Here is a 72,089-nt window from a genome sequence, read left to right on the forward strand (position 1 = left end):
CCGGAAATCAGGGTTTTTGGCAGAAATTAGGGTTTGCAGGAATTTTAGGGTTTTTGGCAGAAATTAGGGTTTCTGCTGTCCGCCACGTCATCACTTTGTGACATACCCCCCTCTTGAAAGCATTGCAATCGACCGCGATTACGCCTGCAAAACCGACAAAAGCCATAAACCGTCTTAGCAGACACTGACTCTTAGTACCTACGTACTAGGAACACATATCTAGCACATGTACAAAATCGACAGTCACATCACATGACATCACACAGGACATCACCAGACATTCAACATTCATTCGGATCTTAAACCATGATTTATCGGCAATGTAGCTAGCAATCACATCTAGGTCCAATCAGGACCTCAATGATGTCCGATTGTCTAACCCCTATTGCAACCATGTCTATTCGAGATAAATCAGACCAAAATGCTGCAATCATTTCGGCTATCAGTTCCTGCACTCACAAGAAGTCAAGAACAAATCAGTATCATTATCAGGAATTCCATTTCATAAAGTCATCCAGCAGAATACTGTCAGCTCTCAGTATCCCTGAAGCTCAAAGAGACATCAGGGACTTTAGTATCAAAATCAAGGCATCTGTTGACAAGGGAGCGGAGTGACTCCCCTCTTGTGCATCCCACTGTACCAGATCTCCGGCCAAGCTGAATTCTGGGTTCCGTTTGGAGTACACTATGCTAAACCAAAACATCGAGGTAAAGTTTCACAATCCGAGGAGTATCTGCTAGGTCCTCCTCCTCCATCCACTTCGCATCAAATGCAGGAAAGTTCTTGAACTTAACCAAGAACCGCCTTCGGACTTTTCCTTTCTTCGTATCGTTATGTGCCAAAATCTGTTCAGGAACAAGGATCTCCTCGTTTTCGTCCACTTAGGGTTGCTTATCAGACTCCCCATCATCAGGCACATCACCTTTAAAAGGTTTCAAGAGACTCACATGGAAAGCATTGTGAATCCTCCAAGTATCTGGCAGTTCCAATCGGAAGGAGACATCATTTATCTTTTCAGTAATCTGGAAAGGTCCGTAGTACCGCATACTAAGCTTTGAAAAAAAAAAGCCTCTCCTTTCCCCTTTTCTTTCGTAGGCGTGCCTTCTCAAAACGTAAGAGCACCCAATCATCCTCCTTCAATGTCAAATCGCGACGATGGCGATCCGCTGCCCTTTTCAGTCGTTCTTGAGACTCCTGCAAAGTCTCGCGAACCTTGGCAAAAGCCGTATCCAAATCTCGCGAATATTCATCCGCTTCAAATTTCTAATCTTTCGTGCTCAGGAAGGATGGAACCTTCGCAGCACTTTCAGCAATCTCACATGGCGTCTTCCCCGTCGAAGAGTGTATCGTGTTTGTAGGCAAATTCCACCAAAGGTAAGTTCTTTTCCCATTGAGTCTTCTGATCCGAGATACAACACTTCAATAAATCTAAAATCACTGAATTGGCAATCTCAAATTGCCCGTCAGTCTGCAAGTGGAACGATGACGAGAATTGCAACCGCGTGCCAATGTTCTCCCAAATTGCCTTCCAAAACAAACTCATAAATTTGGGGTCTCTGTCGGAGACAATCGTCTCAGGCGTGCCATGTAATCGGAAAATCATCGTGATCTTCCTGTGTTCTCGGGAGATCAAAAATGAAATCCATTGCAATACTTTCCCAGGGGTGGGTGGATACGGGTAAAGGCTGTAACAATCCCTGTGCCTTATGCCTGTCAAACTTGACCTTCTGGCATACCAAGCAACTGCGCACAAACTCTTCCACATCCTTCTTGAGTCTCCGCCAAAAGAAATATCCCTCTACCCCTTTCATGGTGGTAGCAATGCCGCGGTGACCCGTAAAAGATGGACAGTGGCATTCAGTCATAACCTTTTACCTCAACGGCTGTGTAACGCACAACATAGTCTTTTTCATCAAGTAGCCTTCCCGAAGGGGGTATCCAGCTATTGTTTCCCCATCCCGTATCCGTGTGAAAATATCTGCAAAATTTGTATCTGTGGCACACTGATCGACCATATCCTTGAAGCTCCTATGATGTATCGCGAAAACAGCCAGAACCAACGGTTTCCGAGACAAAGCATCTGCCACCACATTCTTCTAGCCCTGCACATGGACAATCTCAAAGTGGAACTGTGACAAGGATGTTCACCCACCGCATCTGCTTTTCCGAAAGCTGCTTCTCTGACAAGAAGTAGCGCAAACTCTGATGGTCTGTAAAGACAGTAAAATCCGCTCCGAGTAGGTAATGCCGCCACTGAGTAAGAGCATGGATAACCGCCAAAAGCTCTTTCTCATAGATCTGTGCTGTCATCTCCGGCCTAGAGAACAAACGGCTCTCGTAAGCTATGACATGGCCTTCTTGCATCAAGACCGCACCCAGACTACGACCACAAGCATCACAAAATACTTCAAATGACTTCTGCAAGTCCGGCAAAGTCATATCTGGTCTTGTAGTCAATTTCTCTTTCAATGTCCGAAAGGCAGTCACCTCTGTGGATCCCCACGAAAAAGGTACTCCTTTTTGTGTCAAGGTATGCAAAGGGGAAGCAACCTCTGCAATCTTTCGTATGAACCGCCTGTAGTACGAACACAGTCCCAAGAAGCTTCTAACTTCATGGACATTCCTCAAATCGGGCCAATCACGGATAGTCTCTATCTTGGCCGGGTCCATTTGCTCTCCTGCTGTTGCTGACACAATGTGTCCCAAAAAGTGTATCTCTGGTAGGAAAAATTCACTTTTCTTTGCATTAATCTAGTACGTGTGATCTCGTAATGCCTGAAAGACTTGAAGCAGATGATCTTTGTGTTCTGCCTCATTCTTGGAGAAAACAATGATGTCGTCAAAGAAAGTGCCAACAAATAGCCTGTACTCTCGAAAAAAAAATCATGTCCATCATCCGGTTAAATGTCGCAGGAGCATTGGTTAAGCAAAAAGGCATCACCAGAAACTTAAATAACCCAAAAGTTGTCCGAAAAGCTATCTTGTAGACGTCTCCTGGCGCTATCCTGATCTGATGATATCCACTCTTCAAGTCAATCCTGCTAAAGCACGAGGATCCCTGTAACTTGTCGAGTATATCATCGATCCTAGGAATCGGAAATCTGTTCTTGATGGTGATTTCGTTGAGAGTGCTATAATCGATGCACATTCTCCAAGATCCGTCTTTCTTCAAAACCAACAACACTGGAGAGCAATACGGTGAAGTACTAGGTTGGACAAGACCCTTTTCCAAGAGGTCTTTCACTGGGTTCATAATATTTTCATTCTGTACTCGGCTCACGCAATACGGTGGCCGACTCGGTGGCGTGCTTCCAGATATCAGATCAATGGTATGATCTTCAGGCCCTCTCAAAAGCAATCGGCATGAGCGTGGAGAAAAAAAATCTTCGCGTTCTTTTCTTCAGGTCAAAACATATTCAACCTTTATCCATCGTTCAGTTCTCTTTCAAAAGAATGAGTAAGAAACTGAAGTTCATCAAGTACAATCTCTAAGCCCTTCATTTATCAAAGTCGCTTTCTCGGCCCGGTAGTCAACCACGGCGTAGTTCTTGTGGTACCAAGGGATCCTGAGTAGAACGTCACTCGCGTGCCTTGAACACCCCTGTCATTGCAAACAAAGTTTGCCAATGCTCGGTGTAATGGCAACATCCCATCCGGGTGCCAGTCGAACTACCTCCGCCTGTGGCATCCGTCTGTCGGGCATAATTCCAAATCGAGCCGCCAATTCCAAGTGAAAAGAAGTTGGCCTTGGCTCCTTCAAAAGAGCTTCCTGATCCTTCACTTTGCTCCAAAAGCGGCAAAGTTTGTACTTTCATTCATTTAATTCGGTTCAGGTCCCATGCCATGTGGCACCAGTTCTGCTTTTCTATCTGCCTTTTCTGCCACATTCCTCAGCTGCTCTCGAACTCTCAGACTTGTGGTCATCTTTATCATTCTGTTCTTTCTGTGCCTTTTTAGGGCACTTCGCGGAGATATGTCCATGTTCCCCGCATCCAAAGCACGCTCTCTCCTCAGGAGTAAGCTTGGGTCGTGCATCCTTTTTCTCTGGGTTGCTCTTTTTCTTTCTACTTTCATTCCCAAAAGTCTGTTCGTCTCGTTGTGTCATGGCCTTATCTGTGGGGTAGGTCAAACTGCCAGAGTGAATGGCAAAGCCCCACTTCGCATGACTCATCAACTCCTGAATAGAAGCTGACTTCTGTTCCAAGTAGTGATCTCGGATCTTTGTAGGTAGACCCAAGGTAAACGGCTCAATCTGTTCTCTGAACGAGATCTTCTTGAATGAAGAGGCGGGTAGAAAAGAGCTCCAAAATCTTTCACAATAAGCATTGATTGTATCTTTCTTGGTCATCCGAAGATGGTTCCAAGCAGCTCGTACATCTAGTTCATATTCTTGCGTCAACCAAGAAGAAATAAAAAGCTTTTCAAATTTCAGCCATTTAACTCGTGCACTCTTGTTTAAAAGAAGCGTGGACCACCAAGTACGAGCATTCCGCTTAAGGTAAGAGGTAGCTCTCCGAATCTTGGAGTGCTCTGAATAGCGTCCTCCCGCGAAAGCGATGTCAAACTGCTCTATAAAAGACAAAGCCTTTGAAGCATCTGAGTATCCTGAAAAAGTATCAAACTTGATCGAGTGGCCACCTTCCTTAAACTCTCGGACTTTCTTGCTTTCATCTTCGAGAAAGTCATACTGGTTGGCTTTGTAAAATTCTTCTTGTTCGCATAAAAGTTTCCGTCATTGGAATCTGAGCTGTCTGTAGACCAGTCCGCAATAGAACTGTCAGTCTCTGGGCGAGTTGCAGCCTTCTTTGCCTTTTTCTTTCCCTTTCCGAAGCTTTGTTTCTTGCTTCGCTTTTTACCTTTTCTATCTTCTTCGCTCGAATCCGAGGAGCTAGAAGAACTATCAGAAGAAGAAGAAGAAGAACTGGGTACTCCTTCAAATCGAACATGCTTCTTCTGTTTCTTTGCCTTGTCAAAAGTCGACTGACGACCCAAATAACCTGGAAAGTCAGTGCATTTCTTCTGCTTTTTGTCGTGCTTTTTGGCTTTCTTTTGCTCGTCAAAAAGCTGAGCAATCCGTGCATCAACCACGTTCTCCAGTTCCTTCTCCGTATATTTTCTTGGAGGCAGAAGGTTTCTTGAGAGCGGGTTTCAGGAGTGGGGTTGTGGTTCTCTGCCACTCCATCTATACCTCTTCCAAAGAGGTCTCGTTCATATATTTTGCCATCTTCGGGTCCTTGGCAAAATTGAGCATCATCTTTGTTGCATCGCCAATCAATTGACGACGCTCCATCCCTCTTTGCTCCGCCTGAGTAGGCCGAGGCGGGCCATACTCTCTGTCTGAATCTTCGTTGTGATCCCAGCCCGCATCCCCAGATGCAGAGGGAGTCGACTGATCATTGCCTGAAGCCATAGGTGCCGCGGAAAAAAAAATTCGGGGATCGGATTTCCCGTAGAAGAGAAATCGGCCGTGCTCTGATACCACTGTAACAGACTTGGACACTCCAAGTCAAGAATCAACCGCGACATCACCAAATAATCACTTCAAAACAAGTCACAGATCACAATAGATGTACACTGGCCCGGCGGAGTTCCGTGCCTAGAGATATTGGCCCCAAAGACTGGCGCCCCTTTCGGTATTTCTTTTTATATTAATCAAATCAAAGTACAAGAGAGTGGCTAGGGTTTCACTCTCAGACTCTGCGTCCAGATGCTCTGAGAAGTGAAGCCCTCACCACTTATTTAAAGGTTACAAGGGATGCCCAAAAGCAGAGCCCCAAAAGCTTGAAAGCAAAAGCAGATTCTCTCTCTCTCTCTCAATGAGAGTCAGTAAAAAGCAAGTTCTCTTTTTCTCTTTCTTTCTCCCAAATCAAAGCGAAAAGCTGAGATTTGCGTCGCTCAAAATTTCCCAATTTATTAAAAAAAATAAAAATAAATTAAAAAAAAATCCGCCTCCGCGATTTCCGGAAATCAGGGTTTTTGGCAAAAATTAGGGTTTGCAGGAATTTTAGGGTTTCTGGCAGAAATTAGGGTTTCTGTTGTCCGCCACGTCATCACTTTGTGACACAATCCCAAAGACAATGACACTGACTCTCCACAGGATGGTCACAAGCTGCGCATGCTACTGAGAGACCATTATGTATAAGCCAGCTCCCAACTGTTGTAGCTCGATGTGCAACCAGCCACTAGAACAAAGTGACTCGCCGCGGCTGTCTGGAGTCCCACAACCTCGCCCGTGCTGCTAGTATGTGACGTCCCAGTCGAACACTGTACTGAAAGAAAGGGTACAGTGTTCGAAAGAACACTTATTGAAAGAAAGGGTCCGCAGATGAGCTCCCAACACTCCTCTCTCTCACTGCACCACTCTTGTAGAGTAAGCTCTGTAGCAGGCTCAAGTGTAGGTCAACCCCCCTCCATCACTATCATCCTGCTGGTGGAGGATAGCTCAAACTGAAGTGCCGGGCCCGTGAGTGGACCAAGCAGCTACCCCCCAAGTGTACTGCCGTGCCGTGTAAAGAGCTAGCATTAGTCGAAGGACATGAAGCCAAACCTGCTGTGCCAAAGTACAATCCCAAAGACAATGACGCTGACTCTCCACAGGATGGTCACAAGCTGCACATGTTGCCAAGAGACCACTATGTATAAGCCAGCTCCCAACTGCTGTAGCTCGATGTGCAACCAGCCACTGGAACAAAGTGACTCGCCGAGGCTGTCTGGAGTCCCACAACCTCGCCTGTGCTGCCAGTATGTGATGTCCCAGTCGAACACTGTACTGAAAGAAAGGGACACCTGGATGGTCGGTTGAGGAGAAAGGGTCCCTCCACAACCACTCTCCAGGATCCCACTGCACTCGTGCTAGTGGACAGCTCTCCCAAGCCCACACCCTCCAGTGGCCAGTCTCAAGAGCTGCTGGGAGCTGCTGGGTCAGGATCTATGACACAAGTCCTCCCACAGATGCCCACAACTCGGATCCTCTGAAAACAGCACTCTGCCACCTGTGGAGCCTCTACTGAAACTCGGTGTAAACGACCCTCACCCTGTAGCTCAAAAAACAGGGAGGGTACAGTCTTTGAGCAAGCCCGAACTGCGATGAGAACCTCCAGTTGCGTGAAGGTCCCCATCCATCTGGGAGCTGTTGACTCGAGAGATGTGAGCCACTTTTTGGTACTACCTCTGTGATGTCCTGACACATGCTCTGCACCCCTCTCATGCCCTGTGTAGTTGGATACTGTGAAGCTCCTCTGACAAGCCTGAAAACTGTAGCCAGTCACCTAAAGTGTGTGCCGGACCCTCTGCCATGGGACCCCAAGAAACATGAGGCCTACTACCAACCAAGTGGCCTCTCTGAGTGCTAACCATGGGGTTCCAAACAAGGGGCTGTCTTAGGCGCTTCTCCGTGCAAGTAGGCTGATGCTGCTCTAGGCCTCTCCGCAGCTGCTCCCAGGAGCGGAGCAGACTCAAAGAAAAACGGTCCTCCAGTCTCCTACTCAAGCCAACTCTGCGCATCTCTGTGAAAATCCATCTTCTCGAAGGTCGCCAGGGGCCTCCAGCCTAAGGCACTCTAGCACTAAGCCGTTGAAGCAAAAACTCCTTCAAGGGCTTCTCCCCTGGAAGTAATCCTTTGACAAAAAACTTCCCAAGAAGGACTCTATTCTGCTGTGCTAGGTCTATGATCCCCAACCCTCCCTGAGAATAGGGAAGAGTGATGACCTGCCATACCACTTTGGCCCGGGCTATCTGAGTGTCACGCCTTAACCAAAGGAAGTTCCTGATCAACCTCTCTACCTGGCTGATGCAAGAACTTGAAAAGATCCAACAAGAAGTGATGTATCACATAGTAGCCAACAACACCTGGTTGGCCACTACAACTCTGCTTGCCAGAGAAAGTCGTGCGGAGCTCCAATGTAACAACTTCTTCCTCCTGATGGACAAGAGGAGGGGAGCAATCTGCTGCTCAAGAGACAAGTCCAAGCCAACCTGACAGCCCAAGTATCGAACTGCAGTCCTTGGGTGAATCCATCTGAAACCGTCACCTGACAGCCAATCAGAAGTAGGAGCACTACCAACCGAGAAAGCCACTATCTTTTTCCAGTTGATCAATGCGTCTGATGCGCAACAAAAGGTCTCAAGAGCCTGCTCACACCTCTAAAGGTTTGCCTCCTGGCCCTCCAAGTAGAAGGCTGAGTTGTCTGCAAACTCAGCATCCAATAGCACATCTCCCCGAATAGGGAGTGCTAAGCCACGTAGACCAACCTACTCTGAAACCAGAAACTTGCTCATCGCCTCAGCATAGAACAGAAAGAGGAAGGGGACAGGAGGGCAGCCCTGTCTGACCAAACGTGTGAGCATGAAACGATCTCCTCTACCACCTCACAAAAGTACCTAACTGTGTGCCCGTGTGTAAAGAGCTGACACCTCTGATCCAGGCATCTGAGAAGCCCATCCTGCGTAGAGTGCCCTCCAAAAATTCCCAGTCAACTCTATCGTAGGCCTTCTCAAAATCGAGAAGAAGTATCACCAAATCCTCACCACAAAGGCGTGCGAGGGCAGATGCCTCCCAGAAAGTAAAGATGTTGTCAAGGATACTACGCTCCTTGAAAAAACCTGTCTGTGTCCCATGTATGATGCTCTCTAGAAGTGGTTGAATCCTCAAACTTAGAGCCTTGGCAAGAATTTTGTAGGCTGAGTTGAGGATGGTGATGGGCTGCCACTGTCAAATCTCATCCAAGGAGCCACCCTCCTTGGGAATGAGGTAAATCACACCCTCACTCATGCTATCAAGCATCTCTCCTGTGTGTAGGATGTACTGAAAAGCGTTGCAGAGATCTGAGCCAAGCAAATCCCAGTACTCTAAGAAAAAGCTGGGAGTCAAACCATCCTCACCTGGACAGCTACCACGGGGAAGTGCTGTGAGGGCTGTGTGGAGCTCCTCTACCTGAAGAGGTAGCTCAAGCCTCTGGCGCATCTCCTCACTCACAAGACAAGGCATCTATGCCCAAACCTGCTCTCTGCATGCATCTTGACGCTTTGACTGAGGCTCTGCTGACAGCAGGTCACGGTAAAAGTCGGTAGCAACTACACGCGTGTTCTCTGGCTCTGAAGCAATTGGCCCGTCAGGCCTCCTCAACTGGCTGACCTTGGCATGCGCATGTCGGGGCCCCACTGTCTCAAAGAAAGCCCCTGTCACTTTGTCACCCACGTGGGTCCACTGAGATGCTTGTCGATGAAAAGCAAACTGCTGGCGCCTCTCCTCAGTGCTGGCAAGCTCCTGGCGAGCCTACTGCAACTGCTCCTCCAACCAAGGATTGTCTGGATGCTGCTCTTGCATGCTCTGCAAGGAAGCAACGCCTCATCAGAGACGTTGCTCCTCCTCTCTCGCTGCAGCCACAGGCGAGCTGCAGACTCCTGGAGAAATAGACGATTCAGCTGAGCAAGTCCAAAGGCCACTCTGTCAACAGGGGAGTCTTGCATGTCTAAGCCCTCAGTCCAAAGAGCCACCACTCGCGCTCTGAGCGCAGAGTGCAGCAAGACCCTCTCAGAGATGCGAAGCATCGTGCTCCCCCTCCTCTGTCTATCTATCACTGTGAGGATCACTGGTGTATGGTCCGAAAAAGAAGTCCCAGCAAGAATGCAAAGTGATCCACCCAAGTCACAAAAGTGGTCACTAGTGTAGAAAACGATCTATCCGAGATAGATTCACTCCTCCCATTCTGCGGTCCGGAACGAGAGAAGGCTTGGCTGTCTGGAGGCCTCACAAAGCTAGAATGCTGCCACACATCTGAAACCCGCAGTCTCATACATAACCTCTCCCAAGCTGCAAACTCAACTCCATGCACAGAATATGGCTACATCCAATCTTGTCAGAGGGGTCCTCCAACATGTTAAAGTCACCCCCAATGCACCAGTGCTCTGCCTGCGACAGAGACTCTACAATATGAGACCAAAACTCTACACGTGCACTCGCCACACTGATGTTCAGGAAGCCCATGAGGCAACCCTAAACCTGCATAGTAATCCATTGAGCCCTGCCTAGCACAATAATCCCTCTGCTAACAATGGCCTGCTGCTGCAAAGAATCCACAAAAGTCATACATACCCCACCCCGGATGCCTCTAGGTCCAAATGCAGCTAACCAAAACGTCTCATAGCGACCACGCAAAATCTGACCACACCATCTAATGCGCTCTCACAAAGATGATGCTCCTGTAGCATAAGAATGTCAATCTCACCACCCACAAGGCATCTCTGAAGCTCCTGACGTAGCCAACCCCTCTGACGTTGAAACTAGGACCCTCCTAATCCCTGCACATTCCATGAGATTATCCTCATGGAGTCAGTGAGAGAAAAAAGATCCTGCCACTGCAGCCAACCTCGCTATCTTTGAGGCCAGTTTGGATGGGGATTAATCCACGTCCGAACGACCTCTAGACAAGCGTGAAAGAAGTGACTGTCCCGCCCAGGCCCAACCCGAGCGTGCAGCCCGAAGGGCTATATCCTCTGTCCAAGAATCTTCATGTACAAATACATAACAAGGAGGACTCGGGGTGTCAGCAAAGAAATGCACCACAACGTGCCTGCAACCCGCTGCATCCGTAGGCGTCACATTGCACTTGGCAAGAGGCCAAAGTGTCTACACCAGATCTGTCACCCCTAGGTCCCCTGTGTGGTGTGAGAACTCAGTAGCCTGAATCTGGAGCCAGTCAAGAACTGTGTGTTGGGTCCACTCTGTGATTTCTCTACCGCAGAGCGGAAAGGAGAAACATACCGCTACGTCCGAAGCCTCAATGCCTCTAGCTGCAAGAAAGAGGACGTGGACTCGAAAGCAAGCCTCCTCCAGGTCAGGAGAAGAGTCACCTACAAACCGTGTGAAACTGTAGTCGAAGAAGTCCAAGTGTCTGCGAATGTCAAGCTAATCAACCTCTAGGGACTGCTGCAAAAGGAGAAGTCTGCACCAAAAAAGGCACCTCAAGTGGGGCTATCCCTCTCAAGTCATGCGGCTCGTAGCGAAAGCACTACCAAGAGATCGCCTCGCGGGAGACACGTGTCCAGTCTCCTACGTCTGAGGACGAGTGGTGGAGGGGTCGGGAGATGAGGCTGTGGGCCCCACCGGGGAGAGAGGAGGAACAGGAGGCGAAGGTGGAGCTGGGGGAGGGGGAGGCGGAGCCACAGCGTCTGAGGGAGGAGGAGGAGGAGGTGGAGGTGGAGGAACTTAAGTGGACGGAGCCTCCTCAGGCGGGTCCTGCTGAAGGGGGTCAAAATGGTTCCCAATCGGAACCTAGTGCTGCTAAGCTGTAGAAGGTCGGCCTCCATCTATGTCTGCTGCTATGAAGACGGGCGAAGTGAAGACGGGCGAAGGCGGACGAGAGCGTCGAAGAAGAAGTAAAATGAGGTGAATGAGGTGAATGGCAAAGTCGTTGCCACTGGGAAACAACACCAAGGCCAAGCTCAGGTGAGCAAACCAGTGAGCGACAGAAAAGGGTGGGGGAGGGGGAGAGGGGGGGGGGGGGGGGGGGGGGGGGGGGATTGCAGGGCAGGACGTCAGGCGGGTTACCTCAGCGTGGCAGCCTGCATGGGGCAAAGTGAGCGCGGGCGGAAGGCTGGGGCAGATGGCGATGGCGAGGGTGTACGAACAGCAGCAGCGAGCGTATAAAAAACGAAGAAATTCATCCTCTTTAATTGGCAGTGCATACAATAAGATCGGCGAATCAGGAACAAACTTCTTGAAGCATCTTTCTGAATATTCTGACGAGATGAAAGAGGCTCTTCAAATGCATCCCTGCTCTCTCAGTGTCATGCGAGTTTTTACATCTTTGCTATTGATGGCATTATTTTCTGGCAACATCCTGATTTTCTAGTTTAGTACTTCTCACCCAATCTGCATTTTTATCAACGTCTCCTTGGTTTGGACCCTGATATTCTTCATGCATCAATATGTGGGTTTATCACCTAGTAGAATTTCTAACTGTATGCATAAACTCTGAAGATTCACAATAGAAGGTTCTTTTATGTGCGGATTATCCACCACATCGTCACCTGAAACTCTTTCCAGCACCTGAATGCAGCTGGGGTGTGGAGGCAACTCACAAGTGGTTTGATCATGATACTTGATCAACTACTCTAAATCAGGACAAATTGTCTCATCATGCAAAAACTCCCGAGTCTCGGTTGTCTTTTGCTTCCTCAATCCCTTATTTAGTGCCAACAGTTCAGTAGAGAAGTTTGGGTCTGTGTCCAAATCCGAATCTAAATCCGGGATAATTTGCTTACCTTTATCCAGGCTTTGAACTGCTGATCCAGATTGTTGCCTTCATGATTGTTGTTGGATGCTCTGCTAAATCTGCTGCTGGGGCAGGCTAGCTCCAGTACATTCGTTTGTTTGTGTTTGACCACGAGCTTCCAAGTCTTCCTTTTCATCAAAGCCTTGTCCACCATTGGTCCCTGACCCCCCTGCTGCTGATCCTGGTGGTGGAGGAGGTGGGGTGTCATCAACATCATCATCCTTGTCCTCGTCTCCTTGATCATTGGGACTTGCACCATCATCCTTAGGGTCTTCTTCTTCATCCTTTTCATAATCTTCATCGACTTGGTCCTGGTTCCTTATGTATTCCACAAGTGCTTCATTAACCAAAGTGGTGTTGTATTCCTTGGCTTTGTCCTGCAGGTAAGACTAGATAGATGCAACGAACTTTTGCAGATCGCTCAAATTCAAAGTCACAGGTCTCTATCCGTATTAGTGATATCGACTAGGGACTGATAGACGTACTTCTCCAGTATAACCTTTTTCGAGCGTACTGAAAGCAGCCCCTTTGCTGTTCAGCATTCTTTTGAACCTTTCTGCTATTTGCTCAACTACTTTCTTTTCTTCTTCCATTACTGCATTATCAGCCGTCAAATGCTCTATCTTCCTTTGGAGGGTAGAGATCATCCTGGCATTCTTATTCTGATCAATTTGATATTGCAGTATCTATTTCTTCCATTCTACTTTTTCCTTCTTCAATTCATCAGCTTCCGCCTTAGTGCATTGTAGTTCCTCCTTTAAAGCAGACATTTCTGAACTAGAAGTTGACCCTTGGGTCTCCATCATTTGCCCTATGGCATTCATGATTGGATTCCATCCTGAGTCCTGACTGGATGGCAGCTACACAACCCTCTGTAATTGTACCTTGGTCAGTCTTTGTGGCTTCCATCTCGACCTCTAAATTTCAAAATTTGATAAGCTCCTGTTCTTTTTACTGGAACACATACTTACCAATCTTCTAGTGAGCACTGAACATGAAATTTCTGCCATTGAATTCAAGAGTGCATCCGTCTGTGCAATCATCTCATCCATGGTCGCCTGCATCTTTTCTGATACTTTCTGTTTCTGTCTGCCCATGCACGGATCATGCGAGCAATCTTGTGTAGAAAGAGAGTTCTCACTTGTTGATGTTGGAGATTCGAAATAGGAGCACCTTGGGGTTTTTGATAACACAACAACCACAGTTGAAGGAGAAGGTGTAAGAAAAGACGAAGGTTGTTGTGTCGAGGGTGCTCCCACAGACGAAGGCGGAGGAAGCTCTGCAGCCCAGAGAGCGAGTCGTGCAAGTCTCTGAGGGTGAAGTGAAGGATTGTGCACTCTTCTCATAGTTATATGCACTCTCGCCATGAATGCTCCACTCCTTTCCCGCCTCGAGTTTATGTGCATCATCTATGACGTGTCGTTCATGCAATGGTCGGTCTTTATCATTATTACTAACGAGATTCTCTTAGTGATTTGGTCATTATATCCAGCTGGTTTCCATTACATGTTTCAAATTTCACTAGTGCCTGAATTGAAATCCTACCCAAATAGTCTACTGGTTGCTGTTGTTGGGACTGCGTTACCCTTAGTTACACTGGTTTGCTATATGACATATTCAAAGCCTTGCCTAAGTCTGAATTTCTGTCATAAAACCGATTCAAACCCTTGTCCAGGTTTACCCAATCTGAAACTAAAAAGTTTTTGGTTATCAACAGTCTAATAATTTAGACTGCAGCAAGGTGGAACCAAACGTAAATTCTATACGTAAGGTACGTAGTCTTGTATGGATTGAGGTTTAAGGTACGTAAAAACTATTAGTAAAAAACCCTTGAAAATTAGAAATAAATAAATAAATTTCACAACAGAAGCCTACAAATATATAAACTATCAATCTATATGGCTAAATAAAAAGGCCTACCTGCATTAAACATCAATCAAGTGACCTACCATGGTCCATGATACAAACATGGGACAAAATACTAGATTTCAGCAATAGCATGACAAACTCAATACCATAAACTTAAAAGCAACATAGCATTTTAAGGTAAGAGACAATGTACATCATACAAGAGTGAAGATCCAAAGATTGACTAATGATTATCAAAATACTACAAATACAAAACTCAACACTACAATCATCACGGCATGAGAATGACATATCAATCATGACCAATGTCTGATGCCAACTACAAAAGCTCATAAACTAGCAAGCTGCAAATGCCAAAAGTTAAAACTATTACATAGCATGAATAATACTGGAAAAAACCCAACGGAGTTCTTAGTCAAGAGACTCAAGTCTCTCGCTCTCCCAAGACAACTAGCCGAAATTGTTTTTTTTTTAAAACTGCACCATACGGATGCAATCCGTACGGTACAGATCCATACCGTACGGATGGCATCTGTATGTATGTACGGTAAAACCTTGTACTCCAGTCATTGTCTCGTGAATATCTCCATCTGTCCTAATAGTATCCAGATCGATTCCGTCACCCGCAATTGCTCCTTTATCATTGATTTGTTCTGATCTGCTACTGGAATATGTCTGAACTTGGTACTAGTTTTCTAGAGCCTGATACTGGTCCTCACACTGGTTGCTGGAAGTTCTCAAATCCAATCCTCCATCCTCAGACAGTTGAGGTTCTTCCACTAGCCCCTGATCACAACCATCTTCACCACTATCTTCCGTATTGCATTGGTCTAGCACCCTTCTCCCCTCTGTGATGAGTACATTTTCTTCCTTCTCGAACATCATTACCTCCTTTTTTGTAAATCGTGTCTCCATCTGCTCAAAAATTACCTTCACTCATGGAACTGGTGTTCCTCCCATCATACAACACGAGAGACAGGCTTCCACAGTTGTGATCACATAATACCTTAAGAAACATCATACTCTCTTGGAACATGGAGTTCCCGATTGACATCAGACTTATTGGGCTGAAACTGAACTAGAGACCAGTCCATTTCTCTACTGCTAACGTACACCTCCCTCAAATTAAGACCACTCATAACAGATGACAAAGGCGACCAATCGTCATCTAGCTATGGAACATTCATTTCTACCATCTGCAATTGCTGATGAAATTCTTTGAATCATGCTGACTCTGCTGCCCTGAATCAAAATCGATTAATGATTCACATGATGATTTGGATGATTTGGAGAACTCCATTTGGATCTCGATATCTTCATCCAATTGGTGCTCGACTTGTGTCTCTATATCTACCAAAGTCTAAAGGATTAAGTATGGACAATCCTCAGCATTAGAAACCTTGTGACCTCTCCTCTGAAAATGATTACACCTCTGGCCTCGTTGAATATTTTGGATCGGGGATTGCTGCCACCATTGCTTGACAGCTTCCAATATTGCCATAAGATCCTCATATGAACAAGCATGATGCCATTGAAAAGATCACCATTTAGTGTATTTGACAGAACACTCAACACTTCGAATGACGTCTGAAATGACAATACTTGCATTTCCAAAATGGTTCAGATAAGAACTTAACCCACTTCTAAAGAAAATCTCCATCAATATCCGTATACAGTGCTTCTTCATTCTGGACTATACTTTGAGCTGTTCTCCAAGGCTTACGTGACTCACAGCACCTATCAACTCCTGTGGTTTGATGTCTTCTAGATTCACTCACGCCATATCCATAATCTGTGTCGGTATAAGAGACTTGATCATGAACTGCAGTAAGTCTCCTGGAAGTCGTGCTACCATGTTGCTCTGGAATTCGTCATGAACTCGAACTTTAGAACCCCAACTGGGAAAGTGATTCACTGTCAAGAGTAATTCAACTCAAGCCACCGTGATTACCAAAATGGAATGAGCTTGTCTAGTCAGACAGCTATTCCAGTTTGGGTTGAAAGTTAGTTGTCACTTATAGACAGAATTTAGACAAGAGATAGAACAAACACACTGACATTGAAATGGAACTGGGAATAGTACTGAAATGGAAATGACACAGACTACAACTGGAATTGGAACTGGATTATATTAAGATCAGATCAGTACAACTGGAACAAAGTACAGTGTGAGCTGAAGGACTACTCTGAGCTTATCGATTAGAGAATACAAGAGCACAATGAGCTCCAAGATAGTAGACTCAATAGTACAATACATCAGCATGTCACTCCCTAAATCATGCCCCGTCAAATGAAGTAATGGCCCCTATTTATAGGTGTCGCACTGGGTCTTTGACTGAATGTCCATTGTGCACTTACCATAGTAACTGGCCTGGTAATTACCAGTACAGCCGTCAGTCTCGATTCCCATCTACGGACTGTTCCCCCCCCCCCCCCCCCCCCCCTCTCTCTCTCTCTACTCTCAACCTACTTGAAGCTAGCAATGTGGAAGCGTCATCAAGCTCTAAGACTAGATACCAGGTAGAGCAGTATCTGGGTCCTGCTAGCATACTTCCCATATCAATGAGAGTTTGCGTACAAGAAAAAGGCACGCATTGAGTATAGTACCGATAGTTCAGGAGAAGTAGCAATGCTTTTTAAGGAGTTGCACTATCTGATACAGGATGTCCGCAAGGATGAGGAGACAAGATACATGTGGATTAGAGTGCATACAAAGTACTGTAAGGCAATGTATATTGCTATATGCTACTTTCGTTTCATCAATACTTAGGCCATTTCAAAACTAATAAAATCCAGTCTATTTGTTTACTCGTCTATTTGAAAGAGTTGAATGATGAACATTGAACGAACATGTCCGAACTAAACAAAGAACGCCACGATTTTCTCCACACACATCTGATTGTTTCTCTGAAGGCCTGCTAGGCGAGTTACCCCCATCTTGTCCTGAGGACCATACTATTGATCTGATTCCTGGAAGCACACCACCGAACCTGCCCCCTTACCATGTTAGCCGAGAGCCGAGAATGAAGAAATCATGAACCAAGTGAAAGACCTTCTTGAAAAGGGTCTTATTCAGCCGAGTACTTCACCCTACTGTTCTCCGGTTTTATTGGTACTAAAGAAAGACGGATCTTGGAGAATGTGCATTGATTATAGAGCTCTCAATAAAATCACTATCAAGAACAGATTTCCGATTCCAAGGATCGATGATATTCTTGACGGACTTTAGGGATCCTCTTGTTTCAGCAGGATTGATTTGAAAAGCGGATATCATCATATCCGATAGCTCCAGGAGATGTCTACAAGACAGCCTTTCGGACAAGCTTTGGTTTATATGAATTTTTGGTGATGCCTTTTAGACTTACCAATGCTCCAACGACTTTTAACTAAATGATGGATAGGATTTTCCGAGAGTATTAATCTTTTGTGGACACTTTATTTGATGATATTATAGTCTTCTCCAAGGATGAAGCAGAACATCGACACCATCTGCTACAGGTCTTTCAGGTATTGCATGATCACAAATTGGTAATCAATGCCAAGAAGAGCGAGTTTTTCTTCCCGGAAATACACTTTCTAGGACACATCACCTCGGCAGCAGGAGACCCGGCCAAGATTGAGACTATTCGCGATTGGCCAAACTTGAAGAATGTTCATGAAGTTAGAAGCTTTCTGGGCTTGTGTTCTTACTACCGGCGGTTCATTCGGAAGTTTGCAGAGGTAGCTTTCCCTTTGCACATCTTGACTCAGAAAGGAGTCCCTTTCTCCTGGGAATCGACAGAGATGACTGCCTTTCAGACACTTAAGGAAAAACTGACTACTGGACCAGTGTTGGCTTTGCCATACACAAAAGCCATTCGAAGTTTATTGTGATGCTTGTGGTCGTAGTCTGGGAGCGGTCTTAATGCAAGAAGGCCATGTGATTGCTTATGAAAGCAGATTGTTTTCAAGGCCAGAATTGACAGCACAGAAGAGCTATTAGCAGTAATCTATGCTCTTACTCAGTGGCGACATTACCTACTCGGAGCCGATTTCACAGTCTTTACTAATCATCAGAGTTTACGCTACTTCTTGTCACAGAAGCAGCTTTCAGAAAAGCAGATGTCACAAAGTGATGACGTGGCGAACAACAGAAACCCTAATTTCTGCCAAAAACCCTAAAATTCCTGCAAACCCTAATTTCTGCTAGAAACCCTTATTTCCAAAAATCATGGAGGCTGTTTTTTTATTTATTTATTTATAATAATGATGAGCGACGCGAATCTTGCTTTTTACTCTACGCAAGAGAAAGGAAGAGAATGTTTTTTTTTTAATAAAAAAAAGAGAAGAGCTTGAGAGAGAGGAGCTTTTGAGCTCTTATGCTTTTAACTGAAAAGCTTTTGGGGCTCTGCTTTTGGGCATCTCTTGTAACCTTTAAATTAGTTGTGAGGGCCTCACTTCTCAGAGCATCTGGATGCAGAGTCTGAGAGTGAATCCCGACCCACTCCCTTGTACTTTGAACTGATTAATATAAAAAGAATACCGAAAGGGGCGCCAGTCTTTGGGGCCAATATCTCTAGGCACGGAACTCCGCCGGGCCAGTGCAAATCTATTGTGATCTGTGAATTGTTTTGAAGTGGTTATTTGGTGCTGTCGCGGTTGATTCTTGACTTGGAGTGTCCAAGTCTGTTACAGTGGTATCAGAGCACGGCCAATTTCTCTTCTACGAGAAATCCGATCCCCAATTTTTTTTCCGCGGCACCTATGGCTTCAGGCAATGATCAGTTGACTCCCTCTGCATCTGGAGATGCGGGCAGGGATCACAACGAAGATTCCGGCACGGAGTATGGCCCGCCTAGGCCTACTCAGGCGGAGCAACAAGAGACGGAGCGTCGTCAATTGATTGGCGATGCAACAAAGATGATGCTCAAGTTTGCCAAGGACCCGAAGATGGAAAAATATACGAACTAGACCTCTTTGGAAGAGGTACAGACGGAGTGGCAGAGAACCACAGCACCACTCCCGAAACCCGCTCTCAAGAAACCTTTTGTCTCCCGGAAATATACGGAGAAGGAACTAGAGAACGTGGTTGATGCACAGATTGCTAAGCTTTTCGACATGCAAAAGAAAGACAAAAAGAACGACAAAAAGCAGAAGAAAGGCACTGACTTCCCGAGATATTTGGGTCGTCGGTCGACATTCGACAGGGCTAAGAAACAGAAGAAGCGTGTCAAGTTTGAAGGCTTACCCAGTTCTTCTTCTTCTTCTTCTGACAGTTCTTCTAGCTCTTCAGACTCGAGCGAAGAAGACAAAAAAGGTAAAAAGCGAAGCAAGAAACAAAGCTTCGGAAAGGGCAAGAAAAAGGCAAAGAAGGCTACATCTCGCTCAGAGACTGACAGTTCTACTGAGGACTCGTCTACAGACAGCTCAGATTCCGATGATAGAAACTTTTTTGCGAACAAGAAGAATTTTTACAAAGCTAACTAGTATGACTTTCTCGAAGATAAAAGAAAGAAAGTCCGAGAGTTTAAGGAAGGTGGCTACTCGATCAAGTTTGATACTTTTTCAGGATACTCAGATGCTTCGAAGGCTGTCTTTTATACAGCAGTTTGACATCGCTTTCGCGGGAGGACGCTATTTAGAGCACTTCAAGATTCAGAGAGTTGCCTCTTGCTTTAAGGGGAATGCTCGTACTTGGTGGTCCACGCTTCTTTTAAACAAGAGTGGGCCAGTTAAATGGCTGAAATTTAAAAAGATTTTTATTTCTTCTTGGTTGACGCAAGAATATGAACGAGATGTACGAGCTGCTTGGAACCATCTTCGGATGACCAAGAAAGATACAATCAATGCTTATTGTGAAAGATTCTCGAGCTCTTTTCTACCCGCCTCTTCATTTAAGAAGATCTCGTTCAGAGAACAGATTGAGCGGTTTACCTTGGGTCTACCTACAGAGATCTGAGATCACTGCTTGGAACAGAAGTCAGCTTCTATTCAGGAGTTAATGAGTCATGCGAAGCGGGGCTTTGCCATTCACTCTGGCAGTCTAACCTACCCCACAGATGAGGCCATGACACAACGAGCCGAACAGACTTCTGGGAATGAAAGTAGAAAGAAAAAGAGCAACCCAGAGAAAAGGATGCACGACCCAAGCTTACTCCTGAGGAGAGAGCTCGCTTCATCAGAGAGGGGAAGTGCTTTGGATGCGGGGAACATGGACATATCTCCGCGAAGTGCCCTAAAAAGGCATAGAAAGAACAACATGATAAAGAGGACGATAGGCCTGAGAGTTCGAGAGTAGCTAAGGAACGTGGCAAAAAAGGCAGATAGAAAAGTAGAACTGGTACCACATGGCGTGGGACCTGCACCGAATCTAATGAATGAAAGTACAAACTTTGCCGCTTTTGGGGTAAAGTGAAGGATCAGGAAGCTCTTTTGAAGGAGCCAAGGCCAACTTCTTTTCACTTGGAATTGGCGGCTCGATTTGGAATTAGGCCCGACAGACTGACGCCACAAGCGGAGGTAGTTCGATTAGCACTCGGATGGGATGTTGCCACTACACCGAGCATTGGCAAACTTCGTTTGCAATGACAGGGGTGTTCAGGGCACGCGAGTGACTTTCTACTCAGGATCCCTTGGTACCACAAGAACTACGCCGTGGTTGACTACCGGGCCGAGAAAGCGACTTTGACAAATGAGGGGCTCAGAGAATGTACCTGATGAACTTCAGTTCTTTACTCATTCTTTTGGGAGAGAACTGAATGATGGATAAAGGTTGAATATGTTTTGACCTGAACAAAAGAATGCCAAGATTTTTCTCCACACTCATGCCAATTACTTTTTAGAGGGCTTGAAGATCAAACCATTGATCTGATACCTGGAAGCACGCCACCGAACCGGTCACCTTACCGTGTGAGCCGAGTACAAAATGAAAAGATTATGAACCCAGTGAAAGACCTCTTGGAAAAGGGTCTTGTCCAGCATAGTACTTCACCGTATTGCTCTCCACTGTTGTTGGATTTAAAGAAAGACGGATCTTGGAGAATGTGCATCGATTATAGAACTCTCAACAAAATCACCATCAAGAACAGATTTCCGATTCCTAGGATCGATGATATACTCGACAGGATACATGGATCCTCGTGCTTTAGCAGGATTGACTTGAAGAGTGGATATCATCAAATCCGAATCGCGCCGGAAGACGTCTACAAGACAGCTTTTCGGACGACTTTTGGGTTATTTGAGTTTTTTGGTGATGCCTTTTGGTTTAACCAATGCTCCTGCAACATTTAACCGGATGATGGACAGGATTTTTCGAGAGCACGGGCTATTTGTTGGCACTTTCTTTGATGATATCATTGTTTTCTCCAAGAATGAGGCAGAACACAGAGATCGTCTGCTTCAGAGATACACTTTTTGAGACACTTTGTCTCAGCAGCAGCAGCAAGAGTGCAAGTGGATTCGGCCAAGATAGAGACTATACGTGATTGGCCCGATTGGAAGAATGTCCATGAAGTTGGAAGCTTCTTGGGACTATGTTCGTACTACAGGCAGTTCATACGAAAGTTTGCAGAGGTTGCTTCCCCTTTGCATATCTTGACACAGAAAGGAGTACCTTTCTCATGGGGACCCACAGAGGTGACTACCTTTCAGACATTGAAAGAGAAATTGACTACGGGACATATTTTGACTTTGCCGGACTTGCAGAAGTCATTTGAAGTATATTGTGATGCTTGTGGTCGTAGTTTGCGTGCGGTCTTGATGCAAGAAGGCCATGTCATAGCTTACGAGAGCCGTTTGTTCTCTAGGCCGGAGATGACAGCACAGATTTATGAGAAAGAGCTTTTGGCGGTTGTCCATGCTCTTACTCAGTGGCGGCATTACCTACTTGGAGCGGATTTTACTATCTTTACAGACCATCAGAGTTTGTGCTACTTCTTGTCACAGAAGCAGCTTTCGGAAAAGCAGATGCGGTGGGCGAACATCTTGTCACAGTTCCACTTCCAGATTGTCCATGTGCAGGGACATAAGAATGTGGTGGCAGATGCTTTGTCTCGGAAACCATTGGTTCTGGCTATTTCCGCGATACATCATAAGAGCTTCGAGGATATGGTGGATCAGTATGCCACAGACACAGATTTTGCAGATATTTTCACACGGATACGGGATGGGGAGACAGTAGCTGGATACTCCCTTCGGAAAGGCTACTTGATGAAAAAGACTATGTTGTGCGTTGCACAACCGTTGAGGGAAAAGGTTATGACTGAATGCCACTGTCCACCTTTTACGGGTCACCGCGGCATTGCTACCACCATGAAAGGGGTAGAGAGATATTTCTTTTGGCCGAGACTCAAGAAAGATGTCGAAGAGTTTGTGCGCAGTTGCTTGGTATGCCAGAAGGTCAAGTTTGACAGGCATAAGGCACAGGGATTGTTAAAGCCTTTACACATACCCACCCGCCCCTAGAAAAGTATTGAAATGGATTTTATTTTTGATCTCCCGAGAACACAGAATGATCACAATGATTTTCTGATTACATGGCACGTCTGAGACGATTGTCTTCGACAGAGACCCCAAATTTATAAGTTTGTTTTGGAAGGCAATTTGGGAGAACATTGGCACACAATTGCAGTTCTCGTAATCGTTCCACTTGCAGACTCACGGACAATCTGAGATTGCCAATTCAGTGGTTTTAAATTTATTGAAGTCTTGTATCTCGGATCAGAAGACTCAATGGGAAAGATACTTACCTTGGTGGAATTTGTCTACAATAACACGATACACTCTTCGACGGGGAAGGCGCCATTTAAGATTGTTGAAAGTGTTGCGAAGGTTCCATCCTTCCTGAGCACGAAAGATTAGATATTTGAAGCGGATGAATATTCGCGAGATTTGGATACGGCTTTTGCCAAGGTTCGTGAGACTTTGCAGAAGTCTCAAGAACGACAGAAAAAGGCAGCGTATCGCCATCGTTGCGACTTGAAACTGAAGGAGGATGATTGGGTGCTCTTACGTTTTGAGAAGGCACGCCTACGAAAGAAAAAGGGAAAGGAGAGGCTTTTTCTAAAGCTTAGTATGCGATACTACAGCCCTTTCCAGATTACTGAAAAGATAAATGATGTCTCCTTCCGATTGAAACTACCAGATAATTGGAGGATTCACAATGCCTTCCATGTGAGTCTCTTGAAACCTTTTAAAGGTGATGTGCCTGATGATGGGGAGCCTGATAAGCAACCCGAAGTGGACGAAAACAAGGAGATCCTTGTTCCTGAACAGATTTTGGCACATAAGGATACGAAGAATAAGGGTAAAGTCTGAAGGCGGTTCTTGGTTAAGTTCAAGAACTTTCTTGCATTTGATGCGAAGTGGATGGAGGACGAGGACCTAGCAGATACTCCTCGAATTGTGAAACTTTACCTCGATGTTTTGGTTTAGCATAGTCTACTCCAAACGGAACCCAGAATTCAGCTTGGCCGGAGATCTGGTGCAGTGGGATGCACAAGAGGGGAGTCACTCCGCTCCCTTGTCAACAGATGCCTTGATTTTGATACTAAAGTCACTGATGTCTCTTTGAGCTTCAGGGATACTGAGAGCTGACAGTATTCTGCTGGATGACTTTATGAAATGGAATTCCTGATAATGATACTGATTTGTTCTTGACTTCTTTTGAGTGCAAGAACTGATAGACGAAATGACTGCAGCATTTTGGTCCGATTGATCTCGAATAGACATGGTTGCAATAGGGGTTAGTCAATCGGACATCGATGAGGTCCCGATTGGACCTAGATGTGATTGCTAGCTACATTGCTGATAAATCATGGTCTAAGATCCGAATGAATGTTGAATGTCATGTGATGTCGTGTGATGTGACTCGATTTTGTACATGTGCTAGATGTGTGTTCCTAGTACGTAGGTACTAACAGTCAGTGTCTGCTAAGACAGTTTATGGCTTTTGTCGGTTTTGCAGGCGTAATCACGGTCGATTACAATGCTTTCAAGAGGGGGGTATGTCACAAAGTGATGACGTGGCGGACAACAGAAACCCTAATTTTTGCCACAAACCCTAAAATTCCTACAAACCCTAATTTCTGCCAAAAACCCTAATTTCCAAAAATCGTGGAGGCTGTTTTTTTTTTTAATTTATTTATTTATAATAATGATGATACGCGAATCTTGCTTTTTACTCTACGCAAGAGAAAGGAAGAGAATGTTTTTTTTTTATAAAAAAAAAGAGAAGAGCTTGAGAGAGAAGAGCTTTTGAGCTCTTATGCTTTTAATTGGAAAGCTTTTGGGGCTCTGCTTTTGGGCATCCCTTGGAACCTTTAAATTAGTGGTGAGGGCCTCACTTCTCAGAGCATCTGGATGCAAAGTCTGAGAGTGAATCCCGACCCACTCTCTTGTACTTTGAACTGATTAATATAAAAAGAAATACCGAAAGGGGCGCCAGTCTTTGGGGCCAATTTCTCTAGGCACGGAACTCCGCCGGGCCAGTGTAAATCTATTGTGATCTGTGAATTGTTTTGAAGTGGTTATTTGGTGCTGTCGCGGTTGATTCTTGACTTGGAGTGTCCAAGTCTGTTACAGCAGATGTTGTGGGCTAACATCTTGTCACAGTTTCACTTCTAGATTGTCCACGTTCAGGAACAAAAAAACCTAGTGGCAGATGCAGAAGCCCCTAGTCTTGGCTATTTCCGCGATTCATCATAGAAGCGTCGAGGATATGGTTGATCAGTACGCCACCGATCTAGTTTTTTCCGATGTTTTCACTGGCATACAAACTGGGGAAATAGTGGTAGGGTATTCCATACGGGATGGCTACTTAATGAAGAAAACGATGTTGTGTGTTACACAGCCGTTGAGAGAAAAGGTTTTGACTGAGTGCCATTGTCTTTGATCTCCCGAAGACCCAGAGCACGATGGCATTTGGACTGTCATTGGCAGATTTAGCAAGCAAGTTCACTTCATTCTAGTGAAGAAAACAGTCAAGCCGGACCATTTAGAGAGACTGTTCATTGCACAGATATTTCAATTACATGGCATGCCTGAGACAATAGTCTCTGACAAAGATTCCCGATTCACGAGTTTGTTTTAAAGTGCTATTTGGGAGAACATTGCCACACGGTTGCAGTTCTCGTCATCCTTCCACCCGCAGACAGATGGGCGATCTGAGATTGCAAATTCAATTGTTCTGGATTTATTGAAGTCTTACATCTTTGATCAGAAGACTCAACGGGAAATTTTTTTGGTGGAATTTGTCTAAAATGATACGGTTTATTCTTCGACGGGGAAGGCACTGATGGGGGCTTTTCACAAGCCAAGCTCCCATACCCCTCTTCTCTCGTCCCCACCCCATGGAAACCTCCTCTTAGGAGGGAGTGATAAAAGGCATTGGAAAAAGTAAGAAAAAAAATAAAGTATGATTATGTAAATATATGAGAAAGGTAAAATAGGCCACCTCATGCCTGCGGGGCAGCCCATCCCCACCTTGCCTCCTTTTTCTTCACTGATGCCCCGCCGTGTGTCCCTTTTCCTCTCCTCCACTCAAAAGGTCAACCCCCTCTCTCTTCCCCTTGTCCTTTCTCCTTTCTCTCTCCCCTCAAGCTACCCCACCTCTCACCAATAATGCATTATAACTCACCAATAATGCACCCTAACTCACATGCAACTTACCCTATCTTCCAAAATAGTATACCCCACCCCCTCTTTCTCTCTCCTATCATATCCCATGACCCAAATACCCCCCTCTCTCTCTAGAGGGCGCCATGTCTCTTGTCTTGTAGCTAAATAACCTCCCCCACACTCACACACACTCAGTTTCATTGAAAAAGGTGCCCACAGACCCATCCCCACCCGGTGGTTACCTGATTTTTCTTGTGTTCACACATATCTGTACACAGATTCACCTCTGAACACACTCCCCTCTCTCCCCTCTTGTAATTACTTTATTCTCCATGTCACCTCTCACTTTTTTTTCATCAACCCATCTCTCTCTCTTAGTCTCTCTCTCATGAGACTGCTGTTCTGGCACATATACACACAACCAACACCCTTTCCATTGATGTTCTCCAATTGGTGATTTTGAGTGAGTGTTTACAGGGTGACATAATCTTTGGGACAATTCTTTGATCTTGTCACAATTTTGATTTGAGGTCATTTCGGCCTTCATTTCCACTATTGGCAATATTGTGCATGCAATTTCATTCTTTTGTGAAGGTTTTAACAATTCACATTCCTCCAAAACTAGAACTTTATAGTCTTCAGTGGGTTGTGCTATATAGCACATTCTTTTGTGAAGGTTTTAACAATTCACATTCCTCCAAAAATAGAACTTTATAGTCTTCAGTGGGTTGCCATCAACTCCTACCTATCCGCCATGTGCTCTACCACTCTCTCCCTTCTCATTCCCCTACCCTATGCTCCCTATTTCATCGCCTTATTCTCTAAATAAAGCTTGAGGTTTTGTGAGTATGTTTTCTTGCAATGTTTTGCCCATGTGAGGTGTACGGATTCGCCATCCTTTTGTGGTGCCTAAGTACTAAGCCGCTATACCTCCTCCCTCACTCTCTCTCTCTCTCTCTCTCTCTCTCTCTCTCTCTCACTTGATCTCATTCCCTTTCCTCTTCATCATTACTCCCAAGCATCCATCTCTCTTGGATGAAAACTTTGTTATGGTTGTGTGTTGTTTGCGTCCTAGCCGCTGAAGCTAGGTGGTGCCCCCTGTTTGCTTTACCATGACAAGCTCGAGGCGCGCCATTCGGTCCCCGGTGTTTTAGAGGCCGTCGGGGTTCGGGGTTCTCTTTGCTCCCGTTCATTTGGTGCCCCCACGGAGGGCATCTAAGACCCTTCAGTTTACAATGTTGAAAGTGACGCCCACTATCAATCATGGACGAATGGCTGAAGGAATTTTTTAACTGGAGGACGGAAGAAGAAGAGACGAAGGAGGCACTAGCCGCCTTCATTGAGGTGCTACTGCCAGGCTGCAGTGTCGTCAGCATTCAAGAGGTAAATTCTCCATCTCGTGTCACTCGTTCTAACTATAAATTGAGAGCATCAGGTGGGAGGTCGGTGAAGTGCCATCACTGTTGTCAACCAAGGCACACTGTCAATGAGTGCCAGCAACGAAGGCAGCGAAAGGGCTGAAGTCATCTACATCGACATTCATCGCAAAGAAGTCATTCACATCAAGGAAGGGAAGCAAACGGTGAGACCTCTTTTTCCTAAAGAAACTACAGTCAAAGTTATAACTCCAAAGTGGCCTAAAGGGGCTACTCGAGCCAAAGGCAAGGAGAAGATAAGCCAGTCTGGAAACACATGACCCCGAAGGGAGAAGCATCTGGCCAAGCAAGTGCTTCAAGCTCAGAAAGCCGGGTTGTACCCAGTTTGCCAAACAGGAAGTCATCCGAAGCTAAGCGGCGAAAGGTCGCCTACCGATTTGCACGGCGCATGCGAGTGCTACCAATCCACTTCGACAATCCGGAAGAAGAAGTGGTAAGAAGATTCCCATGTCCTAGAGAAGAGTGATTCGGCTACTGCTCTCGCTGTTTTGGAAAGAGAGTGGAGGATCTTCCTCCTCTCCTTGTACAACTTATCCTGAAGAAGCTCTCTACCACGGGAGAAACCCAGTGGGCTGGGGACGAGTTGCAACTGAATGGAGTAGAATTCATGCAACACGCCGACTACGGAAATTACCTGCAATTGTTGTTAGCCAAGAGGCTGAGAGTGGTCAGACGCGTCGCCATCACCCCGTACGTGCTGAGCAACGAAGGAAAGGTAGAGCCCATGAAAGGCGACGGCCTCTTGTGGATGTGCCGACTCATCAACACTGGCACGGTAAGAGTATAAGTAAGTATTTCATCCTCTGTGCATGATGGAAAACGGGCCAACGGCATTCCCGTTCAGATTCTTGCAACATATGCATGTGAATATCTATGTAGATAGGAAAGTCTTCTACCAATAGAAGATCGTACACCTATTCGGTGCGGCGGTACTAGGAGAAATCCTCAATTCCCCGAACCCTATCATTCTCCCCATATTAGATTACCATCATTCCTTTAATGTTTCTATCTTTATCTTGTTTTAACCTATCCACCCACCCCTGTAAAAAGCTGCTATGAGCCGCTACTGTTAATGTAATGTTAAAAAAAAAAGAAAAAAAAGAAAAAGAGATTTGTAATGTCCTGAGTCACTACCATGGCAAGTGTTTCTTTCCCCACGTTCAGTGGAAAGAAGGGAGAGGATCTCACCACCGACTTTTTGGATGATTTCGACATTGCTTGTATCGTCTTCAACAAAGATGACAACGCTTCACGACTTAGAATTTTTCCTCTACTGATGAAAGTAGAGGCTAAGTCCTGGTATAATGCATTGCCCCAGGTCACCAAGAATGCATGGGATGTGTTAATGGCTGCTTTTTTAAAGAGGTTTGGTGGAGGCATAACCTCGGAGAGGCTATGGCAATTACTGACAGAATTAAAGCGGGGAGGCCTGCTAGAGTATGCCACCTACGAGTCTAAATTTGTGGACTTATGGGAGAGATGGGTTGCCTCGTTGGAGGAAGGTGAAGGAGCGCCTAGTTTCCTAAAGAAGGACCGTTTCATTGCTGGTCTATGGTCGCCGCTTAGAGAGAAGGTGAAGGGAAGGTTTCCTGCAACATATGAGTTGGCAGTCGAAGTAGCCCGCCTTAAAGACAAGAAGCTACGCATGCAAGCAAGAGTAAACGAGTCAGAGGAAACAAGCTCGGCCCAACCAACCCCAGTGACTGCAACAGCCAATCATAGAGTCCAACCACAGGAGGCATCAGAAGAGCAAGACCTGCTGAGTCGCATCACCACCCAACTAGAGATTTTATCTGTGCATCTGGTACAGCAAGGGCATACACCTGGAAGGAACCCAGAACAAGGAAGAGGACAACGAAGGAAGAACCCAGAGTATCATTGTTACAACTACGGGGAAGATGGCCGTGGAATGTACTACTGCCCACACCCGAGGAGGCAGAATTTCAATAGAGGGGGGAAACAGAATCAGATCTCTCCACCAAGAACACCACCGCCACTCAGGCAACCAATCCCACCTGTTCAAATCCCACCACCAACGGTGCAACCACAGCTAGCCACACCAGTTCAACGCCAGTCACCAATGCAACCACCGCCACAATCACCACTTACAATCATCCTACGCCCACCATCAATTGGTACCCGCACACCAAGTATCATTGGTCTTGCAGAAGAGGTCAAGATGAAGGTAACCGAAGAAGGATCAAGCGAGAAGTTTATTCAAAGAACTGAAGCACTGGAACAAGAGGTTAAAGAATCAAAAGATGCTACCCAGGTGGGGGAGGTAAGTCAAGAAAATTGTGTTACAAATGTGAGTACATCTTTAACCTTGAAAGAAATAGGCACCAAAGCGATCAATCGACAGCATTGGGCAGTAAGCGTAAGAAGGTGTAAAGTGTTGATTAGGCCTCGTCAGAGTAAGAGGAATGCAAAGGGCATGAAAGATACAAGAGAAGAGGAAAACCATCTTGCTAGCAAGGCTTTGCAGAAGGTGGACAACATATCAATCAAAGGGGAGGGCTTTGAAAACGGAAGCCTGTGCACCAGCATGGACCCAGGACAGTGTAGCAAGCTAAAGGAATCTTGCATCAAGGCAGTTTCACTTGAGGACCATAACGAAGAGGTAAGTATGACTGAAGGTTTGGAGTTGGATATTTCTCCAGAGGCTTGGCAGCCGAGCAAGACTTTATTGTGTAGTGTTATAGACTTAGAGATGGGTAATGCCTCTAGTCTACTGAAGGGTGTTATAAACTTGGAGATGGGTAATGCCTCCAGTTTATGTGAGGGTGTTCAGAGTAAGTTTGATGATCAATATGCTGCCAACCTTTTAAGGATGTTCCAAACTCCTCCACAACATAGCATTGTGTTTGCATGGGATGCATCAGACCTATGGCTATGGCTAGCTGCTCTAACATATAGAGAGAAGATCAGCATGGAGATAAGAGCAAAGGAGCCATGGATAGACAAAAGCCTAATAGAATGCAAGAATGAAGACCTCATTCGCAATTTGGTACAATTTTTTACAAATAGTGCATCCTCTCTTTGGAGAAAGGTAAGTGGATTACGCTTGAATTTAAGCCGCAAGGTAGGTGGCTTGCTATTAGCATCAGTAAAGGAAGCTGACATGTTTGAGCACACCCAAAAGAAGCATGATATGCTCGTAGTTTTTTCTAGTCATGGCAGTAAGCAGGATTCTGAAGACAACTTGAGCTCACCACACCAACAAGGCGGCCATATATGGTGGATTCTTGGTACACTCTTGGGAATCATAATTTTCAGTTCTGTCTTTGCAGGAGCCAAGATACTCATTTCTCCTCTCGCTACTGGTGGTTACAAATTTGATCCAATTTGGCATGCAAATTTTATTGTTCGGACATTGCAAACAATGATCCTATTTTTCACTTGGGATCCAGGAGGACAGTGGCACAAAGTTCTGGAAGCCATGGGCTTCCCCTTTAATCAACCGACACTATTCCAAGGAACAAGTTATCACTCGGACCTGTTACAGATTCATGAATATCCCAGAAATCTCACCAATGGCCAAATGGAATGGCTAGTTCAGAAGGCAACTCGATATCGGATCCTACAGCTAAGCGGAAGAAGAAACGGAGCTAGAGACATGAATGCCTCTAGCCAAAACGGGAGGGCTAATGATGGGGGCTTTTCACAAGCCAAGCTCCCATACCCCTCTTCTCTCGTCCCCACCCCATGGAAACCTCCTCTTAGGGAGGGAGTGATAAAAGGCATTGGAAAAAGTAAGAAAAAAAATAAAGTATGATCATGTAAATATATGAGAAAGGTAAAATAGGCCACCTCATGCCTGCGGGGCAGACCATCCCTACCTTGCCTCCTTTTTCTTCACTGATGCCCCGCCGTGTGTCCCTTTTCCTCTCCTCCACTCAAAAGGTCAACCCCCTCTCTCTTCCCCTTGTCCTTTCTCCTTTCTCTCTCCCCTCAAGCTACCCCACCTCTCACCAATAATGCATTATAACTCACCAATGATGCACCCTAACTCACATGCAACTTACCCTATCTTCCAAAATAGTATACCCCACCCCCTCTTTCTCTCTCCTATCATATCCCATGACCCAAATACCCCCCTCTCTCTCTAGAGGGCGCCATGTCTCTTGTCTTGTAGCTAAATAACCTCCCCCACACTCACACACACTCAGTTTCATTGAAAAAGGTGCCCACAGACCCATCCCCACCCGGTGGTTACCTGATTCTTCTTATGTTCACACACATCTGCACACAGATTCACCTCTGAACACACTCTCCTCTCTCCCCTCTTGTAATTACTTTATTCTCCATGTCACCTCTCACTTTTTTTTCATCAACACATCTCTCTCTCTTAGTCTCTCTCTCATGAGACTGCTGTTCTGGCACATATACACACAGCCAGACAAGTGGGGCCCACAGCCACATGGCCTATGTAGATAATGATTTTTTCATTTCTAAATTCTAGAATTTCTCCCCCCTCCCCTATATAAAGAGGGGTCACTATCACACACACACACACACAACATCACCAAAGAACACACTATGCATTGTGTGTGCCTAGTACACACACACACACACATACCCACACCATCACCATCACCGCAATCACCATGCTTGTCTTGAGCATGACCTCTACACCCTTGGCTATGGAAGATGAAGGGCAATTAAATGAAGGATGATGGCCATGCCCTCGAGCGAGTCTTCGCCATCAACTCCTACCTATCCGCCATGTGCTCTACCACTCTTTCCCTTCTCATTCCTCTACCCTATGCTCCCCATTTCATCGCCTTATTCTCTAAATAAAGCTTGAGGTTTTGTGAGTATGTTTTCTTGCAATGTTTTGCCCATGTGAGGTGTGCGGAATCGCCACCTAGTCTTGTGTTTGGAGTGAGCTTGTGTATGTGTGAAGGGTGTGCGGATTCGCCATCCTTTTGTGGTGCCTAAGTACTAAGCTGCTATACCCCCTCCCTCACTCTCTCTCTCTCTCTCTCTCTCTCTCTCTCTCTCACTTGATCTCATTCCCTTTTCTCTTCATCATTACTCCCAAGCATCCATCTCTCTTGGATGAAAACTTTGTTATGGTGGTGTGTTGTTTGCGTCCTAGCCTGAAGCTAGGTGGTGCCCCTTGTTTGCTTTACCATGAAGGGCTCGAGGCGCGCCATTCGGTCCCCGGTGTTTTAGAGGCCGTCGGGGTTCGGGGTTCGCTTTGCTCCCGTTCAGCACCATTTGAGATAATTGAACACTGCTTTTGCCAAGCTCCGGGAGGCTTTAGAGAAATCTCAAGAACGACATAAGAAGGCAGCAGATCAATTGTCATGTGTGCACTTCACTTGCACTACATGGACATGCTTCTGGCATGAGTCTTAGCTTAGGACTGAGCCTGGCGTGAGTCTCTAGCAGGACATGCATGCCCAGGACGGTCATAGTTGCATACCCTCTCTTGCACTGTATAGTCATTCTGGCATGAGCATTTTTCAAAGCATAGAACCCTTTTTTCCAAAGTACACATTTTTCACTTATTTATTAATAAGTGACTTTTGTTGGAAAGGTAGGTAGGGCAAATTGCTAAAGATCTATAAAAGAAAAACATTGGGCACTCAGTAGAAGCAGAAGAAACAAGGACACAAGGAGGCAAGCACCCAGCAATTAGGTAGCACCTCAACAGAAGCCCTAGCGTTTTTCTCAAGAAGAAGAAGGCCCAGATCAGCCTGGCGTTTTCAGATTTCAGCATCTCAGCCCTAGCGTTTTCAGTTTTCAGCCCGTCCTCGTCGTCGTCATCATTGTCGTCAATATCGTCGACAAGTCCATTGCATCTAGACTCTTGTACCAAATTGTGCAATCTATAGCATAGACCTCTCTTGCCATAGAGAGGGGGGCCCTTGGAGGAGGGTTTGAGAACCGTCTGGTGTCGTATCCTTCTCGCTCTCTCTCTCGGTCTCAGTACCTTCATTCACAGTAGCATTCACTTTGTTTGTGATCATTGCATTCTCTCTCTAAAGGAACGGAAGGCTCTCCCTTCCGTAAGTAAAAGGAACCCTTGAGCACAGTTCGGAGCACTCATCTTGAGCAATATCATCATTCACTTCCGTTGCACCTGACATTGGTATCAGAGCTCGGTCATAGCAGCTACAGTACGGAACCTTTAATACGCGGTGTACAATACGCATACTAGACATATATTTGAGAATCAATAAACTACGTCATCTATTTTAGATATGATACTTTAATAAGGACAAATGAAGTGGTTCATGGACCTCCTCAATACATAACATGAAGCTCTAAAACAAAATTGATCAACTAGGAAAAGACATACGCTTTGAGCAAAAAAAACGTTAGAATAGAAAACGTTATGAGACGTATTGTAAGTTTCATTACGAGACGACGTGTATTCTAAATAAAATACACGTATTTTAGCTGCTATGAGCTCTGTGTGTGCTTCAGCTTCGCGAACTCAAGGGAGGAACCTAAAGAACCCCCTAAGAATCAAGAATCTCAAGAACCAAGAACCATCAAGAATCCAAGTTGAACCAAGAACCCAAAGAACCTCTCTCAATTTCTTTTTTCCTGAAGAATCTTTGAGTCCCGACCATGGACTTACCAGATCCCATCTTCATTGCCATGTCTTTGAAGGAAGATCGACATCGGATACACAACAACCCAAATCTAGAGTACCAAGATCTCCTATCCTTGTATGCGGATATGGAAGGAGTTGGAGACAGGGTCCCTAGCCTCTTTTGCATTTGCATTCGTATGTAGCGTGCATCCACTTCAATCAACAAGAAACCCTTGGGTTTTTCTGCGAGCACCCTTACCTTTCAGCTTCACCCGCCATGTTTTCACGACAGGACTATTCGGGTGGTAGTCTTGCTTGCAAGCAAAGTCAGCACGAAGGCTGGTATTCTGCAACAATAGTAAGGCTATCTAGTAACTCGTATGGTCGGTGTTTACATCACAGTAGTACCTACATCCGTTGTATCCACCCGTTCGAAGGAGTTTTCATTGGCGATGCATCCACAGCATCAGAAACATTCATCAGTCAGCATCAGTAGTACAAACAGAAGTTCGGTAGCTGTGCCGCACCTTTAACAGGGGGGGATGTCACGTGCGCACTTCACTTGCGCTATGTGGACATGCTTCTACCATAGTCTAGCATGAGTCTTAGCTTACGACTGAGCCTGGCACCTTTGTGAGTCTCTAGCAGGACGTGCATGCCCAGGCCGGTCATAGTTGTATACCCTCTCTTGCACAATACAGTCATTTCAGCATGAGCATTTTTCAGAGCATAGAACCCTTTTTTTCAAAGTACACTTTTGTCACTTATTTATTAATAAATGACTTTTGTTGGAAAAGTAGGTAGGGCAAATTGCTAAAGATTTATAAAAGAAAACCATTGGGCACTCAGTAGAAGCAGAAGGAGGGACATAAGGAGACAGGCACCTAGCACCCAGCATTCAGGCAACACCTCAGCAAAAGCCCTAGCATTTTTCTCAAGAAGAAGAAGACCCAGATCAGCCTAGCGTTTTTAGATTTCAACATTTCAGCCCGACTGGGTGCACTTACGTTTTGAGAAGGCACGCCTAAGGAAACAAAAGAGAAAAGAGCGGCTTTTTCCTCCAAAGCTTAGCATGAGGTATTATGGCCCTTTCCAGATTAAAGAAAGATAAGAGATGTCTCCTTTCAACTCAAGTTGCCCGGGTGTAGCATCTGAGCTACAAAAGACCGAACATGAGGAAGACGAGTCAGTGAGAGACTGTATTAGTCGTCTAAAGCACTTAAACTCTCGTTGTCTACTAAATGAGCGTTTCAATAATAATCAATTGCTCAATAGATTCCTCCGACGATTGCAACATGAAAATATCTATAATGGCCTAGTCATTAGAGGTATTACTACCTGGGAGACAGTCACTACCAATGCAATCCAATTGGAAGACAATTTAATGGTTGCAAGTGAAAGAGTGTCCTCTGAGCCAAACTCTAGTAGCTCGCAAGCATCGGGACATAAGCCAATAACCATAAAGCCTATTGTTAAAGAGCCAAAGATATCTGAGATGACTTTGGCAGATCTCACCAAAACCATTCAAGAAAGTCTTAGAGATAATCGTGCTCCACAAAACAATCATATGTATCTAAGAAGGGAACAACAATGGTGCTTAATTTGCTTTGGTCCACATATCAATAGTGAATGCCCTACCTTTAGAGTAAAATTAACGGGAATTGCAATGTATGTGGTAGGTACGGTCACCAAGGTAAGGATTGCATAATGTTCAAACGTGTGATGGCGAACAGACCACCCTTGGCATGGACGGATTCACCTCGAGTTCCTGCATTGATGCCTGTCCCACCTATTGAACAATATCGCAACATATAGTTCCTAAAGCCCAAAATGTTGTTCAAGCTACATCGCTACCACCTGCAGTGCTAGGACCACAGCCTCCACATCCAAGAGTCACCCCTGTGAATCATATGGGTTGCGAGCCATCTAGTGCTTGTTTGGAAGATATAGACCATAATATTGTCTATGGGATGGATGCACTTGAAGAGTGTTTACAATACTACATGGAGGACTACTAGGGACAAGTCAAACCTGTTTATCAAGTAGTTGCTCTTGCCTTGGACACAAGGTAAGGCACACCTTCATTGTTATGTATTTTTCGAAGCATACTATGTCATCTGAGATGATCTTAGGACGTCCTTTCATGAGGGAAGTAAAAATGATGCATGACTGGTTTAAAACCATGTCTGCTCGCAATTCCAAGACTTTGTCATTCGAGTTGATCTTGTGACTGATCGAGCACATCCTCTAGGAAACAGATTTATAATTGACCATCGATCTAACACCATAATTCACTCGGTCCCATTGCAGTATTGTTACACGTGTAAAAAGGACACTGATGTTGGGAAAGATTTTCCTTATATGGATGTTCTACCTAGAACGGCTGAGTCTGACAACGCGGATTGGGTCCACCTAGCGGCAATCATAAATACTTGAAAAATAGAAAGACGACTTGGGTAACACCTGAGGGGGACGAAATACCACAACTCGTACCCTTTAAATATGATAGGAGCAATGCATATAGTTTTTGATCACCTACAAGATGAAGGCTTGACTGATATTGGAATCAATAGCGTCTCAGAGTGCCTAAGAGTAGGTGCAGGTTTGTATAGAGGTCATTCATACTTTGAACGTACTCTACAAAACCAACGAGTTGAGTTTCTATCACCCTCCGGAGGTGATGAGCATATTCAGCCATGATGAAGGCTAGCATTTAGTTTCTGATGACCTAGAAGATGAAGGCTTGACTGACATTGGAACCAGCAGCGTCTCAGAGTGCCCAAGAGTAGGTGCAGGTTTGTATAGAGATCATTCATGCTGTACTTTACAAAACCAACGAGTTGAGTTTCTATCACCCTCCGGAGGTGATGGACATACTCAACCATGATGAAGGCTAGCATTTGTCAAGCTAGAGTAAAAATACTAGAAGGGCTAGGGATCAAAACAACAAAATAGTGTGTTATTAAGTCAAACAATAAGTGGGCTTTAAGCTTCCCACTTTTATTAAATTTACTAGAGAAAAACACTAAAAACAAATTTACTACGATGCAAAAATGAACGAATGTTTTTCATGATTCTTCTGAATGAGTATCCTTTCTCAGCCAGTAAAGAAATAAGATGGCACGATTGAGCAACAAAGACAGATTTACTAGAATAAAGACGAGAAAATCTAAATAACTAAGAGCAAATGACACCATACTTAGCTCAAAGAGAAATGTTCGAAGAAATGTGAGACATACGGGTGATATAAAGATTGGCATATTCTGCTTCAAGGCGCTTATCATAGATATCTACTTCTAATCCCAAGGAAGTCTGAAAAACCTTAGGTCTAAAAAGGTACGACAATTACTATTTGTGGTACAGTTAAGTTCACAAAACTCCTTAGGATAAATTCCTCCACCTACAGAACTCGAATTCAAGTACATAAAATCTTGAAAAGAAGAAACATCATGAACAAAAAGATCATCTACAAAGTGTCTTACATTGCATAACTTCTACAAAAATATTGGACAAGTGTTAGCAAGGACAAAACGCTCCATAAAATCAAACTCATAAGAAAACCAATGCTTACACAACGCTCCCTAGGCATAACCCTGAATGCAATCTCATGCATGAATGTAATGCAGGCATAGACGCCCTCGCAGGAAAGCATTTGCTTTCCCGAAAGCATTCAAAAACATCTTGCTTTTCTTCAAAGCTTCTCAGAACCACCATCTTTATCTTTACATGTAACTCTTTGCCCAGTTTGGATTTCCTCCTCGGACCAACTAAATATTCTCTATCCGATGCTCCCGTCACAGATCTTGTGCCGCATCAAGAATATCCGTTACCCGGTCTCGCCCACTAAACTTATAGAACAACTCCCTTCTCGATGCTCAATATCACCCATCTTATGACACATCAAAGATGTTCGATCCCGATGGCTTTTATCAGTTCTTGTAGATCCACAATTTCCTGACTTAAGAGGTCTTGAGTGCACAAATTTAAATATCCTAAATTCATCAAATAAAAATTACTCAAAAAATAAAAAAATAGCCAATTTAGCAACACTAGGCATCCCTCCTTGTATCAGTGTGGTGCAACCCCCGTGGGGAGTGCACCTTGGTCATGAGGTTGGGTTGCATGTCCCTTCTACATCTACTCTTGCGATCTCTCTCATCTCTCCCTTTCTCTTTTGCTCCATTGCCACTTTGCTCTCTCTCTCTCTCTCTCTCTCTCTCTCTCTCTCTCTCTCTCCAAAAAAAAGAACTTAAGACCTTTTGCATTACATAAAATCAATCAAATGGTCTATATACAAAAAACATGAAAAATTTCTTGAAAGATGCACAATGAGATCATGAGAAAAATACCAATACAACCAGAGGAATCAAAGGATAAGATACTCAATCATGAGGTGGTCAAGAAGATCTATCTTGCTGTAGCAAGCCTACCAAAAGATCCTCCACCTCTGGCAGTGTAGCGAAACCATAAAGACGAGCGTTAGCTACCAAAAGGATATAAAGTATTCCTCCTATATGAAACCCCTTGTAGCAACTCATAAAAAGGCAAGGGACTAAAAGCCCCTTCTATTGTGCCTCCAAGATCATCCACATCCATTTGATCATCTCTAGATGTGATAACCCCAAAATAGAAGGCAAATCTCTGACACGACCAAACTATAAGAGAGGAATGAGGGACCCATTTCTCCTCCATCACAAAAAGCTAGGTGAAGGTACGAAGATGAACATTTCTCTGACCAAACCAACTTCTCCACGTCATCGTTCATCCGTCGCTCATACAAATCTACAAACTATCTAATATTTGTAATAGCTAGCCTCCACCATCGTCTACTCCTATAGCACATCATAGACACCCTCCCTCATTCAAGAGATATTATGTAAAGTCTCCGCTCTAAAATTTGATCGTAGGTGATCTCTTTGGATCAAAAAAGATATGACGTCCTATACAGAATTGCAAGTCAACACATGGTGGCCCACCCCTCAAAGATGTCTCTGGAAATCTCTATGAACCACATGCAAAGAAATATGCATGCAAACACATGGATATTGTGACATGTACCGATGATGCAAAACCTATTGAATAGTCAGACTCCTCAGCTAACTGAGGAGACTCACTCTCCTGCGAGAGGGGGAGGGACGTACTCGATGCTCGCAAGGCTCAAGCTCAACTGAAAAACGGATCAAAGGTTTGGGAGTACAGCCAAGCTCTGACACCATGTCAAAAGTGGCAGCGGAAGATGAGAGGCCTGACAAGAAAGTGGGCTAAAATTTTAACTGAGCATAATTGAGTATGACAACTGAGAGAGATGTGCGCATATACACCACTAGAGACACCCACGCAAGGAGAGAGAGAGAGAGAGAGAGAGAGAGAGAGAGAGAGAGAGAGAGAGCAGCAATGTGGAGACAGATTACGCAGGTAGAGAGAGGGAGAGGGGAGTGCGATGGTCAAAAGCCTCCCACGAATGGAAGCAAAATGCTAGTCCCTCTGCTGGCGAGTCTTTATTATCCGGTCTATCCTTACTGTGTACTCAGAGAATGAGAGTGGCCACAAAGTAGCCAGGGATGCAGCTGGAAAAACTCTCTCTCTCTCTCTCTCTCTCTCTCTCTCTCTCTCTCTCTCTCTCTCAAGCGGATAACTTCTGCCCGCTGGAAACACTTCCCACTACTCTCAATTCTGTCGAGATCGGCAGAGAGCCTACGACTGACAAACAAATCGTGATATAAGGGAAGTATGTGCCACTTCCCCCAACTTGCGAGCCCCGTTTTCCTGTGATTCTTCACGTCCCTTGTATTCGGCACTTTCTTGCAATATTGATCATTCGTTCGCGTCCCTCAATCTCGTGTCCCTCTTGCGTTCAGTTTTCAAGTTGCGTTCTTGTGTGCGCGTTTGCTTGCCTGCAGGTCCCGTTTGCAACGCAGGTGAGCCGACACGGTCCCGTTTCAGCGACGTCCCGAACGAGGGCGTCACACTTGGTATCAGAGCTTCGGCTCGAGTCCCCGCCGACCCGACGTCGGCCAGTAGCCCGTGGTTGTCACCACGTTTTCGGCCCGTCTGCCTCGTTTTTCCACGTTTTCTCCGCGTTCTCGGCCCGTGTTGCCCCGTTTCACCACGTCCCTCGCATGATTGCCCCATTTTGCCCCGTTCCTTTCGTTTTCTCCACGTTCCCCACAGTTTTTCACCGTTTTGCCTCGTTTGACCCGCGTTTCGCCCCGTTTTCACCGCGTTCTCCGCATTCTTGGCCCGTTTTGACGCGTTTCTCCACGTTCCCCATCGTTTTTTCAACGTTTTACCTCGTTTTGCCCCGTCTTACATCGTTTGGGACCGGTTTTCACCGTTTTTGAGCCGTTTTTCGCGGTCTTCGTCGTTTTGGACCCCGTTTTGTGCTGTTTCATAGTTTTTCAACGTTTTCAAGCCGTTTTCTCGCAGTTTTCCAGTTTTTTTCGATATTTTTGAATTTCCCTCAGCTCCGACCACAAGAGCACTCCAATGGCGGGAAATCAAGAAGATGAAGAAGGATACAGGACTGACCCGGAACCGCATAGAGCCCCGAAGAAGAACAAAGAGAAGAAGTCGCGACAAGACCACCAAGACTCAATGGAAGAAAGACTGGAGGCACGCATCATGGCCTCCGTAGAACACCAAATCAACGTGATGTCCGCTAATCTGAGCGATCTACTGCAAACACAGCTAGGCCAGCGACACGAAGACCGCCCGGGTCCTAGTAATGTCAACACGCGGCGAAACACACAAAGACGACCGCGGCCCGGAAGATTAGAGACAGTCGACGAAGATGAAGACTACCTGGATGACCGAAGTGAAGGACGCTACTACAGCCTTGACAGACATCTAGAAGATGAAAACAGACTGGGAAAATTCAAACCCATTCCCCTAGAGAAATACAAAGGCCACGGCACCTCACTGGAACTCAACAAGTGGTTCAGCGAGGTCGAAGACTACATGCAGTGGAACAACATAGGCAGACGCAGATGGGTGCAAGTGGCCAAAACCTTCCTGGCCGACGACGCCTATGTATGGTTCCTCACTGAACAGCTATCAAAGTACTGGGAGGACTGGGAGGACCTACAAAGAGACATGCTCAGCTACTTTGTCCCAGAGAATGAGGGCAACAAAATCAGAGATTCGTGGCGCGATCTACGCCAGGACGGCCACATATCAGAATACATTGTCAAATACCGTCGACTCATGCTCCAACTCCCATTGATGCACACAGCAGACAGGCTACATGGGTTCCTGTACGGCCTTAAACCCTGGGCCCGTCGAGAGGTAGAAAAACAGAATCCCAACACTTGGGAAGTGGCCGCCAATATGGCCGAAAAGCTACGCGACACAAGCTCAACACCAGGTTTGCCTCACAATAACCCTCGCCCCAACCATTTTGCCCCCACGGCCTCCAGCAATTGGGCTAACCCACCCGTCGGGCGAGGCCGCGAAGTTATAACCAATAACAGAAGCAATGACCCCCGCCCACCACCACCACCCAATGGTAACCCGGGATTAGGCCGCGGAAATGGTGCCTTAGTCCCACGCACCTTTTTTGCTCGCAATTCTTATAGCAATACTTACAACGGCAACAATAACCAGCCGCACCCCGATCGCATCTGGTGCAATGACTGCAGAATCACCCATGGACCCAACTACGCATGTGTCCGCAAGAGAAATCAGGCATCATCCTCATCTAGCAGGGTCAACACCCTCCAAATAGAAGAACCACCCTCCCCCCCCAACATAAGAATCGAAGAAAGGGATACCCCTGTTGCTGACCAACAACCACGTATTGGAGCGGTATCCCTCCACCCTCAATGCATGGCGGCAGCTATCACGGACATCCAGAACCTATATGTCCAGGCAACAATTGGATCACAGCCGCAATGGATCATGGTAGACTCAGGCGCTACACACAATTTTCTATCCCCGCAGTGCGCCGCTCGCCTGGGCCTACGCCTCACCACCGTAAATGAAACCACTGTCAAGTTTGCCTAAGGAAAGGATAGCAATGTCAAGGTAGCCCGTCAATTGAGGATTGAGATGGGTGAATTCACATGTCGACTTGACTTCATAGTGGTACCAATGGACGACTTCGAGGCAATCATTGGTCTGTTCTTCAACGACAAGTATCTCATTGCACTCCTAGGCATGAAGGTGGACCAATTGCTTCTGAACAATCAAGGCAAAGCAGTTACAGTCCAAGGCGCTAGACTCACAACAAAGCAAGCATTCACACGTCAGGCGCATCTTCAAACCAACCCCCCCCCCCCCCCCCCCCCCCATCAACCGCCAAGACCCCGCTCAGTTAGCAGCAATGAAAGGTAAACAGAAAGTCCCAGAACACTCATCCCCTAGACTCAATCTCATGAGTGCAAAGCAAGCAGAGCGGGCTCTCAAGAAAGGAGCTCAAGTTCACCTCTGCATCATGCAAGCACAAGAGCACCCCACAGCAAGGCTCAACTCCATCACCATCGAGCAGGCCAAAGTGGGTGACCCCTCACTTACCCCCATCCTCCAGAAGTACAAAGATGTCATGCCCCCAGAACTTCCCCCCGGCCTACCCCCTCCCCGTCAAATTCAACATGAAATTGATCTCATCCCAAGGAGCACACCCCCGGCGAAGGCCCCCTACCGCATGAACGACACCGGGCTAAAAGAGCTCAAGAAGCAACTCCAGGAATTGGAGAATCAAGGTTTCATCCGGCCCAACAGCTCTCCTTTTGGGGCCCCAGTCCTGTTTGTCAAGAAGAAAGACGGTTCGATGCGACTATGCGTGGATTATCGGGCCCTCAACAAGATAACTATCAAGAACAGGTACCCAGTCCCCCTCATGGAAGATCTTCTGGACAGACTACAGGGTGCCCAATACTTCACTCGCATCGACCTCCGCTCAGGCTACCACCAAGTCCGCATCGCCTCTAAAGACATCCCGAAGACCGCCTTCCGCACACGCTACGGCTCCTGGGAATGGATGGTCCTGGGGTTCGGTCTCATCTGCAGTCTTGGCACTTTCTGCAGAATAATCCATGACAGTTTCCGTGACATGATAGATGATTTCCTCATTACTTACATTGACGATCTACTCATCTACAGCAAGACTTTAGAAGAGCACCAGAAGCATGTCGCCGCAGTACTCCAACGCCTCCGCGAACACCAGCTGTATGCCAAGCTGGAGAAGTGTGAGTTTGCTGTCCAGAAAATTGAGTTCCTTGGCTTCATCGTCACGTCAGAAGGTATTATGGTGGATCCCAAGAAAGTCGACGCCGTCATCAAGTGGGCCCCCCCGACATTCATCAAAGAAGTCCGAGAGTTTGTGGGCTTTTGTTAGTACACACGCCGCTTCATCCGCGACTTCAGCAAGATTGCTGCGCCACTTACAGAGATAACCAAAGGCCACAAACCCTTTCAGTGGACCTCTAAAGAAGAAGAAGCCTTTGAGAACCTAAAGATCGCCATGTGTAGTACCCCCGTCCTCCGACTACCCGACTTCACCAAACCATTTGAAGTGCATACAGATGCCTCCGATGGTGCCATTGGTGGAGTCCTCATGCAAGAGCATCAGCCCATCGCCTACGAATCTCACAAGTTCACAGATGTAGAAACAAGATGGACCACACATGAGAAGGAAATGCTCGCTGTCGTCCACTGCCTCCGAAAGTGGCGACACTATGTCCAAGACAAACACACAAAGGTCTATACAGACAACATCTCCCTCAAGTACTTCCAGACACAACCCAAAATCACCCCCAAGCAAGCTAGGTGGCAAGACACACTGGCAGAATACGACATCGACATCATCCACAAACCGGGTACCACCAATGTCATGCCCGACGCCCTCAGTCGAATGCCCACCCTCACAGCTATCTCCACAGCAACCAGCACTCTACGCCAACGCCTCCTCGACGCTCAAAAAGCTGATCCTGCTGTCCTCCGAATGCTCAACGACCACATCTCTGGTAAAGCGGCCGTGGGTCTCTTTGAAGTCAAAGATAACCTCTTCTACGCACATGGAAAAATCTACATCCCCAATGATCCAAAGCTCAAGAAAGACCTCATGTGGGAGGCCCATGACTGCAAGCTCGCTGGACATGGTGGCCAAAAGAGATCTTATGACAAACTACACCAACACTACAGGTGGCCCAAAATGAAGGACGACGTCATCGACTACGTGCGCACCTGCCCAACCTGTCAACTGGTCAAAGCTCAAAGAGTCAAGCCTGCCGGCCTCCTCCACCCCATGCCAACACCCTCCCGGCCTTGGGACATGGTAAGTATGGACTTCATCGTCGACCTCCCCCCCTCCCACGGCCACACTACCATCATGGTGGTCGTCGACTACTTCACCAAGCAAGCCCACTTCATACCAGCAAAGCCTCCCGTCACCGCCTACCAAGTCGCCAAACACTTCTTCGCCAAAGTCTTCAAATACCACGGCCTCCCCTTAGCCATAGTTTCGGATCCACTTCCTCAGCGACCTCTGGCGCGAGCTCTTCAAGCTGCTAGGCACCCAACTCCGCTTCTCCTTCGCCTACCACCCTGAAACCGACGGTCAAACTGAAAAAGTCAACCAAGGCATCGAAGACTACATCCGCAGCTACGTCAAGGCCGATCAGAAGGACTGGTCCGAATACATGGACGTCCTGGGATTCCACTACAACAACTCCATCCATAGCAGCACTCGCTACACCCCCTTCGAGCTCTCCACAGGTAAAGAAGTCATCACACCTCTTGCACTGGCAACCGGCGATGTGCATGCCCAGGATCTGGAATGTGAAGAGTTTCTTCAACAATGGCAAACCCGCATGCAAAGTGCAAAGAAGAGTCTCGAGCAAAGCAAGGTACGCATCGCCAAATATGTCAACCAAAAACGAAGGCCTGCCGAACTCTTCCAAGAAGGTGACTTAGTCCTCATCAGCTCTCAGAATATCACCCTACCTCAAGGCCTCTCCCCGAAGTTCAACCACCGCTACTATGGGCCATACAAAGTGCTCAAGTCCTACACCTACAAGTTGGATCTCCCATCACACATCAACATCCACAACGCCTTCCATGTAAGTCTACTCAAGAGATTTGTGCCGGATAACACCTATGGTAGAAGCCTCCCCGAATATGTAAAGGATGGCCCGCCACATGAGCTGGAGGCCATCCTAAAGTCGCGTTTTGGGCGCCAGGGACAACTCTTCTATGTCAAATGGCGCAATCGCCCCATGACGGAATGCACTTGGGTACCTGAAGAAATCATGCTTCGACTCGGAAGACCCCTTGTGCTGCGCTTCTACAACATGCCCACTGAAGAGGAGGACAACACACTAAATGACAACAACATAGAGTAGTCCTTCCCCCCACTTGTAACTAGCATCACCCTAAGTAGCTAGACATTTTTGGCAACACTTCACTCCCCCCTTGTAAATATCCGCCCCCAAAACCTCGGCATCAACTTTTGTATCGGCACCTCTCAAAACCCCGGCTTGACGTGGGCGTCAAGCTCTCTCAACCCGGGGGTGTATATAAGGGAAGTATGTGCCACTTCCCCCAACTTGCGAGCCCCGTTTTCTTGTGATTCTTCACGTCCCTTGTATTCGGCACTTTCTTGCAATATTGATCATTCGTTCGCATCCCTCAATCTCGTGTCCCTCTTGCGTTCGGTTTTCAAGTTGCGTTCTTGTGTGCACGTTTGCTTGCTTGCAGGTCCCGTTTGCAACGCAGGTGAGCCGGCGCGGTCCCGTTTCAGCGACGTCCCGAACGAGGGCGTCACACGTGACAATGAAGCATGCAGTAGAACCAATGTGTCATACCTGTGAAGCCTTCATCTACGAAAAAGCCGGCAGCTTCACCCCCCGGACATGTCATTAGGCGCCCGTTCCGATGTGGCTAAAAAGGATTCGTTGAGAAATGTGAAGCCCAGAAAAGAGAATTGTATTAAGAAGGAACATGATATAAATAAAAAAGAAACTAGAATGCTTCGTTAGACTACATGTCTGCAAGTGGATAACAAACTGGTGGAACGGTACAAGCCTTCAAGGCGATTGCAATTAGAGAGAGAGCTTCCCTTTGGTAGCTGCATGTGTATGGAAATGAATTGAGAGCAAGGGCAATATTGTAATTACTATTCTGTTCTCATCGAAGCATTGAACAAGAGTATACATCACTAAACAAGAACATAGAAGTGAAAGTTGAGAGAGAGAGAGAGCGCGTGCGTGCGCTTATTATTTGTTTTCCACAAATCTTGTTACCCTAAGTGAGTAGAAGTCACTGATACATACAAGCACAACTTCTTTCCTGTATCGCTCATTGGCCTTGCTCTTGTTGCACACATCCCACAGTGAGTGCATTCAAGTCCACACTACAGATAGAAAGAGGAAAATAGCCTAGAGCTTTTTGGGCTTGCTCCTGCAGTGTGTATCCCGCTACCAATGCATTGAAAGAGATGCCATTCCCATCATTTAATTCATTCAACAAGCAACATTTCGGACAAAATGGTCATGAAGAACATGTCCATGTCATATTGCATCTTTGAAATTAATTTCAAAGCTTCCTCACCTGCCCTTGCTTGGCATAACTGGATATAAAGCACTCCAAGAGACTTCAACTGGTGAGAAACCTTCACTTTTCTGAAGCGCAACACACGTGTCAGACTTATCGACCAAGATTGTGCCAAGCGCGACATCTTTTTTCAACAGCCTCTGAACAACAATAAAAAGCTGATTTTTTGTGCCTGTATCAGCCTCTTGCATAGAGACACATGCCTGCAAAGTGGACTCGTAGGTGATACCATTTGGAGAGAGGCCCACATCGGCATCTTGTGTACAGTCATATGCCTTCAAGATGCACGCGTATGTGATTGCATCTGGAAAGAGGCCCTTGCTTTAGATCCGCTGGAAACAGCCAAGATCTTTCTGTCCGTGCTCCTGTTTCGTGTATCTTGCAATCAATGCACTCCAAGAGGCGGCATCAGGGATATGAAGATCCTCAAGCAAGTTTTGTGCTTTCTTAAGTGCACCACATTCAGTATACGTATCGACCAAGGCATTGCTAAGAACGATAATTTTTTGAAACAGTCCTTGCTGAAGTGTCCCACATTTGGCGTGCATATCGACCAAGACAGTGCCTAGCACGCCATCTCTTTTCGAGAGAAATTTGCATAGATCCACATGCCTGCAAGATGCACACGTAGGTGATAGCGTCAAGCGAAAGATTGGAGAAAGGCCCTCGCTTTTCATGCGCTAAAAAAATCCCAGACCTTGCTAGCCCGGCCATTATTGGGCATACCCTGTAATCAGTGCGTTCCAACAGACGACATCCCGCAAAGGAGCACCACATGTGGCATACATATCGACCAAGGCATTGCCAACCATAGCAATTGTTTGCAACAGCCCCTTACTGACAAGATCAGACTTTTGCCAAGCACGAATTTTTTGATGAAGTGTCCCACAGTTGGCGTACATTACCGCAGGCAATGCACTCGAAGAGACGGCATTTGGGACATGAAGCTCCTCAAGCACGTTTTGTGATTTCTGAAGTGCACCACATTTAGCATACGTATCAACCAAGCCATTGCCAAGCGGGACAATTTTATGAAAAATCCCTAGTGAAAGAGTCCCACACTTGGCGTACGTATCAACAAAGGCAGTGCCAAGCATGCCATCTCTTTAAGAGAGCCTCTTGCATAGAGCCACATGCCTGCAAGATGGACACGTAGGTGATAGCATCTGGAGAAGGCCCTCGCTTTGCACCTATTCAAAACAGCCCATAGCTTCCTGGCCTGGCCGTTGTCGGGCATATCTTGCAATCAGTGCATTTCAAAAGACAATATCCCGCACAGGAGCACCACATTTGGCGTACATATCAACCAAGGCATTGCCAAGTACAAAAAAAAAATTGCGGCCCATGACTAACAACATCAGAGTGAATTCTTAAGCCCATATCGGCATCTTGCATACAAACACATGCCTTGTAGATGAACACATATGTGATTGCATTTGGAGAGAGGCCCTCACTTTGGATTTGATGAAAGCAGCCGAGAGATTTTTGTCCCTGCTCCTGTTACATGTATCCTACAATCAATGCACTCCAAGAGACAGCATTGGGAATAGGAAGCCCCTCAAGCTCGTTTTGTGCTTTCTGAAGTGCACCACATTTAGCATACATATCAACCAAGGCATTGCCAAGCACGACAATTTTTATGAACAACCCATATTGAAGTGTCCCACATTTGGCATACATATCGATGGAGGTATCGCCAAGCACACCATCTCTTTTTGAGAGCAATTTTCATAGAGCCACATGCCTGCAAAATGCACATAGGTGATAGCATTTGGAGAAAGGCCCTCGCTTTGCACCTGCTAAAAACAGCCAAGAGCTTGCTGGCCCGCTGTTGTTGGGCATATCCTACAATCTGTACGTTCCAAAATACGGCATCCCACACAGGAGCACCACATCTGGCATAGATATCGACCAAGGCATTGCCAAGCATGGTAGTTTTTTTCAACAGCCCCTTACTACCAATATCGGAGTGAATTTTTAACCCCACAACAGCATCTTGTGTGCCTTCAAGATGCACGCTTATGTGATTGCATCTAGAGAGAGGCCCTCACTCTACATCCGCTGAAAATAGCTGAGAGATTTTCGGCCCTGCTCTTGTTGCGCGTATCTAGCAATCAATGCACTCCAAGAGATGGCATTTGGGACAGGAAGATCCACAACCACGTTTTGTGCTTTCTAAAGTGCACCACATTCATGATATGTCTCGACCAAGGCATTTCCAAGCATGGAATTTTTTTTGCAACAGCCCCTAACCAACAATATCAAAGTGAATTTATAAGCGCATGTTGGCATCTTGCGTACAGTAACATGCCTACAAGATGCACACTTATGTGATTGCATCTGGAGAGAGGCCCTCCCTTTGCATCCGTTGAAAACAACCAAGAGCTTTTTGGCCCTGCTCCTATTGCGTGTATCCCGCAATCAATACACTCCAAGAGATGGCACTCGGGACAGAAAGCTCCTCAAGAATGTTTTGAACGTGTTCTATAGACAATACATTCCAAGTGAAGAGCATGCCTATTAAGACATTTCATGTTTCCATGATGGCATCACATTTGACATAAATACGGACCAACGCGTTTCCAAGCAGCGCCAATTGATTGAGAATTCTCTTACCCATATGAAAATCTTGAGTAAGAACATAAGCCAAGCACAACAATTTTTTGAAACAGTCGTATCTAAAGTGCCCCACAATTGGCATACATCCCCACAATCAATGCACTGCAGGAGACGGCATTCGAGAGTAGAATCTCCGCAAGCACGTTTTGTGTTTTCTAAAGTGCACTACATTCAGCATACGTATCGACCAAGGCATTGCCAAGCACAACAACTTTTTGAAAAAGCCCTAGTGTCCCACATTTGGCGTATGTATCAACGAAGGCAGTGCCAAGCACACCATCTCTTTTACAGAGCGTCTTGCATCGAGCCACATGCCTACAAGATGCATACATAGGTGATAGCATCTGGAGAAAGGCCCTCGCTTCACACCTGTTCAAAACAACCCATAGCTTCCTGTTGGGGTATAAAGCCCAATGTGGTCGCCCAGGTAAGCGGGCGGGCCGCCAGGTATGTACACATATTCTTTTGTAAAAACCTAATAAGAACTCACTATGCTCTACACATTACAGTAGAGCGAGTTCACCATATCGTCGTTCTCTTCTTCTCGCACTCTCTCTCGCGTCGCACTTCCGCTCGTACTCCTTCAACTGGTATCAGAGCTCAGATCGAGGCTCGGGGCAGCACTGCAGGAGGCTAGAGTCACCAACTCAGATTGGAGTGAAATTCGACAGGCGAAGACACGGCCCCAAATCTCGTGGGATTGCCCAAAGGGCTCGGTGTTGTCAGAATTTCATTCTGAGGTCATCTCGGCCACCGTTCGGCTTCGACAAAGGTCTTCGCAGGCCATTTTCGACTACGTGGTCTCGACGGGTGCAGATCCGACTCTGCAAATTTGGGGTTTTCGGCCTACGACTGCAGGTGCTGAGGATATCGACACTCCCAGAGTGTTGATTTGTGGTTGTCTACACATCGAAGGACGGCTCACAGTTCTTGGAGGCGTGTCACATACAACAAGGGCGCATCTACACACAGACTGTAGGCGACATCCACTAGTTCATCAGGTAGCTTGTGTTTGCTGCTTGATATTCCAGATTTCATCCTGACATTGCAGGTACTTCCACATGGGATGTATTGTCAGAGATGATGTATGTCTGTTGAGGGTTTGCTGGCTGTGAGTCACGCAGCAAACAACCGCCGCAGCGGTTACAGCATACAGTGGGAAATTTGTGGATGTATGACTTTGTGGGAAGTCTATGTACTGTCAGATTTATTGCAGCCTTTGTTGAGGGTCGAGTGAGGTTTTATTGAGCTGGGGGATTCTCAAATGTTGAGATCCTTTCGGTGATACAGGTCTTGGAGCGATCCCTCGAGCACCCTTAGATAGGCAGCTAGGATGTATTGACTGTGAGTTAGACAGTTGGGATTGCATCTTTGCTTTACTGCCGTTGAGGCATTGTCGCGGTCTATGCTTATAGGACAGTGACAGGACAGTGAGAGACAGTACAGGTGCAGGACATGATTCTATGACAATAGCACATGGAGTAAAGTCTATGACAGTAGCACATGGAGTAAAGTCTGGAGGACTTTACATGATTTATGTATCAAATGTCTCTAAAAATGTAATCAATGTAACCGAGCAGCCGAACGTTTCTTTGTGGTATAGCCGGTTAGGACATATGTCCAGGAAGGGAATGGAAATCTTGTCTCGTTCTGGTTATTTGCCCGGCTTTTCATTTAATGATTTTGAATTCTGTGAACATTGTCTGTATGGTAAGCAAACACAGTAGCCACATAAACATAGAAGCAGTAGAAGAGATACACAGTTGGCACTTGTTCATAGTGATTTGTGTGGACCTATGCCTAACCTATCTCTAGGGGGAGCTTCTTACTTTATGACATTTATAGATGATTACTCGAGGAAAGTATGGGTTTACTTTCTCAAGCACAAGGATGAAGCGTTTAGTGTTTTCAAAACGTTTGTGACACTTGTGGAGAATCAGAGTGGCAAAAAGCTTAAATGCTTACGCACTGACAATGGTGGAGAGTATATTTCAAAGGCCTTTCAGGACTTTTGTGAGTCAAAAGGTATAAAACGTGAACTTACTGCTCCTTACAATCCTCCTCAAAATGGTGTTGCTGAGAGGATGAATAGGACCATACAAGAGAAGGTCAGAAGTATTTTGTCTAATGCACAGCTGCCAAATGGGTTTTGGGCTGAAGCTGTATCAACAGCTGTTCATCTTGTAAATAGATCTCCTAGCAAGGTTTTGTAGAAGGATTCAGTGCCAGAGATGGTATGGTCAGGCAAAATGCCCTCATACAAGCATCTCAGAGTCTTTGGCTGTGAGGCATATACTCACGTTCCAAAGGAATTTAGGAACAAACTTGAGCCAAAGAGTAGAAACTGCATCTTTCTAGGCTATGGTAATTCTGGTGAGATGGGGTACAGACTTTGGGATCCCGAATCCAGAAAGGTTGTCCGCAGCAATGATGTTCACTTTAATGAATCCAAATATCATTCTAAACCAGAGAGGGTTGAGGAGATTAGAAGAGTTGTCTTCCAAGAAGATGGACCTGCACGTGCAAGACAAAATGTCAGGGCTCAAGAGGAGCAAGGACAGGATAGAGTGGAACCACAGGTTGTGGCTGAGCCTGAGCCACCTATTGTGCGTAGATCTGGACATGTCACGCGACCTCCTGATAGGTTTGTTCCATCTATGAATTATGTCATGTTGACTGATTGCAATGAGCCTTCATGTTACAAGGAAGCAGTGCAAATGAAGGACTCCGGGAATTGGCAATTGGCCATGCAGTCAGAGATGACAGCTCTGCATAAAAACCAGACATGGAAGCTAGTTAAATTACCACGGGGCAAAAAGGCTCTACCCTGTAAATGGGTTTACAGGTATAAGATCACCGCTCATGATAGTCAACCAAAGTACAAAGCAAGGCTTGTTGCCAAGGGCTTTAAGCAAGAACAAGGCATTGACTTTGATGAAGTCTTCTCTCCGGTGGTCAAGATGACTACATTGAGATGCTTTCTTGCATTGGTTGCCATATTAGATTTGGTGTTGCACCAAATGGATGTCAAGACAGCGTTCTTGCATGGTGATTTAGATGTGAAAATTTACATGCAGCAGCCAGAAGGGTTTGTTGAGAAAGGCAAGGAAGATTGGGTATGCCAGTTGTTAAAGAGTCTTTATGACTTAAAACAATCACCGAGGGCATGGTACCATAAATTCCACAAGTTTATGCTTTCTCAAGGCTACAAACGTAGTGAGTTCAATCACTGTCTATATACAAAGAAGGCTAAGGATAGCAGTTGGCTGATCCTTATTTTGTATGTGGATGACATGTTGATTGCTGGCAAGCACTTGGAAGAAATTTCAGCTTTGAAGTCAAAGATGGCAAAATCGTTTGACATGAAAGCCATGGGTGAGGCAAGTCATATACTTGGTATGCGCATTGAGAGAGACAGATCAAAGAAGTTGATTTGGTTATCTCAAACAGAGTATATTGACAAGGTTTTGCAACGTTTCAATATGGAGAAGGGAAAGGCATTGAGTGTTCCATTGCCACCATATGTGAAACTTAGCAAACAAGATTGTCCTGTGTCTGAGGAAGAATAGGCTGAAATGGATAAGATTCCATATGCGTCTGCAGTGGGTAGTTTGATGTATGCAATGATTGCTACTCGCCCAGACATTGCATTTGCAGTGGGAGTAGTAAGTCGATTCATGTCAAACCAAGGCAAGAAACATTGGGAGGCAGTGAAAGGAATATTGAGATACCTGAAAGCTACAAAGAGTATGCGTATATGCTATGGGAGTCAGGAGCTAAGTGTAAAGGGTTTTACAAACTCAGATTATGCAGGTGACTTAGACAACCGAAGGTCTACGTCAGGGTATGTCTTTACATTGGCTGGTGGAGCAGTATCATGGCGTTCTAGATTACAAGATTGTGTTACTCAGTCTACTACAGAGGCTGAATATGTTGCAGCATCAGAGGCATGCAAAGAATCAATTTGGCTTAATCGACTAGTAACAGATTTGGGAATCAAAGAAGAGATGCCTGTGTTATATTGTGATAGTCAACGTGCTATACAATTGGCTCGCAATCCAGTTTATCACTCAAAGACAAAGCATGTGGATGTGAAGTATCATTTCATCAGGGAAATGCTCGAGGATAAGCAACTTCAGCTTGTCAAAGTTCACACCACAGAAAATCCTGCTGATCTACTTACAAAAGGACTTCCCTCAGAGAGCTTTGCGCATTTTCACAAGCAGTTAGGTGTAGGGTAGTACATCACTTCTCTACATCTCTTGTATATTAGCTTGTATAGTAGCTTCTCTCACACTTAAAGTACCACATTGGACTTTAAGTGGGAGGTTGTTGGGGTATAAAGCCCAATGTGGTCGCCCAGGTAAGTGGGCGGGCCGCCAGGTATGTACACATATTCTTTTGTAAAAACCTAATAAGAACTCACTATGCTCTACACATTACAGTAGAGCGAGTTCACCATATCGTCGTGCTCTTCTTCTCGCACTCTCTCTCGCGTCGCACTTCCGCTCGTACTCCTTCACTTCTTGCCCCGGCCGTTGTCGGGCATATCCTACAGTCAATGCATTCCAAAAGACGACATCCCGCACAAGAGCACCACATTTGGCGTACATATCAACCAAGGCATTTCCATGCCCGGTAGGTTTCTTCCGCAACCCCTAACTAACAATATCAGAGCGAAATTTTAAGTCAATATCAGCATCTTGCGTACACACACATGGCTTCAAGATGCACGCGTATGCGATTGCTTCTAGAGAGAGGCCCTCGCTTTATCCTGCAGTCAGTGCATTCCAAAAGACGACATCCCGCACAAGAGCACCACATTTGGCGTACATATCAACCAAGGCATTTCCATGCCCGGCATGTTTCTTCCGCAACCCCTGACTAATAATATCAAGCGAAATAATCCATATCAGCATCTTGCGTACACACACATGGCTTCAAGATGCACGCGTATGTGATTGCTTCTAGAGAGAGGCCCTCGCTTTGCATCTGTTGCCGAGAGGGATTTGTTCGTGAGTAAATTTTTTTGCCCATATCAGCATCTTGCGTAGAGCCAGATGCCTTCAAGATGCATGCATAGCTTATTGCATTTGGAGATAGGCCCTCACTTTGCATCTGCTGCCAAGAGGAAGCTGTTCGTGAGTGCTGCTTGTAATAAAGCGCACACGATCTGTTAAAGTGTGTTGTATTGAAGGCGTATGAGAAGCGACGCCATGTGGATGAAGGAGCTGCGAGATTTTTGAATCTCCTTGTAAAAATAGCGGGTAGAGCAGCCACGTGGGTTAACAAGAGGGCAGCATTGGGATTTTGCCTTCTACGCTAACGAAGTAACAAGAAAAGCCTACATAAGAGGCTAGATAATTGAACAAAAGCAATCCAAATCAATTCGGGACCCCATCCAACTTCGCATTCTGCCTCATCATTCCAGATCATCATATGTGAAGCCTTCTTTCCGGCCACGCAAAGGTAGCGGACATCAATATATCCGGTGAGCGTTGATCTCATGACCTTTCGTTTTTTTCTTGGCCTTCTAAAGGCGTTATTAGTTGTTTTTTTTTATATATATAATACCATCAGCGCGGGGAAGGAAGTAGGGAGAAACTATACACATATCATGTATTTACAAACTATACATTATTTACAACCCTCGAGGGACAACTGACCTTTCGTTTTTTTCTTGGCCTTCTAAAGGCGTTATTAGTTGTTTTTTTTTATATATATAATACCATCAGCGCGGGGAAGGAAGTAGGGAGAAACTATACACATATCATGTATTTACAAACTATACATTATTTACAACCCTCGAGGGGCAACTGTGGGAACCACCCCCCAATAGGGGAGGAGAATACACCCAAGAGAACGTAACTTGTGAGCCTCGAACCCTCAACCTTGAGGTTACATCTCAAAGGTCTCACCAATTGAGCTACGCTTCTTGGGTTTATTAGTTGTTTTTGTTACACAAGTGTCCCTAAGAGTCTTAAAAGTCTTAGCCTCTTAAATGCTATTCTAAGAGCTTACATTCACTTTTTGGTCATGCTTGAAAAAGACTTTAGAGAACAAACAATGAAACAATATATTCATAGGAATATGTGCATACGATTTTGGTTGTTTTTTGGTATGCTCAAAGGGCAAAGGTCTTAGAGTCATCGGCAAACGATGGAGAATTTGCAGCAGATAATGCTACAGAAGCAAAGCAAGCAAGGAACATAGCATTAATTTTCTCAACCAATTAGCGCTACAGAAGCAATGCAGAATAGCGTTAAAAATTTGATCTTCTTCTGCTAACCATTGTAGCCCTACAGAGAATTGACACACCGTTGGAAACTTTTAAAGGTGTAGAGCATTAATTTCAACGCTAAGAGTATTCAGCAGATAGAGCAGCAATAAAAAGAAGAAGCATCATAAGCTTTCCTACAGCGCTAGAATGTTGAGAGAGAGAGAGCTTCTCCGTGTGTGTGTGTGTGTGTGGGGGGGGGGGGGGGGGGGGGGGGAGAGAGAGAGAGAGAGAGAACTTCCAACCGTGTGTGTGTGTGTAAGAGAGAGAGAGAGCAGAGGGATTACCACATTGTATGTGTGGGCTTCTCTAACATCAGCATCCCGTCTTTGGCTCTAGACTCTTCGACATCAAGTCCGATTTCTCTAGGTCCGAAATCGACACACATAGAGTGTGTACACATCCGGCTTTCGACATCGATTCCATCTCAGGTACTGTCGGTTTTCGGCATTGACTCTACTCGATCTCGGCTTTTCGACATTGACTCTACTCAATCTCAATTTTCTGCATCAGCTCTCATCGACATCGGTTTCACCATCGACTCTTCTCGACATCTCGAACATCGGCTTTTACGACATCAACATCATTCTTAGACACAGACAAAGTTCGACATTGACTCTCATCGACATCGGTTTCAACATCCACTCTTCTCGACATCTCCGACGTTGGCTTTTACGGCATCAACATCATTCTCAATCACAGACAAAGTTTGGATGTATGCCTTTTGTGGTTTCTTGATGCATATACCTATGGATTTCGCACGAGTCCACGATTCCCACAGCGAGCCAGACTTTTGCTCGATTAGTAGAACACGGAGAGCAGCTACTCCCTGTGTTAGCGGTCGAGAGAGAGACGCACTTTCCTGAGCACACTGCTTGGAGGCATAGATTCGGCATCCACATTACAAGTGGTGTTAGCATTGGAGATGCGATCATAGATCGCTTTCCGATCAAGGTGTAGGGTTTTGCATCGACATTATTGGTGGAGTTTTACAAATTCACACATTTTCAGATATACATAGGTACAATGTCTTTCAGGCATTTTTGGCAATCATTTTGGCAACAGTTTCTCCGGACGGTTATGTGTTGACAGATGCATACGTTTTTTAGCACACAGTGTCATTGAGCTCTTTTGAGAGCAGATATCCCCAGAGGGATTTGTCTATTGCATGCAGCAGCTTTTTGGTGCCTGTTTGTGTGTGATTTCTCATGTAAGTTACGGTTACTGCCTATTGTACTTGTGTGGAGTCATTTTTTGGCATTTTTGGTAGTTTACCCGGTCATTTTTGAGACTCAACCCGGAAGAGCCCTTTTTGAGAGTGTGGCTAGTCTTGAGTTTACTTAGCCTTTGGAGGGCCATTTGCGTGAGGTTTTCTTGACCTGGGGTGTTCTCGAATGTTAAGACACTTTCGATGATATAGGTTCCTGGAGTACCTCTCTTTCGGTATTCTCATCATAGGCTATGTATCTAGATGGACATTTTTTTGTTTTTGACGTCCAGTTGGCGGTCATATGATAGCTTGTTACGTCAGACTTATGTCCGGTGGTTACTTTTGTTAGTTTATGCGTCGATTTTGTATTGTCGGGTTTGAGATTTTGCTCCCCGTACACAAGAGACTCTGCCAAATTTTTCTCGTGAGTCGACCATATGCATTCTTGGCACTTTGATTCTGCTACATTTTGTGTTGAGTTTCTGCTCCCATTCTAGGGGAAACTCTATCAAAATTCTCCCAACACTTTTTGCCATAATTTTTTGGTGATTATACTTATGGTTGCCAGCAGTGCTTTGGAAAGGGAAGACTACTACATAAAGAAGTTTAATGGTACAAATTCTACGATTTGGAAGCAATGTATGCTTGATGTTTTTGTCAACAAGGGCCTGGCAGCGCCATTGAAAGAGCGTAGAGAAAATGCTTACACTTATGATCAGTGGGAAGAGCTGAATGCCCGTGCTATAGCCACGATTAGATTACATCTTGGCGAGACCATATTTTTCACTATTATGGACAAGACTACAGCACGAGAGCTTTGGGACTCTCTATCTGTAGCTTGGGATGGAAAACCTGCTTCTAACAAAGTTTTCTTGATGAAGAAACTTATGCGTCTGATCTGAAATAAGGTAGCAGTGTTAATGCACACTGAAATGAGTTCAATAGCACATTTTCTCAACTGACATTGGATTTTGATGATGAAATGAAGGTCATTTTCTTGTTATGCTCTTTGCCTTCTTCTTAGGATACATTTCAATATTGTGATAACTCCGCACTAGGCAATAAACTGAAGTTCAGTGATGTTACTAGTGCATTTCCCAGTGAAGAGATTAGACATCAACCTCTTGATAGTGGTGGGCATGGAGATGCATATATGGCGAAATTATGGCAAGTGGCCATAATCGCCATAGGCAAAGAGGTGGACAATATCTCAGCAACGGTCATTCATAGGATCGTAAGGATTACCAGAATCGTAGCAATAGTCGAGGCCGTGATTTGAGAAATGTAGAATGCTATCATTGCGATAAGAAAGGCCATTTAAAGAAAGATTCCCATGTTTTGCAGCGTGAAAAGGGCAAAGCTATTGTGAAGTCTGATTCTCCAAAGAGAAGTGTAAGGATAGAGGAGATCAATGTTGTTGGATCTCCACCTTTAGAGGTTGTTCCTGACGAGCAACAGGCATCATATGTGCTTGTTTTCACTTTCAATTTGGGTCCACATGCGTTATTGGCTCTTGATGAGTGTTATGCAAAAAATTGGATCATTGATTCAGGTGTCAGTTTCCATGTTACTCCCCATAGGAAATGGTTCTCCACATATACTGCTATGCATGGTTCAGTCAAGCTTGAAAACTCCAACCATCATTATATATGCGGTATGGGAGATGTCAAGTTATGCATGATGAATGGCACTGAATTTATGCTTCGTGGACTTAGACATGTTCCTAAACTGACTAACAATTTAGTGTCAGTTGGGCAGCTTGATGCTCTAGGCTATACTACTGTTTTTGGCAATGGATCTTGGATGGTATGTAAGACAAATTTGGTTGTCATAAAAAGACACAAAGCTGGATCATTGTACTCTTTATATGTCTCTTCAATCAAATAAAGCTCTATCTGTGTAGTCGAACAGGCTTCTACTGAGTTGTGGCATAGCCGGTCAATCCATATGAGCTAGAAAAAAATGAAAATCCTTCAACATTTGTGCTACTTACCTATGTTAAACTTTTTTTATTTCAGTTTATGTGAACATTGCATCTATGGCAAGCAAACTAGGCAAACTTCCTTGCCATTACATCGAGAGTTGGAAAACCCTCTAGATTTGGTTCATAGCGATTTATGTGGGCCTATGCCACACAAATCTCTAGGGGGAGCATTGTATTTCCTGACATTCATAGATGACTCTACTCGAAAGGTGTGCGTCTACCACTTGAAGGAAAAAGACAAAGTATTTGCTACATTCGAGAAATTCTTAGCCATGGTTGAGAACCAATCTGGTAGAAAGCTCAAAGATTTTTGAACGGACAATGGTGGAAAGTTTGTCTCCACAGAGTTCAAGAAATTTTGTAGCAAACGATAGATTTGGCGATAGTTTACTACGTCGTACACACCTGCTCACAGTGGCATTGTTGAGCATATGAATCACATGATTCAAGAAAGAGTCACAGCCATGTTATCCATGGTGAGTTTACCTCCAGAGTTTTGGGGAAAGGCTATTATGACAGCTATACACATCATAAATAAATCGCATAATACTCCGTTGAATTTCAAGATTCCGCAAGAGATGTGGACTCGCGAGAAGACAACTTATGATAGATTACGTGTGTGTGGGTGTGAATCATTCTCACACATTCCCAAAGAACTTTGCAAGAAACTCGATTCCAAATCACACAAGTGCATCTTCATTGGTTATGGTGCAGATGGAGAGATGGGATATCGTCTCTAGCACCCAAAATCTAGAAAGGTTACTCGCACACAAGTGATATTCAATGAGTCTAAAATCCATAGACAGCCTGTTAAAGAGATCGAATATCAGAAAGTCAGATTTGAGGATGCAGTCTATTGGTCATGTTCATACCACTAGTAGTGCTCCAGAAAGAGCGGAATCTAGCAGTCAAGCAGTGAGGAGATCTACGTGTGTATCTCGTGTCCCTGAGCGGTTTGAGCCAGGATTGGACTATGTGTTAGTCACACTAATTGTGATGAGCCCACTTGTTACAAAGAAGCTATTCAAATGGAAGATAGCGAGAAGCGGGAGCAAGCTAAGCAATCTGAGTATAACTCAAATTTAGCCAATGAAACTTTGGAATTGACAGCATTACCAGAGAGTAAACAAGCATTGCCTTGCAATTGGGTGTACAAGAAGAAGTACACGCCAGAAGATCCCGAGCCTAAGTATAAGGGTAGATTGGTTGCTAAAGTCTTCAAGCAAAAGAAAGGCATAGATTTCGATGAGATTTTTTCTACGGTAGTCAAGATGACTACACAACATCTTGTGCTTGGTTTAGTAGCCATCGAGGACATGGAATTGGTCCAAATTGATGTGAAGACATCATTTCTTCATGGGAATCTTGAAGAAGATGTCTACATGAAGTAACCAGAAGGTTTTGAGATGAAGCTTGATAAGGCCAGAACTAGTGTGTAGACTCAAGGAATCTTTGTATGGATTAAAGCAAGGTTCAAGGAAGTGGTGCATTAAGTTTGATAAGTACATTCAATCCCAAGGTTATGTACGGAGCAAAGAGGATCACTGCTTGTTCACAAGGAGGTTGAACGATGGTTCTCTCATCATTCTCATCTTGTATGTGGATGACATGCTTATAGCCAGGAAGTCTCAATATGAAATTGCACTTCTCAATGATGCCTTAAGCAAGCACTTTTCTATGAAAGATTTGGGTGATGCACATCATTTTCTTGGTATATGTATCAAGAGAGATCGTAAGCATGGAATACTTGAACTATCACAGGAAGAGTCCGGAAGAGTATATTCACAAGGTCTTGCAACGTTTTAACATGGAAGGGGGGAAAGCATTGAGTACCCCAATGGCTGCATATATAAAACTTAGCAAGAATGATTGCCCCAAATCGGATGCTGAAAAAGCAGAGATGAAAAAGGTGCCATATTCTTTAGCAATTAGCAATCTCATGTTTGCCATGGTTAGCACGCGCCGAGTTATTGCATTTGTAGTGGGAGTGTTCAGCAAGTATATGAAAAATCCAGGTAGAAAGCATTGGGAAGCAATGAAACATATCTTGAGATACATCAAGCATTCAGTCAGTAAGTGCTTACGCTTTGGGAACAGTGATGCATCCATAGTCAGATACACTGATTCGGATTATGCGGGTTGTGTTGACACTAGGAGATCCACATCTGGCTCCATTTTCTTGTCTACTAGAGTGGCAGTTTCTTATCATGTCTACAAAATTTCACTTCATCTTCCACCATTGCAGTTTCCAGTGCTAGCAAGGAAGTTGTATTGTTATCTCGTCTAGTGGGAGACCTTGGTATACACTAGACTCCTGTGTTGCATTGTGATAGCCAGAGTGCGATTGTGTTAGCAAAGAACCCTGTGTTTCATTCCAAGTCAAAACACATCAAGGTCAACTATAATGTGATATGAGATATTTGGCTAGCAAACACATTGAGTTAGCCATAGTTCACACGGATGATAACCCTGCAGATGCTCTTACAAAGAGCCTAGCCACATAGTTGTTTGCACATTGCACTGAGATGATGGACGTAGGGTGAAGCCTCATGATGCTTTGCATTTGTACAATTTTGTATTAACATAGGCCACTTGGGTCACTATGGCCTTCAAGTGGGAGATTGTAAGGGTGTAGGCCATACTAGCCGGGCGTCGCCCATCATGTATACTAACCTTATTCTTTAATACATAAATCAATAAGGAGTAGTGGTGTATTATCCACTATAGCTCCACCCACACAGAGCGTACACTCTCCTACACATGCAACACTCGTACGTAGGTGCTCCGCCTCACAAAAACTTGATTGGTAAATATAGGTTAGTGGGCAATCAATGTGCCAGGAACGCCGTCGAGGAAATGATGAAGGAACTCTATCAAGTGAAATGACGAAGCATCGTAATATGCAAGAGCTCAAGATATTGGGCCAATGGCAAGGGTTTGGGTCAAGCTAGTACTCCACATGGGTGGCATCAAGTCCCTCAAGGCCCGGACCATCAAACGTGTCCATGTCATGAACTACCTGTGCCCCCCCCCCCTCATCGCCCTCAACCTGATCGTTTCCATCTCCATGGTCATCTGTGGTTGAGATCAAAGGAGGTTTTCCTTCCTTCTCTTCTACTCTCTCTCTCTCTCTCTCTCTCTCTCTCTCTCTCTCTCTCTCTCTCTCTACATTTTTTATTTTCATTGCAGCCCACTTTTGTGTTTTGGTGCTTTTCACTCTGCTTGCCGAAACCTCCTTGCTTGCCATCTCTGTAGGGCTCTGCGTTTTTGTAGATTTCTAATGCAAATGGTGCCTTTTGAGTCATAGCCATGATAGTCAACTACTCCTGCTAATGTCATGATCAAGGATCTATGCCCGATCCCCTTCAACAACATCAACACTGTTTTGATGCATAGTTGCCATATAAACAAGAACAAAATGCATAGCATGCTTATGCCAATATTATTATTGTGTCAAAACACAATTATTGCAAATATTTCATGTTGATGGTCACAACCATGGAAAACTTACCGCGCCACGTAAGTGCAGGGGAGGGTTTTTTTTTTTACAAGTTACATAAGCGTATAAGTTAGGGGCATGCCCCCAATAATTTATCTCCCAAGCTTCAAAATAAGAGAGGGCGGTATCATATTTGCCATGGGGAGGGGGGGGGGGGGGGGGGGTGGACATGTGAGAAAATGGAAAAATGAGAGGAAGTTTTGTGTTTCAAAATCTGGCTTCCCAAAAGAGTCTGCTTTCGAACTTGTGAGTCAATAGCTACAAAGATACATGCAAGAACTAACAATGCTTTGTATCAATTACTTGTTTTATGATTATAGTTCATTTGTTGAGTGATGAAAGCTATAAAGCGTTTGTAAATATGAAAATTTAAAGCCTGTCTTTACGGCTCATCGATTGGAGCTACGGTGAAGAAGTTATGGGCAGTTTGAAGTTTAAGTTGATGCAGATCCGTACCGGATTGGGCAACTGCAGCTAATGGGACATAAATGAAGTGAATGCATGGTCTTGAAGTGCTCACTTTGTGGAGCACGTCGGTCTTTTCATATCAGCAATCGGAGTTTTGGTTGCCAAGTTATTACCAATTCAAGTTTTCCAGGGGGGCAGTTCTGTGCCACGTCGATCACCTCGATCTGTGTGTAATTTGGAAATTTTATAGCCTCAACAGTGTTTGTATGCATTCTATGTAGCTTGAGAAGGTGAGCAAGATAATTTTTGGGGGAATCCGAGACGATATTGTTATTAAAGGCTGCCAGGTTCCGGTATGGTTGTGGCGAAGAAACTCAAAAAAAATTTAACCGAATGTGAAGGGAATGTCTTCCGACAAATGCAATCACCTATACGAGCATCTTAAAAGCATGTGGCATTATCTGAGATGTTGAAGTGGGCAGTAAAATTCATGATGACATTGTCATTCAAGGACAAATGAAGGCTTAGCACTACTATGGCTGGTCTGAATACCGAATGTGCCAAAGCACATTAAGCTCTTGATGAGATTTTATGCAAGATGTAGTGTCTTGGAGCGTGTTGATTGCAAGACATGCCCAACAAGCACTCAGTTGTTGTCAAAATGATGGCTTCTCACTAGACGCGTTCACCTATGCTGGCATTTTGAAGGAATGTGGCATTATGGAAGATCTTCTCATGGGCAAACAAATTCATGAAGATATTGTTAGGTAAGGGCTTTAAAGACGATGTGCTTTTTGGAGCTTTAGTCAATATGTACACCAAAGGTGGTGGCCACCCAATGGCTACTTGATGGAGGGCCACCCAAGGCAAGTGCCTCAAAGGCCACCCAAGAAAATGAAAGGGGTGTGGCCACCCAAGGAGTGTGAAGGGAAAAGAAAACTAAGGCATGGCAAGAAGGCCCAACCAGCAAACAGCAAAGGGGAAAGAAGAGCAAGAGGTAGCGGCCATGGAGGGCCTCTGGTGAAGCTAACGAAGAAGGTGGAGTTACTCAGCATACAAGGACGCTCAATTCGTGCCACTCCCGACGGATTTCATGTAGCTCGAAGAACCCTCTTGCCACATCATCGAGAAGGGTCCCATGCCACGTTAGTCACGGCACCGTGACTGCGTGGAGAGGGCTTATTTTTAGGAATTTTGGAGGGCATAGCGAGCATAAACAAAAGGATGTGAAACAAAGGAACGAGGAGGACAAAGGAGAAGGGGATCGATGAGAGAAGGAAAGGGGAATCTCCCGCTCTCTCTCTCTCGTCCTCAATGAGCAAAGGAAAGGGAAATCTCTCTTGCTCTTGACTAAGACGAGAAGAGGACTCAATCTCTCTCCCACACTTGACCTTGGTGAAGCAAGGAAGGCGGAGAATAAACAGCTTGGTGAAGAAGGGAAGGAGGAGCTCAATAAGAAAGCAAATGAGGGTCAAGAAGCTCGGCTCTCTCTCTCTCTCTCTCTCTCTCTCTCTCTCTCTCTCTCTCTCTCTCTCTCACACACACACACACACACACACACACACACACACACACACACACAGAGAAAAAGCTTGCCGCTCTTTCTCTTTCCAGGGATGAAGCATGAACAAAAAGGAAGCAAGAGAAGGCAAGGGAAGGTGAAGGCCACCGAAGGCTTGGAGCAAAGACAAACAAGATGCACTCTCGGAAGCAAACACGGATATTTTTTCTTTCTCTCTCTCAAACCGGGAAAGAGAAATCACCAAGGACATTTAAAGCACGACTTCAATCAAAGCAAAACAAAACAATCACCAAGGACATTTAAAGCACGACTTCAATCAAAGCAAAACAACTAGATAAGAAGGTTGACGATTATTTTTGGCAATTGGAGCAAGAGAAGCACGAGTTCGTCAATCATAGGAGACAAATAGGAAAAGACGAGCTCTTGAGACCTTTGACAAGGGATATAGTAAAAAATAGTTTATTGGCAACCAAAGAAGGAACACCAACATGGAGGATGTTTCCATCTTCGTCATCAATTTAAACTTGAATACTCATCTTGGTAAATCCTGGTGTCGTTAACGGCCCGGGTAATTGTAAAGGGAGCCCTAAATTCCTAATTTTCAGTTAACCCAAGTGTCGGTGCTGCTAATAGCCCATCTTGGCTATTGATCAGAATGTGCTCAAAGCCTGGCTTGATTAATTGATTATTAAGGTGATTGCCAGAGCTTTCAATGTCTGCAATTCTCTCTCTTTCACACCTCCCACACAGCCAGAGGCCCGCGCCTACCCGGCTCACGTTTCGAACACATATCCCCCAACATCTTTGGTGAGCCCGATGTGAAACGAGTTGGGGTGTGAGGTGCAGATGGAGAACTTAGAACAAATGATGAAGTTGATTGAAGATTTACGTGTAAATTGTTTTGATGATAAGTCAACAATTCTAGATTTCTCAAAGATGCTTCAATTGGTTCAAGGATCTTTGCTTAAAATGGAGACCGTGAAGAAGAAGAATCAAATGGATGAAGCTTTGGATGCAGCTTTAGATGTGGTGTACAACGAGAGGTGAGTCTTCGATGGTTATTATCTAGAGGGCTACCTAGAGTGCTATGAGTTGGAAACCAAGTTAAGAGGGATACCAGAAGAGTTAATGATCAGATCCTTTGAGCAGTTAGTGAGTTTAGATTTGAAGGAGTAGATTCAAGAGGTTACCCAAGCCTGCAACGACGACTGGGAAGACTTCAAAGAAGCTATTGTACAAGTAAGGTATGAGCATTATGAAAGCTATCAAGAACAGAGTCCAAGTCTACCAAATATTTGAGGACAAGTATGATCAAAATTAGAAACTGTGATTGATGAGTGTATTGTACAAGATGCTACCTTCTTATAATAGGCTAATGATGAAGATATAGTTGAAGCTATGTATGAAAAGTTGGGTTTAGCAGATGTCTTACATGAAGTAGAAGTCTTTGAGGGTAAGGCTCTACAGCCTCAAGATACACAGGGTGAATTTTGCAAAGAACCTATACATACAGTACATGAGGAAAATAAATTAGGGGATCAAAACAACGAATTGGCTAAGCTCAAGAAGAAATTGTGCAGGTGAATGAGTGCAACCATATTCAAGTAGACATGCATGAGGATTTGGTTTCAACTGATACTTTTGCTACTAACTCAGAATTAGAGCAAAATGATTTTGGTACAGATTCTACCATAGAGTTGATTGATGATATTGGTACAGATTCTACCATAGAGTTGATTGAATATACATATGTTATAGGTCAAAGCAAGGATGCAGTTGAGAGCAGTAGGACCATGGATTTGGGTATACCAAATTTACCGAATTTAGATATACCAGATTTTGAGCTCTTGGTTAAGCAAGAGTATGTGTTTGAAGATCTGCAAAATGTTGATTCAAAGGGGGTGCAGACTTCTTCATTGACAAGTTGTTGTGATGCCAAGCTACCAAAGTGGAAAAATGATCTTGAATGTGATGAGGATGATTCAAAGGGGGTGCACACTCCTTCTTTGCCAAGTTTCTGTGACCCAGAGCTACTGATGTGGCAAAATGATCCAGAATCCAGTTATGATTTAGAGGGGGTGCAGACTTTGAATTTCCATCTCTAGGTGTTGAGGGTATGGATGTCGTACAGCTCCGCTCCCATGCTAAGAAAGATATCAAAAAGATGCAAATCAAGCTTACTTGAAGCTTACCTGATTAATGATCAGTGTTCATGGATTGCTAACAAGCTAGTTTTACGATTAATGTATGCTAGATGCGGCTTTAAAGGGCCAACAGATGCCTTGATGATGCTAAAAAGGAGTGTGCTTCAAGTGATTATAGATGGGAGTTTATGATCTAGAACTGCAGTGCTTGAAGTGCTCTACCGGCCTGTCTTTATGGCTCGTCGATTGGAGCTATAGTGAAGAAGTTATGGATGTTTGAAGTTTAAGTTGATGCAGATCCGTACCGGATTGGGCAACTGTAGCAGGTGAGGGGACAAAAATGAAGTATAAGCATGGTCTTGAAGTGCTCACTTTGTGGAGCACGTCGATCTTTTCAGATCAGCAACCAGAGTTCTAATTGCTAAGTTATTACCAGTTTAAGTTTCCCCGGGGGCTGCCAGGCCGGTCAACTCGATCGGCTGAGCAAGATGATTTTTGCAATCCAAGACGATATTGTTATTAAAGGCAGCTAGGCTTTGGTATGGTCGTGGTGAAGAAACTCAAAAAAAAATTAAACTAAATGCGAAGGGAATGTCTTTCGATAAATGCAATCACCTATACGTGTATCTTATAAGCATGTGGCATTATCTGAGATCTGAAGTGGGCATTTAAATTCATGATGACATTGTCATTTAAGGACAAATGAAGGCTTAGCACTGCTATGGCCGGTATGAATACCGAATGTTGTGCCCTTACAAAATCACATTAAGCTCTTGATGAGATTTTATGCAAGATGCAGTGTCTTGGAGCGTGTTGACTGCAAGACATGCCCAACAAGCACTCATTTGTTGTCAAAGTGATGGCTTCTCACTAGACGCGGTCACCTATGCTGGCATTTTTAAGGAATGTGGCATTATGGAAGACCTTCTCATGGGCAAATTAATTCATGCAGATATTGTTAGGCAAGGGCTTTAAAGACGATGTGCTATGTGGAGCTTTAGTCGATATGTGCAGCAAATGTGGTGGCCGCCCAATGGTTGCTTGATGGAGGGCCGCCCAAGGCAAGTGGCTCAAAGGCCGCCCAAGAAAATTAAAGGGGTGTGGCCCACCCAAGGAGTGTGAAGGGAAAAGAAAACTAAGGAATGGAAAGAAGGCACACGCACCGAGCAACGAAGGGGGAAGAAGAGCAAGAGGGAGCGTCCATGGAGGGCCTCGAGTGAAGCTGAGGAAGAAGGAGGAGTTACTCAGCATGCAAGTGCGCTCGTTTCGGTGCCACTCCCGGTGGATTTCATGCAGCTCGAAGAGCTCGCCTGCCACATCATTGAGGAGGGTTCCATACCACGTTAGTCACGGCATCGTGACTACGTGGAGGGGGACTTATTTTCAGGAATTTTGGAGGGCATAGCGAAGCATAAACAAAAGGATGTGAAACGAAGGAACGAGGAGGGAAAAGGAGAAGGGGATCGGTGAGACAAGGAAAGGGGAATCTCCCACTCTCTCTCTCGTCCTCGGTGAGCAAAGGAAAGGGCAATCTCTCTCGCTCTTGAATAAGTGGAGAAGAGGACTAAATCTCTCTCCCGCACTCGACCTTGGTGAAGCGAGGAAGGTGGAGAAGAAAAATCTTGGTGAAGAAGGGAAGGAGGAGCTCGGTAAGAAAGAAAACAAGAGTCAGAGAACCTCGACACTCTCTCTCTCTCTCTCTCTCTCTCTCTCTCTCTCTCTCTCTCTCTCTCTCTCTCTCTCTCTCTCTCCGAAAAAGCTCGCCGCTCTTTCTCTTTTGAGGGATGAAGCATGAACAAAAGGGAAGCAAGAGAAGGGAAGAGAAGGCCACCGAAGGCTTGGAGAAAAGACAAACAAGACGCGCTCTCGAAAGCAAACACAGAGATTTTCTCTTTCTCTCTCTCAAACTGGGAAAGAGAAAGCACCAAGGACATTTAAAGCATGACTGCAATCAAAGCAAAACAATTAGATAAGAAGGTTGAAGATTATTTTTGGCAATTGGAGCAAGAGAAGCACGAGCTTGTCAATCATAGGAGACAAATAGGAAAAGACAAGCTCTTGAGACCTTTGACAAGGGATATAGTAAAAAATAGTTTATTGGCAACCAAAGAAGGAAGACCAACATGGAGGATATTTCCATTGTCATCATCAATTTGAACTTGAATACTCATCTTGATAAATCCTAGTGTCGTTAACGGCCCAGGTAATTGTAAAGGGAGCCTAAACTCCTAGTTTTCAGTTAACCCAAGTGTGGTGGTGCTAATAGCCGTTCTTGGCTATTGATTAGAATGTACTCAAAGATTGGCTTGATTAATTGATGATTATGGTGATTTCCAGAGCTTTTAGTGTCTACAACTCTCTCTCTTTCACACTTCCCATAGCCAGAGGCCTCGTGCCTACCCGGCTCATGTTTCGAACACATATCCCCCCACAGCGTTTTCCTTTGTCTGCTCAGTGTGGTGTATTGCTCATTGGAGGGTGCCTTGGGGGGCGATGCAGCTGCTAATCGAAGGTTGTAGCCACGAATCACGATTCGTGGTTTGAGGCATTTGTGAAAATTGCAATGCATAGTTGCAAATCAATCGGTTGCAGTGCATCTTCAAATATGGAGCACAGAATGTGATATTGCCAGCCTAGGGCATTATATGATTGAATAGGACATTTTCACCACTTACAATGGAAGCATGATTTTACAGGCAGACAGAAACGGAAAGTTGGAGAAAATCAGAGAGTTCAGCATGGTTTTCTTTGAGTTTCCCTGGAGACAAATCGCTCAAGCACGCCACCATCAGGAGAAGTTGTGTTGAGGCTTTTGTTGGCTCAAACTCAACCTGCTTTGTAAAGTGAAGTGCGCATAGTTTAAGGGCATGGTCACACGAGGCTTAGTTATCCGTAAGCCTCGACCAGTTTTGACCATGGCAGGTACGGACGCTCAGAGGGACACGGGCAGCAGCGAGTAGAGAGATAGAGAGAGTGAGCCGCAGCTGGAGAGAGAACACAAGGGCTGATCGACAGCTAACTGGCATAGTTTTGTAACTATCCTTTTTTTGGCATAGTTACACAATTAAACCGGTCAAAAGCTACCCTTATCATCGCATGTCGGGTGGTCTTACAGAAAACTAAGCAGCGTGTGACCATCACCTAAGTGATGTTTGCCTTCATTTATTGTTTCATTTTACAAGGTATTTAATGTAAGCGTCGCAAGTTTGGATCCATCGGAAATTGCAATTAATGTTTTTCGGGGGACCGAGCTATATGTGGTTTGTGAGAACCCGCTTGCTTTGATGTCTACCTCTACTGTAAAAGTTTTGTATCTCAAAACTGCTTTGCCACTGTGAGGAATCAAGAATGGGTGCTCTTTTCCAAGGCCACGTGTTTGGTTTTGAACAATCATAGGATTGAACAAGAGGGCTCAATTTTATTTCATTGCTCCACTTTAAGTTTGTATTGGACTATGGAGACGCTTTTGAATTGTGTGCTTTGTGCGTGTATTGATGAGGGCAAGGTCTTTGTAGGAGATTATACTACATGCGACATTACGTTGAGCCGCATTTGTTTCTAGTTCTACCCTTTCGGATTGAAATTACAAATAACCTTAAGGAAACTTTTGTATGTGTCTATTGAAAATGGTGGTCTTGGCATTGCGTTGTTGATATTTGGATACATTTTAGGCTTAAGCTATTTAGTGGTCAGCAACTTTGAAAGTTATCAGGTTCCTAAATAATTTTTTTATTGTCTTAGGGCTGGAGATATTATTATTCTGGAACATTAGTTTGTCCTCATTTGAATCAATTTGCAACAATGTATGTATATCAGATTAAATCATAAAAATGAATTGTGTGTAATAATATGATCCTTGGAAAGAGGAACCCGTACCCGTACATGTTGGAGTCTATCCCCCCTTCTCAATGATACACACTCTCTACATAATATTGTAACCACAGCTTAGTACTCATGGTCTTCATGCAAGATGGGGAAATGGACAAGAGAACCATTCACTATATATATTACGGTCATTTTAAGTTTGAGTACCATGCCCCACTAGAGTGCTCAACTCCAAACTTACTTCCCTCACATTTTCAGCCACAACTTAAGACCTTCACGCGTTGCTTTCCAAGCCAGGATGTGTGTTATCCATTGCAATTCACTTGACTTGACCCTTGAAATCAAAGATCATTTATCACACCACATAGTACATGACATGTACCTTTGGCTCCATACATGGCAAAAGATTGTCATCCACCTACTTGTGGGCAAGGCTATTGTAGAGGAGGAGGCAACAGGCAAGGGTTATTGCATGTCGTCTTACAGTTGCAAAATGGTAGTTGCACAAGAATAGTGCGAAATTGCATATAGAAGGCTTCCCTAAGGATAGTCGGGGAAATAATCTTAAAAGTAGTAGCAGCTTTTCTGAAAGTCATCAATCATGGCCTTGCAAATTCAAAAGCATTATGTTGGATGTTTTGAGTTCTCGTTTGGCCTCACTCATCTTCCCTCTTATAGGCATGCCTCCTTATTTTATCACTTTTTTTAGTAAGAATCTAAGTGAGATGTCACTTTGTCGAAGCGAGAAATAACAAGCAAAGTCATAGGAAGGTAAAAAATGGACATGGGCAACCAGCCAATTGCAGGTGGGAGAGTGACCAAAGGGTTGACGAGAGAGGTCACTTCATAGAGCTAGGAGAAGGAGATTGCCTTTTGTTTATATGGTTGCGCTCGCACTGCACACAACGAACAACGCACAGGTGGAGTGGCTCATCCCAAAGATTTTTCTTGATAATTCACACATTCCGTGAAAAATTATATGTAATAAAAACATTAAAGGGACCCATTCCCAAATTAAAACAATAGAAAAATTTAATCTTTTCATAGGAAAAGGTAGGTCTAATAGGCATAGGATATAATAAAGTTAAAAAAATTGGTAATTCTTACATTTTGTGAAAAAATTACATGTTATAAAAACAATAAAATAAAATGACACATTAAAAATTTAAACAACATAATATTTTAATGTTTCTTATAAGAAAAGATAGTTTTGATAAGCATAAAAAACAATAAAACAATTTAGTGAAATGAATTTTTTTGAAGTCCTCAAATAAAAGGATGCTTTATTAATTCCTCACGTCATGGGATCAAACTCTCTCTTTCTACTCTAATTAGATAAAAATTTGTAGTGACATTCTTTCTTTCAGCAACACCAATTTGATGAGGTACATACGCCACTATACGTTGGTGTTTTATCCCACGACTAGCCAAAAAGTCATTAAACTCATGCAACATATACTCCCCTCCTTGATCTGGGACTATCGTCCACCATCACCAATAAAGCTTGAGTGTGCAACCAATGGTGATCACCAAGCGGCTATCTTGGGTAGAAACTGGAGAACCTTTTGTTTGACCGAGTGATGAATTAAGCAACACCATTGCAAACCACGCAAAATGTGAGTAGGAGTTGGGCTATGGTGGAGGGTGTGGAGAGGTAGACCTAGCATCATGCTCACATTATGAGGGTGCTTAAAGGTTGTGGGTTGTACATTGCTACAATTGTTGGTGGACAATGACCTTGATGTGGCCAACCAATGAATGAAGAAGCTCTCTTGAAGATGGCGCAGTGGGTGAGGCTATCAATATAAACATGTTGTGAAATGGACAAGGCGTGTTTCTTTGTAGCACATTTGCAAGTTTGGCAACTTCGACCCATCTATTATAGATTGAGTTGTTGCCAATTACAACTCATCGGGCGTTGATGCTAGTCAACAAGTAGCGATCCTGCAACCTAATAGATGTGTTTGCAGGCGCTTTACTCAATCAGTATACGTGAGGGTGCAAAATGCAGCCTCTTCAAGCCCGACCAGGCTATGTTTGAGCCCAAGATCGACGAAATGATCGAGACGATCATGGATTCAAAAAGGCTCATCTACGATGACATGAAACATGAGGACGGCACGCCCTTGTATGATGGAGCATGAGTGTCTAGATTGAAAGCACTCTTGGTTCTTCTCAACATGCATGCAAAGTTTGGATGGAGTGACACTAGCGTCACAAATTTTAAGGTAATCTCTTACAATGTGTCGACTTCAATAAAAAAACTATACATGATAATCTACCAAATTATGAGAGATGTTATTGTTTTTCTCTGTGTAGATTGCTA

The 72,089-nt window shown here is 44.9% G+C and overlaps 1 pseudogene across 1 annotated transcript; it reads right to left on the bottom strand.

Moving 5' to 3' along the window:
* Positions 1 to 14,321: 14,321 nt before the first annotated feature.
* LOC147438810 (uncharacterized) lies at positions 14,322 to 55,585 on the bottom strand (annotated as a pseudogene). Its single transcript, XR_015184452.1, has 2 exons — positions 55,459 to 55,585; positions 14,322 to 16,059 (listed from the first exon to the last, which is right to left on the bottom strand). The product of XR_015184452.1 is annotated as an uncharacterized LOC147438810 (transcript).
* Positions 55,586 to 72,089: the final 16,504 nt, after the last annotated feature.

The sequence above is a fragment of the Adiantum capillus-veneris genome, chromosome 16 (genome assembly GCF_014529385.1).
Source record: "Adiantum capillus-veneris isolate H3 chromosome 16, ASM1452938v2, whole genome shotgun sequence".
NCBI classification, from domain to species: domain Eukaryota; kingdom Viridiplantae; phylum Streptophyta; class Polypodiopsida; order Polypodiales; family Pteridaceae; genus Adiantum; species Adiantum capillus-veneris.